Below are 71,599 nucleotides of genomic sequence, written 5' to 3'. Positions count from 1 at the left end.
TGTTTAAAAGTACAAAATGTAGAATGGATTTATGGATATGTAGAATGATTCCACGTAAACTTAATGCCTATTAATTACATCATGACTTGGTTTACAAGGTACACAGATAATAGACTTTTTTTTGTCTTTTTCTTTTTTAGATTATCCATCACCATCTCTAATTTGTGAACATTGTTAATTGTTCTGATGTTTTATATTTTCGACGATGAATTCTCATAGAGCTAGATAGAAAAGGATATGTAACCGTTTTTTTCACGTACTTAATATCTATATGATTAACGCGTTAAGAGATAGAGAAAAATTCAGCTACCGTCCCCAAACTATTTTGCCAAGGCCAATTTGATACCTAAACTCTCAAAAGTATCAATGTGATACCCAAACACCTAAATTGGTATCAACGTGATACTTCCGTCAAAATTTTCTGACGGCGCCGTCTGTTTGCTGACGTGGCAAGCACATGGGTCCAAAAAAAAGTGAAATGACCAATTTATCCTTTTTTTTTATTTAGAAAAATTCATCTATCGTCCCCAAACTATTTTGCCAAGACCAATTTGATGCTCAAACTCTCAAAAGTATCAATGTGATACCCAAAGACCTAAATTGGTATCAACGTGATACCTCCGTCCAAAATTTCTGACAGCGCCGTATGTTTGCTGACGTGGCAAGCACTTAGGTCCCAAAAAAAATGAAATGACCAATTTACCTTTTTTTTTTTTTTTGTTAATTCATTTTTTTCCTTTTCTTTTCATTTCTTTTTCTTCCTTCTTCATCTGGGATTTTCTTCTTCTTCTTCTTCTTCTTAGGGTTTCGCGGCGCCAAGTAGCTTGGGGCTGAAGCTTCCAATCGAACCCGATACCGGTCGAAGAACCTGCTGGTGCTGAGATGATCAACGACCCGTCAGCGTAAATTGGGGCCGCCGAGTTGTTGAGCGAGACGAGGCGTTCAGCCTGAAGGTACCGTGAGAGAGTGGCCGTCGAGGCTGAGTATGTACGGTCTCCGAATGGAAGGCGGTCCAGTTCTAGGGATGCCATTTTAGCTATTCTTCTTCTTCTTCTCTCTCCTCTCCTTCTCCTCCGCCCAAACCATCACTAACGCCGCTGAGATCCTCTCCAATTCCTACTACAAATCCATCTCAGCGGCGTTAGTGATGGTTTGGGCGAAGGAGAAGGAGAGGAGAGAGAGAGAGAGAGGAGGAGAGAGAAGAAGAAGAAGAATAGCTAAAATGGCATCCCTCGAACTGGACCGCCTTCCATTCGGAGACCGTACATACTCCGCCTCGACAGTCACTCTCTCACGGTACCTTCCGGCTGAACGCCTCGTCTCGCTCAACAGCTCGACGACCCCAATTTACGCCGACGGGTCGTTGATCATCTCAGCACCAGCAGGTTCTTCGACCGGTATCGGGTTCGATTGGAAGCTTCAGCCCCAAGCTGCTTGCGCCGCGAAACCCTAAGAAGAAGAAGAATATCCCAGAAGAAGAAGAAGGAATCACGTTGATACCAATTTAGGTCTTTAGGTATCACATTGATACTTTTGAGAGTTTGGGTATCAAATTGGCATTAGCAAAATAGTTTGGGGACGTTAGATGAATTTTTCTATAAAAAAAAAGGGTAAATTTGTCATTTCACTTTTTTTTGGGACCCACGTGCTTGCCACGTCAGCAAACAGACGGCGCCGTTAGAAAATTTTGACGGAAGTATCACGTTGATACCAATTTAGGTCTTTGGGTATCACATTGATACTTTTGAGAGTTCGGGTATCAAATTGGCCTTGGCAGCATAGTTTAGGGACGGTACCTGAATTTTTCTCTAAGAGATATCTATATGATTAATGCGTTAAGAGATAGATGTGAGAGCGATGTTATTTACTAACTATTATATGGAAACATTTCTCTCCTTCTCATGGGTTTGAATCAGTTTCTTTTACTTTGAATGTAGGGAAAAAGTCACAAAGAGTACCCAAACTTAAACTCATTCTACACTTTGGTACCTCATCTTTTAAATAAATCATTTTGGTACCTCAACTTTTGATCTCTATATAACACTTATACACACCGTTACTAACACCGTTAACTCAATTGTCACATTGTTTTTTCTATGGGTGTTTTCGTCCTGTTACATTTTCCCCTACCCTTATCAACGTCAATAAGGGGTTAGAGATATTATTTCCAGATTCTGGTAATATATATAAGGGATTATTTTCTTTCTCATAATTCACATAGAAACAGATTGTACAATTACCAGAGATAATTCACGTAGAAACACTTGTACCTCACTATATTTGTTATTCACATGTACTCGTATTACTGTTAGTAGTGGTTCTTTATTTATGGGTGTTGGGGTGCTAGTCATAAATTGGGTTCTGATGTGCAGGGGAAAAAGTAGTTGAAGTACTTGCATTGAATTAAAATTGGGATGGAATATTCATTGCAAAAAGATGGAATTGATGAATATTTTGAAATTTGTTTTTCCTTGAATGAAATTGCAGCTTAGGTTAACATGGTCATTTTGGATTTTAACATTCATTTTGCTGACATTTGCAGGTGATCTGTTTAGTCTTGCAGTAAATCATGGAAGGTTCAATGGCTTTAATTACTAGGCCAACGATTTAGGTTAAGTGCAGGGTCCAATTATATATTGGTATCGAATACCCAGTAATGAACCAGGGAGTGGGTATTTACCAATTACTAATGATGAGGATGCTGTTGACATGCTTCAATTTATTCCAAAGAACAGGAGGATATTGGAGGGAATATTGCAAAACATGAACAAACATTTTGGAGGGAGTTATAACTTTTGGAGGGAACTAGTTGATCTAGTGAAAGCTATGAGATTTTTAGAGGGAAAACAATAAAGGACGAAAACACCCATAGAAAAAGTCATGCGGCAATTGAGTTAACGGTGTTAGTAACGGCATGTATGAATGTTATATAGAAATCATAAGTTGAGGTACCAAAGTGATTTTTTTTTAAGATGAGGTACCAAAGTGTAGAATGGGTTTAAGTTGAGGTACTCTTTGTGAACTTTTCCCTTGAATGTAATGTATAAACATGATAATAATGTAAGACTTAATCTGAACAACTATGAGTTTATACTAAAATTGTAAATTTTCATGTGGGCAACATAGATTTGCATCACAAATTCACAATCTCTTATTTTGTGGGTGTACCAAATATGCTACGCCTATAGTGTGCCTATTATATCATCTATACGACTTTAGTTTGCCACAGATGGAGTGGCTTCAAGAGAACTTTTATAAAAAGAACCAGAATCTGTGGTTTTGTGATATACATTTGCCGGGGGGTTGATGTCATAGGCCCCAACCCGGGGGGGGGGGGGGGCGGTTGGGGGTGGTTGGTGTCATAGGCCCCATCTTTTTTCGCTGTAAGATGAAAACTGAAGTAAACTTAATGCAAATATCCGACTCTAGTTCTTGATGTGCGTCTTTGTCAGCTATAGTCCTTTCGATTCTCTCTCCTGCTGGGTCATCAGATACTTAATGTTTCCTATATATTTCGTCTCAAAGGTTCTGCTGTTTTGGTCAATAAGGGAGTTCGTCGGCATGCTTTAGCTGTATGGTAACTTGACTTGCCGAAATTTCTACCAAATTTGGTCTATATGAAAAGTAGACATCAAGAACAACTTTGGTAGTTTGGTTTGTCAAAATGACAGCAAAATGTTGAAGCATGGAGGAACATATATACTTTTCCCAGAGTCACACACAGCCCTTCTCAGTCTCACCACGAGGCAGATCCTTTTTCAAAACTAGGTATTACTATTCATCGTTATGGCCTTTTTATTATCCGTAGTGTGAATAATTTAAAAACCGATAAGCTAGACAGAACTCCATCACCAAACGTAAAACACGATTTCAAGGAAGACTATGAAATTGATGAGGCTTTGTCAGTTTGGACTTACTCCCAAACGTGTGGCATGCCTAGTTTTAAATGACTTGTAAGTTCGTTTCAGACTAGCTAGCTAGCTAGGTTCGCTGATAAAACTATGCAGAACGGATTGTGGATATATAAATAGAACGATTCAACAGAGACTCGGTTTGTTATTATATTACATGTCATGACTTGGCTTCCAAAGTAACAGAGAAGAAACTCGATCAGAATTTGCTACTGGTTTAAGTTCAGTACTGACGTAGAATGTCGGTCTTATTTTATGTGGATTGTAGACCACGAATTGAAGTATAATAACCCAACTGAAAATACCAATTCCCAGCTATAATGCAGTTAAATGCATAAGCATTTCAGACAATCAGGCGTGTTTGGGTGCACTCCTTTAGAGTACTTTTTACAATATTCTTTCTGACTTTCTCAATTCATCGATCACAGTTTTTAGTTTGTTAAAATAGTCAATATATCCCTACATATATTATTCAGATCGGATATTTTATCTTAATTTTGATGAATTAATAATTTTTACTGAGGAAAAGTACAACAAGGGTATGCAACCCTCATTTTCAATACTTTATTAAGCGATTTACGAGTGAAGGTGAAGATGTGAGAGCGATGTTGTACCTAACTTTGTGTACAATGGTCAGAGTCGGGCAATATTAGCGCCCTTGGTGCTAGTTTAAAGGGATGCAAAACGTCCTTGAATAGGAGTAACACATCCCACACAGATTCCTAGCTTTTTAAAGATAACACAGCATTGGGTGATATATTTACACCCCTGCAAGGATTTTTTCTTTCTTATGGCCGGATTTGGTTATTTTATTTTAGATGATTTCTATACTTAACTCGCAAAAAGAAAATGATTCATTGTTTCAATGATAATTATATAGTTCAATAAAGTTTTATATTCTCATCAAACTACGTGATTATTATTGAATAAATAATTCCATATTGATTATTTCTCTTCTATATTTATATATTGAAAAAAGTTTTGGCTGAAATGGAAGTGTTTTTCAAGATATAATTGTTTCTTTGCTTATAAACTTTGTTTTTTCATTCGAAGAAAAACCATTACGACCTTGCAAAATATGAAATGCCCAAACAATCAGATACCATACGTATTAGATAAACATACGTATAGATAAACTCAGTTACTCCTGTAGCCATTCTTTTACCACCAAACCACTCTTGCATATTCTTGTTGGATAAATCTTTTTCGTGCGCAACTCATTTTTTGGAGAAGTACTATAAATGATGCATTATGAGATTGCACGTCTTTGTCAACTTCTAGTCCTTTCTCTCTCTTCTAGGATTCTGGTCATTGAGGGAATTTCGGGGAATGCTTCTAGGTATTTAGAAACTCGACCTGGCATGGCTGCATTCCTTAACAAATTTGGTCTACGCCCGATCTGAAAAGTAAACATAAGACGGACAAATAAACCACTTTGCAATTGGTTTTGTCAAAACGACAGCAAAATGTTCCCGACTCACAACCACCCTTCTCAGTCTCACAAGGAGGCTATCCTTTTCCAAAGTCTAAGTATTAAGCCAATTAATTGCCGCTAAAATCACCACCATCCTCTCACCGGTGATAAAGTAATCTGGGGTTCACATCCAAAACCAATTGGCAATGGATGGAGTGGCCCAAACTCTTATAAACTCATAGGCAATGTCCCATTTTTCCCATGTGGGATGTATATATTCTCAACACGCCCCCGCACGTGTGGCGAATTTTCAAGCCATACACGTGGACAATTTTTGGGTGACGTGGAGCCCATGTGGCCGTTAGACATGCACACGTAGGTAACCCGCTCTGATACCATGATAAAGTAATTTGGGGTTCACATCCAAAACCAATTGGCAAAGGATGGAGTGGCCCAAACTCTTATAAACTCATAGGCATGGTCCCATTTTTTCCCATGTGGGATGTATATATTCTCAACAACCGACACTACCATATATATACATGACCTCCAACTATTGACTATGCTATTGACAAAAGTCTAAGTGAAATATTTGAATGCTTCATCATTTAACAAACTCTCTGGAAATGGATAAAATTTGAGAAAAGTTCAAATAAGAAGTATTTCATCTATTTTTAGATTCTAACTAACCTAGCCATCTTCTGTGCTAGGGTTTCTCGTTGACTCTTCTTCGACAAATCTATCAAATCTCCGCGGTTGATGCTATTGCAAGCCTTGCAGCAGTTTTCTAACTCCCTAACACCGCTCATGTGGAACTCAGAGCGGCAGGGGCAATAGCTTTTCAGGACGATCACTCCAATATGGTTGGGCGTCTCTGGGACTGAAGAACAAGTTTCCCAGCTTTAAGGGAATGATTCTGATTATTTGGATAGTGAAATCAGGCCTGTCTCTTCAAGATGAGGGGGATAGGTTTATCTTTCAAATTGATAGGGAGTCACAGAGAAACAAGATCCTTCATGGAGGATTGTGGCACTATAAGAACATGATGATGGTTCTAGTAGAGTATGACAGAATTGTACATCCACAAGCTGTTCCGTTGAAGACATTGGAGACCTGGGTTGGAGTATGTGGGCTAGCACCATGGCTACGCAACAAGGTTGTACTCTCACTGATTGGCTCTTCCATGGGCCGGGTCATCCAATTTGATCAACCTGCACTTAAGAGAAAGGAAGAGGAGCAGCGAATCCAGCTTGAGTTGGACATTCAACGACGGGTTAGGGTTGTGAAATTTTTCTCTTTCTCATCGGAGGTTGAAACGAAATTATAGTTCAACTTTGAATGTATGCGGGGCTTTTGCAAGGATTGTGGTCTGTTTGAACATTATGTAATTGGTTGTGACAAGTTGTTTTTATTTGAGAAAGAAGAGAATGAGACACAAGGGCTTGAGGAAGTGCTGCAGCGGCTAAGCATTGTTTCGGTGGTGATACTGAGGGCCACAGACATGGGGGTTCAGGAAGGCCAGGCGTCACCGACAGTGGAAGCGACGTCAAGAGGCCTGACGCCGTGGACTAATGCATGGGCAGCAAGACGTGGGATACGAGGGGGAGAAAGGACTATGGGGTCTGACTCCAAGAAACTTGAAACCCTAGTTTTGCCAGATCAACTGCAAACTGGGCTTAGGGCTGCAGGATTCCTAAAGGATCTGATATTCCTTATAACTCCCAATTTGTTTACAACTCGTCAACTCCTGCTCTTTTAGCAATTGTTGACTCTCAGGTGGAGAAGAACTTTGTTGTCAATCTGGAGAAGATAATGTAAGCTTTATTGATTGACACTAAACGGCGGGCTGAAGCTAATCTTGACAGGTCTGGAAAAAGAGGTATCTTGCATTGCGTGCCTCATCGCTGCAAGTGGAGGACAAACCTCTATCTTTGAAACAAAAGCATGAAAAACTTTTGATTTCTCCAAAAAAGAAGAAATTGGGATGTCTAAAGGGAAGTAAGAACAAACCTAAGGTTGCCTGTGTTTTGCATCACGATGTGAAAGGTAAGTGAACTAAGAAGTGGAAATGCTATCCAGAAGATGAGAAGGTGGTTCCGGATGCATAGAAAGATTCAAAGCTTGACATTATGACAAGCATGGAAGGGGTAATTGCTCCAACTGAGGGTGTAGATGGTGAAATTCCATCTGCTACTCTCTTGTCTGTTTCATTTCTTTTTCAGCTAGCAAGAAATCTACTCACTCTATTGATCAAATTTAGTCTACTTCAGAGGTTTAGATTTTTTTTGTTTTAATAAATGTGCTTCAGGTTCAAAGGTGGGTGTACTGAGGTTACTGGGAGCTTGTTCTCCGTGGTGGTCCATGGAGATATAACAAGGTATCGGTGATCCTACAGGTGTTTAAGGCATATCACCTATTGATCGAGTTCCCATGACAGAGCTATTTTTCTGGGTTTGTATCACGGATGTGCCGCCGGACTTTGAAGAGCGTCACACCATCAAGTAAATTGCATATGTGGTTGGAAAATTTATGGAGCTTGATGACAAACTCTTTAACACCACTGGAAAGACTATGGTTAGGGTATCCCATGACATCTCCAAACCCTTCTTTTCCAAGAGAACCCTAAAGTTGGATGCCTCGTCACTGCAAAGATCTCATTTTTCTTTGAAAACTTGGTGGGTAAGTGTAGTATCTGTCATTTGATCTATCATGAAGGAGGAGTTTAACCCCTTGCTGCAAAGCCACCACCTGCACAACCGGTAGAAAGACTCCCAAAAATTGTTGGCCCGTTGCTAGGGTTTGCAAATCAATTTGTCAATGGTACCTTCACCTTTCAGGGTGTCAAGACTCCAATTCTTCCTCCAGTTAGTCTAGCTCTCTTCAGTACAAAGGAACATGTACGTAAATCAATTGTTATTAGGGAATAGGTACTGCAACCCAAGGAGATTGGTGAATGCAGTAACACTACACTAGCGCTAGTCCCTGCTAAGGGTATTGCCACCAAGAGAGGTTGTCCTACTTCGCCCTTCTCATACCTAAGAAGCAAAAGCTGGTCCCTGCGTTACTGGCGCCACCGACAAGCATTGAAGCCCCTACAAAAAAGGTAAAGCATCCAGAGTTACCTCCAAATTCACTAGCAAATCCTTAGCCCTATTGGAGGCACTAGGTAGCATTCTTGTGCTTAAGGAAGGATCTGAAATTGAGCAAAAAAAGAAGAGAGGAAGGCCTTTGGGATCAAAGAACAAAGCAACCTTCCAGGAACAAGAATATTGAGAAAGCACAGGAAGCCTGCTATGCATTTCTGACTCAACCTCCTAGCCCTAGTGTTAAGGGCAATGAAAAAATTTAAGTTTTATTTTCTTTTAAACTTAGACTAATGCTTTGCTTATTTGCTTTGTATGTAGGCTCTCTTAAATAAGTGAGCATGAGAATATTCAAATGAATAGGTCTAATCTATGTATCATTGTGGCATGTCCACAGACTTTTAATCTACCCATAGTCGGTAGAGGGAGGATATGTAATGGTCTGTTCTGGCTTGAACATTTATATATATTAACATGATATTTATTCAAAAGAAAAAGAATAGGTTTTGGTTGTTATTTTTGTACTGTTCACTCATTCTCATTACAAGTTTGACCTCGTTCCTAAAAAAAAAAAACAAAAAACCCAAACCAAACCAAACTCTCTGCAAATAAAAAGTAATTCATTCATCGAAATATTGGAAAATTCTTACTGTAGAGAGAGAGCGAAAACAGGAAGTAAAAACCTAGCCGCTTTTACACTCGTCCAGCGGCCCTCCGCATCAGCGTCATCATCGACCTCGTCAGAGTGTTGTGGGTGCGGTTGGACGGGTTTGATTGTCCATCAAGGACGGGTCTGTGGTGCGGTTAAAGTGTTCTCAATCAGGGCGGCTTCGATCTGGATCGCTGGGATTCAAAAGAAGTGGTCGAGAAGATTGAGGCGGATGACGAGCAGTGGTTTGGTACTCTTTGGTGGCCGGGGTCGACGAGTGGGGATGTTGTCTCGGGGCTGGCCGGAAGTCACTGGTCTGGGAGCAGTTTTAGGATCGTGTGAAGTCAAAAGCGGAGGAGGGACGATGGGTGATATGATTTGGTTTGGATCTATGGGTAGTCCTAGATCTGAGTTAGGTTGGAATGGCTAGAACCTTAGGTTGCGAGGCTGAGGGAGCGCTGATGACGGCGGCGACCTGAAACAGGTGGAGCTGCGACGAAGGTGTCGGGATATCGGTGGTGGCTGAAACAGTATTGGGCCGGGCTTGTCATGTAGGCTGTGATCTTCTTGCTACTTGGGCTTGGGCTCATGTTTTGGGTCCTGCCATAAGTTTTAGTTTATTTTATGTTTTTGTTTATTTATGCTATTTAGTTTTATTGCGCTTTATGCTAGCAATAAATCCCTACATCAGGTGTATAAGACTAGTCGGGCTTTGTACTTTTGTGTGCACTCAGAGTGCCTTGTCTGCTCTAGGTCGGCAGCGAGTTCTTTGCGTTGTCAAATGGTCGCTACCGCCTAGTGGCAGGGTGAAGCTAAGTTGGTCGTCGGATCTAATCTCCAGCGGTAACATAGTGGGAAAGCTGTGATATTGGTAATTATGCTATGTTGTAATCGAGTTACATATCGAGTATCGAGTTATCTTTGCGTTATGTCACTGCGATGTCAAAGAAAATGGAGTAGTCTGTAGAGCACTCTTTGCTAGTTGGTGCTTGTTAGAATACATGTTTTATGTAGAGATTCCTGATATTATTTCGAGACATACTCTAGATGGTTATTGTAATCAGGGGTTTAGGCTCAATATCCCTCCCTTGTATTCGACAGTTTCATTAATCAAGACTTGAGGGCAGCCGCACTAGTCCTTTATTTAAATATATATAAAATAATAATAATAATAATAAATAAATAAAGTACTTCATTCAAACACAACGGCCAGCCTAAGAAATTAATAATTTTCTTATATATTATGGCCACATTCTCTCTTTTTAAACACACTGTATTGATTTCTGTTAATTTGTACCTAATTTCAGTTGATTTCTGTTTCGTTCTTATCGTTCATATCTTTATCTGACTTTAAGCAAGCCAAATATATGTTTGGAAAGGTCAAACAAGATATTGACCTAATCAACATCAACATTCATTCCCAAAAGTCTAAGTTTCAACATATGCTTAAAACTCTAAGACGAAAAACTTAATAATGAACAATGAATCGTTTAAGTTCTTCTCGAGCTCTCATTATATGCTTTGAAGGAGAAGGTCTTGAAATTAAATTCTAAACAATCTTTTGCACAATTGTTGTGAAATTTCCCAATCCACATAGTCAAATAAGACGAGATATGGAGAATGAATTTTCTGATAATCTATTCATTTCACAGTGGAGGTTTATAAAGAGGATTACATGAATACAATTGACTTACGTCTCTATTTTCTACCACACATAGAATAGGTAAGTACTAACTACGATATAATTACAATATATATTACACTCCTAATGTTAAGCCATGACTCACGCTAACGCTCCTCCTCAATTTAGCGCATACACATCAACAATGCCCAACTTGCTTAGTGAGTCATAAAACGTCTTTCTGGAAACTCCTTTGGTAAGTACATCTGCCAGTTGCTCTTCAGTAGGAACAAAAGGAAAGCTGATAATTTTGGCATCTAGCTTCTCCTTTATTAAGTGACGATCAACCTCCACATGCTTAGTATGATCATGTTGTACTGGATTATGTGATATATCAATGGCTGCCTTGTTGTCACAATACAACTGCATAGTACTTTTGAGTTTGAAACCCAAGTCACGTAACAAATTTCTCAGCCACAGCAATTCACACACTCCATGAGCCATACCTCTATACTCGGCCTCAACACTAGATCGTGCCACAACTTTCTGTTTCTTACTCTTCCATGTAACCAAATTACCTCCCACAATGGTAAAGTAACCTGACGTCGACCTCCTGTATGTAATATTTCCAGCCCAATCTGCATCTGTGAAGCCACAAACCTCAAGAATGTTGTTGTGTTTAGAAAACATTACTCCTCTTCCTGGAGCTGACTTCAAGTACTTCAAAATCTGCATAACAGCATCCATGTGACTCTCACTCGGGTTATGCATGAACTGACTCACCACACTCACTGCATATGCAACATCTGGTCTAGTATGAGCCAAATAAATCAAGCGCCCCACTAACCTCTGATAACAAGCTCAATCAGTAGGTACCTAATTCGGATACTCAGCTAAACAATGGTTCTGCTCAATAGAAGTATCAATAGGTCTGCAATCCAATAAACATGTCTCTGTCAGTAAGTCAAGAACGTACTTCCTTTGGCACATGTATATCCCTTCGCTTCCCCTGGCTACCTTAATTCCTAAGAAGTACTTAAGTTCACCCAAGTCCTTCATCTCAAACTCAAAGGCTAGCTGTCTCTGCAACCTATCCATCTCAACAGTATCATTGCCAGTGATTACCATATCATCCACATAAATAATTAAAGCTGTTATTATCCCTTGTTGATGCTTGAGAAACAAGGTATGGTCTGAATTGCTCTGTCTGTAACCAACCTTCCGCATGAACTGTGAAAATCTTCCAAACCAAGCACGAGGTGACTGTTTGAGACCATACAGAGATTTTCTCAACTTGCATACAAAATCACCAGGAGAAGCAACTACATACCCAGGTGGAAGGCTCATGTAAACCTCCTCAACTAACTCTCCATGAAGAAACGCATTCTTGACATCAAACTGTTGGAGTTGCCAGTTTAAACTAGCAGCAAACGAGAGCAGAACCCGAATAGTATTCATCTTGGCAACAGGAGCAAACGTTTCATCATAGTCTATACCATATGTCTAAGTAAACCCTTTTGCTACAAGGCGTGCTTTGTACCGATTCACTGATCCATCTGTATTATGCTTTACGGTAAACACCCAACGACAACCTACAGCCATCTTGCCTTGTGGTGGAGGCACAAGTTGCCAAGTATTGTTCTTCTCCAACGCCTCCGTCTCTTCCTCCATTGCCTTCCTCCACTTTGGATCCCCCAATGCATCCTGCACTTTGTTAGGTACTGATACAGCAGATATTTGATTCACAAATGATTCATATGACTTAGACAACATCCTAGTGGACATATAATTGGCTACTGGGTATTTGATTTGGTAGCAAGAGTAGGTTCATATCTTTTGGCTGGTTGACCTCGAGTAGTCCTATTTGGTAACACATATTGCCCAACATTAGACTCACTACTACTACTATCAGTGGGTGGACATACCTCAGATGAGTGATCTTCAGTACTAGGAAGTTGTGGGTCAAGGGTAGGAGCGATGGCAAGAGGGGCAGTTGTGTCTTCAACTTCATTGTCAGTGATTGAAACTGGTGCCTGGATGTCTGGAGCTTCTACTTCTTGAGGTGAAGAGTTGATGGTCTCAACTGGATCCGTAAAAAAACCTCCTGCGTGCGTGACTTCTCCTCCTCCTTCTGATTCCTCCCACTCTCCATGATACAGCTCTTCAAAATATAAATTCTCCCCCTGAAGGGCTGTATCTGAAGAGGAAAAATAACTCATGTCCTTAAAGAAAGTAACATCCATAGTGACATAGTACTTTCTGGTGGGTGGATGATAGCACTTGTACCCTTTCTGATAGCCTCCGTAGCCAACAAACACACACTTAAGCGCCCGGGCATCCAACTTAGACCTTTGGTTTTTAGGAACATGGACAAAAGCAACACAACTAAAGACACGAGCTGGAAGATTATGAAATGAAGGTAAGGAGACATGAGATGCAAGAACCTCAAATGGAATTTTTCCCTGAAGGACACTAGATAGAAGACGATTGATAAGATGGGAGAAAGCATGTACAGCATCGCCCCAAAGATACTTAGGCATATGAGCACTAAAGAGAAAAGCACGAGCCATATCAAGTAAATGACGGTTTTCCTTTTGGACACTCCATTCTGTTCTGGTGTTTGCGGACATGTAGTTCGGTGGATAATCCCATGGGTTTTGAAAAACTCCTGGAAATCATGATTAACATATTCTCCCCCATTGTCAGAACGAAGGACTTTAATGGTGCTATGATATTGTGTTTGAACAAGAGTACAAAAAGTTTGAAAAGCTGGAAAGACTTCATCATTGGTTTTAAGAAGAGAACCCATGACAATCTCGTACAATCATCAATAAACAACACAAAGTATCTCATACCCGATACAGTGGGCTCTCTAGAAGGTCCCCAAACATCAGAATGAATCAACTCAAAAGGAATAATACTTTTATTAGAAACACTAGGAGAATAAGTAGCACGATGACTCTTGGCCAAAACACATGTTTCACAATGTAAAACAGACTCATCCACACCAATAAACAAAGTAGGCATGGTTTTCTCATAAGACTACAAGATGGATGCCCTAAACGACGATGCCACAACCAAATTTCACTTAGCTTATTAGAACTCGAAGTCAAAGTGGCGCGGGACTGTGCTCCTGGTTTCTCCCCTATGTATGTCTGATCCAGATGGAATAACCTGCCCCTCAGATACCCCCGACCAATTATCTCCCTAGTGAGAAGATCCTGAAAAATCACATACATAGGATAGAAGGTTACAGAGCATTTAGACTCAGTATTCAACTGTGGAACAGATATCAAATGATGAGACAAGTCAGACACATATAACACATTATGAAGTTCTAAGGTAGGAGTAATATGAACTGACCTTGACCTTAACACAGGAAAGGCCTCACCATTGGCATTGGTGACATAGGACACTGGTGGGGAAGACAATTCAGTAAAATACGATTTATCATAAGTCATATGATCGGAAGCACCAGAATCAATAATCCATGTATCAGAACCAACAAAGTTAGAAACCTTTAAAGCCATACCAATCTTACCGTGACCAGCTATAGAGGCAGTAGGAGTGGCCCCACCTGCCGTATGATGATCCTGTCCGGTCACGCCATAGAAGTCTGGTTCTTGGACCAACTGTACCGCAACTATCTTTGCCTTAGGACGATAACCCTTCTTTTTAGGGTACCCATTTAGTTTCCAACAAGTCTCTCGGACATGTCCAAGGTCGTTGCAATAAGAGCATTGAGGACGAGGGCGGCTGGTGAAGCCTGGTGGGAAACCTTGCTGATGAAGTCACCAGACGGAATAAACGGCCGGATGGCGCGGTGGAGGAAACTGATTTGGAGAAGACGAAGCCAACCTGGCGTTGATTTTCTGGTGCTGGTACCCAAGCAAAACGTTGGGTCTGAACGAGGAAGACGAAGCCGACCTGGATAGGTGATGAAGGCGGCTGGTTTGATGACGTTGAAGTCCAAGAAGAAGACGATCTAGTCGTTCTTGGACGGATGTCAACGCAAGAGGAATAATGACGGGAGAGTAACGCCGTGAATGAAACAATAACCCTAACAATGGAGTTTTTGAATTAATTCCTTGAACTAGGAAAATTAAAAGTAGAAAATAAGACACAAAGTCCTCTCGGATCTTTGCTCTGATACCAAGTCAAATAAAACGAGATATATAGAATGAATTTTCTGATAATCTATTCATCTCACAGTGGAGGTATATAAAGAGGATTACATGAATATAATTGACTTACGTCTCTATTCTCTACCACACATAGAATAGGTAGGTACTAACTACGATATAATTACAATATATATTACACTCCTAATGTTAAGTCATGACTCACGCTAACACACATAATCTAATTATTTAAGTTTGGTAGTTGGGGTTTCCTTGCATCCTCACGCATGGTTCTTGCTTATTTGAAAAATGGCACGCTAAGCTGGTATATTAAGCCGATATCATTTTCATAATCACATTTTTTGTATTAAAAATAAATGAATAAATAAAAAATAAAAAACTCTATGTCATTGTGTTTTGCTCGCAACTGTATTCTGATGAGCGATTTGCAGTCACTTTCATTTAGTTATCTAACTATTTCAAGTATTTAAAGCAAAGTGAGCAGAAATGGTCTTAAGAGAATGCAGTTACTTACATAAATAGACGTCTTTGATTGTAAAATCATATTGCATAATGAGAGGTGAAATAAAGACGGTAGAGAGAGAAAATAGCTTCTTTTTTTTTTCTTTTTTTTTTTGGAAGAAGAAAAATGACCGGTGCGGCTGTCCTTAAGTCCTGATTAATGAAATTGCAGAATACATGAGGGGGACATGGTGTCTTAGCCCCGAAATTACAATTAACGACAAGAGATTGTCCCGCAATAATAGCAGAAATCTCTACAATATCAATATATTCTAACATGCACCAACTAGCAATTGTTGCACTTGTGGAAACTGCATTTGCTTTACAACAGCGGTGACATACCAGAAAAATCACAAGCGGTGACATACCGGAAAAATCACACTTACAAAGAGCATCACTGGATAAATAAAAATAGTTTTCCCACTATATATGTTGCCAATTGGAATTAAGATTGATGACACTTCATGCCATCCTGCCACTAGAAGGTTGCATCCATCTAATAATGAATCGCCATCTCGCTACGTCAGACAAGGCACACAGAGCGTGCAAGTCGAGACAAAGCCCACTGAACTCTATCGCAGATTTTGAATAAAAAACTATAAAGCCTTAAATAACCAACAATACATAAGAAAAACAAAAAGTAAGACCACCGGAACGGGCCTAGTAGCCTAGGAAATGCCCAACCTCTATCTACCCCAACTTGTTAGACACGCACAACAGCAGACAACCGGCGTCGACAGGTCTGTACTTCCACTACCATTGCATCATTGAGCCATGAACACCCACTGACTTTAATGGCTGAATCGCCACACCCCCATTAGATTTCCACAACCTTAATACAGGGGGAGGTGCAACACCATCCCAATTCAGTGACTAAGGTCGTCCCCTCTAACCACCAATCCACCACCGCTGCTCCCCCCTTGCGCACATCCTCTGCCCTAGCTCCAATCGGGTACGGATGAACAGGCACAAAATTGCTTGTCGCGCTCTCTCTATACGCGAGTCAGATGATGCACCCAACCTCCTGCTCCAGTCCTAGCTACACCACTACCCCTCACTGGTGGACTCACATAATGAAGTTACCCGTCCGACGACGATGTCCTAAGGGCATGCCGTCAGACGGGGCTTTGAAGCGAAAAGGCTTAGGTCACTCTAGGGTTTTTTTGCTCCGCTTTTCTTGATGCATTTTTGCCTAAACTCTAAGACGATTCAGATCTTTTTGAAAAGGGCAATGATATGGGGCCTCAATGAGGCCTAAGATTTGTGGCCTCAAATCCTAGGTGTCATGCCATGTAAGTAAATAAAAATTTATTTTCAATTCCATATAATATATCTTGCCACATCATACTATTTTAACACCAACTTTACCCTTTTATATTTCCTTTTAGATGTTATGGGGATTTAATTAGGTGACAAAAAAAAATATCAGCTATTAATTATATATTAATTTAAGAGATATATCTACAAATTCTTTGATCAATATTTTTCTTCATTTAACTAAATTCTTTTCTTTAATTTTTCTTCCCAAATGGCATTAATATATTGAATTATGTGTCAAGAAATAGACGTTAACTTTTCTTTCCAAATATTGATTAATTTCATCCACAAAAATATGGCATTTTTTTTTTGAGGAGACAAAAATATAGCATTAGTAAATTGAATTTGGGAAATACTTATGTCTAAATTAAGAGGTAAGAAAAAATTACACGTTAGCAGCCATTAATAAACATCTACAATCTAAATATAAGGGAAAGACAAACAAAAAATAATAAATTCAGATCTAACGTTTAAACTCTAGCTACATAAAGAGAAAATAATGAACAAATACAATCATATGAATATGTATTTTTCACATTACATTTTCAAAATTTGCAGGAACCCAACAAAGGTTGAATTCATATACATGTGTTATACAAATCTATTAATCGAATGTACGTGCAAATCTATTGACTGAATTACATGAAATTTTTTCTACTCTTGATTGAAGAAAAAAAAAAATTGTTGTTTAAATCTAAGCATGAGTGTAATGAAAAAAAAATGAAAGAAAGCCAAAATAATTTTTGATGTAGAAAGCCAAAATAATTTAGAGTCATTAGATTTTGGAAGGATAACATGGTATTTTTCTCAAGAATTACATGGCATGATTTGACAAATAGGTGATTTGTGTAGATGACATGGCATGACACCTAAGATTGAGGCCACAAATCTTAGGCATCATTGAGGCCACAAATCATTTTCCTTTTGAAAAATAGCTAGTATTTTTTAGAGCATATATATGTGATGACACCATGGTGCATACCATATATGGACTCATAGTCGATCGAGAGTGCTAAAGTTACAGAAAAATATTAAGAAGACAAAGAGGTACCCTGATAAGGTGTTTTTTAAGGACATTTTGACATTAAGAATCTCATGTGTAAGTAGAAGAAAATTATTTAAAAGATCTTTGCTCGATCATGTACTTATTTTTCATGGACGATTCAGTCTCTACGAGGACTTGAGCGGCTATATATATGCGCTTGATTCCATGTTGATGTACTCTGACCACTCCACTTTTTTACTTCCACCTTAGCGGCTTAATTAGCTCAATTATAAATACAATTTAATTACGTTTTGTTAATTAATTTGGAGCATCCAGCTACGACGCCACTTTTCATCTTTTCTAACTAAGAGTACTGGTCGGTAGTCTATCTTTGTTGAATTAAACTTGAAATATAAGCCTGTTGTTAGCTTAAGATCCATGTGGACTTTGTATTAGAAGCATGTATATGTATACCTGATGATCGAGTCATGGCCTTCTCATGTATATTTTTACTGATATTTACTAAATCTGGTATCATTAAGATAAATAATTGTAATGAAATTAAAGAAGTTATTCTTGAAATATCAAGAATTAATAAGTAGTTTCTTCTTAAAGTACAATGTCTGAAAAATTAGGAGCATAATCACTAACTAATTAATTTTAGTGGAAACTCGACATATTTTGCAGTGTCAAAATTTTAACTAGGGTGATTCTAGTTAGACCTCTAAATTTGCTATCTAGACCTCTCTAAATTTTTATAAAAATTTATTTCCCGTTTTACCCTCTTTTAGGAAAAAAAAATGAATTTAACTATATGCATGGCCTTTATTTTGGGAAATGTAAAAAGAAGAAAACTTGATTTGAATTGCAGATGAGCTCTCACTTGTTGAAATTGTTATTTGCTGGGAGTACCACCACTGTAGCTTACAACATCATGTCCTATATGGGTCTGCAAGAATTTGACCCTGCTTATTGATTGCAATGAGAAAATCTCTTAACAGGGTTTTCAAAATGTACTTAACAGGGTTTTCTTATCATAGTTAAAAGAGTGGTTCTATTCAGACCTCCTAATTTACTATCTAGACCTCTCTAAATTTTTGTACATTTTTATTTCCTACTTTACCCCTTTTGAAAACCCTGTTAACTAACATATGGATTACTTATAATGTCAAAACGTTTGCGAAGACAAACATAACCTTACTATATATGTTATCTTTTTTCTTCTTCTGCATAACTTTTTCTAAACAACTCAACAATCTATCATTTTTCTTACTTTTATGATTCCAGAACTTATTGATTACCATATAAATATTAAAAATTGTAAATATGATAAGAATCATAAGATATGGAACCCCCACGTCCTGTGTTCGTATGCTGGGTTGGTTTAGTGTTATTTACTAAATTATAAATGCTGCAATGTCTTGTTGGCTGTCTGAGCACCCAACAGATTAATCTCTAAGTCTTGGGAGTCTTTAAAATACCACGAACAATCCGAAAGGAGAATGTCAAAATAAATAAATAAATAAATATCTACATCTATATATATACACACACTCTAAATCAGCTTGCAATTTAGATGAAAATATGCTGATTGTTATGACTCAACTGCTCGACTATAATTAATTAGTAGTTTAATTAATCAATTAGTACTTTAGGAACTCGATCTAGACTCTTCTATATTACAAAATGTATATATTCACTTTCTCAGTCTTTTTAACTTTGAAAGGACAAAGTTGGTGATTCCAAAATTGGTGATTCCATGTTGATGTACTCTGACCCCTCCACTTTTGCACTAACAAACTTGCAAAAGAGCATCTGCAATTTCTTTTTCCTCCTCCTCCACCTCCTCCCCTTCTAGCCGTCACTACTCGTAACTCATTCGTTTGGTCTCGTCTTATAACTCCATCTATTTAGCTTAATTAATGGTGTTTATAATATATATTTGGAGCAGGTAGCCGTTTTTTTTATCATATTTTTAATTACAATACAGATCAGGTGGGTCGGTAGTGTATCTTTGTACGTTGAATATAATTATAAAATGGTGATGTGTGTGTTTATATATAAATATGTTCATAGTGTATATGAATCCAGTTTCATCCATTTCCATGTCATTTAGTTAATTCCTTAATATGTCAATGAAGTTGGATATAACGATTTATGAGACTTAGTTTGTTATTATAGTAGTACATCATCAATTGGCTTGCAAGGTGACACCAAAAAAAAAAAAGAGTGCAGAAATGTAAACCTCTTTCATTGTACTTGAAAAGTCTGAGTTGATCAACTTGTCTTGATGAAATTAATGCAACTTTTTCTCAAAATTCAAACTTGTCTTACACCTTTAGAATTCTCCTTATTTTTCTTTTCATAACAGTGAAAGACCATTACAAGCACTCATTCGCTATGCACTCATTTTTTGTTAAAAAAATTGAATACAATTGCTTAGAAACCTCACGTATCGAAAATATTTAATTAAGTCATAATTTTTTTTTTCTATATGTAGCAGTTTAAAATATTACCTTGACTATATGTCTATCGATCTCTACATTATATTAGGAAGATTAATATTGTCGTCTCATGATGAAAATATTGTACATTTGTAGGTTTATAAATGCAACTAATGTTTCATATCTCGTCTTTAGGTCAAAATGTCAGATATTAAATAAATAAAAAAATCTCGACCATAGGGTTTTTGGTCAATAAGGAATTTATTAGGATGTTGCTAGCTAGAACTTGACCTGGTGGCATTCCCTAACAACTTTGGTCCATGCCTAATATGAAAAGTTAAACCAATAGGAAAAAAGAAAGCACTTAATTTGTCAAATTGACAACAAAAATGTTCTAGTTGTAGGAACATAACCTTACTTTCCCGAGTCACACACAACCCTTCTCGGTCTCAGAAGGAGGCGATCCGTTTCCAAAGTTCTAGGTATTAGTAGTAGTAGTAGTAGTCCTATTGGTATCAAACATCTTTATGCCCCTCTTTTGATTAATCAACAGTACTATTGTATATGAAGTGGAGCTTCTCTTTCTGTTATCGATCAATCAGCGCACTTGAGTTAATTAAAATATCTCTGGTATAAGGTGAGATGTGTAATATATATGAAATTCTCTGGCGATGAAAACAAAATTGTGTGTAAATAGTATTACTGAATAATAAAAGAACTCTCTTCATCATTAGTCATATCAAAAAGATCAGATATATATGATCTGGAAAAGCCTCTGTTGATGTTAATTAGTAGCTGACTCTAAAGCCATTAACCTTATATCTTTTTGGCAAGGTCATATACAAAGAAGTTGACGTAATCAACGTACAATAACATTCATTCCCTATGTGTCAATGTGAAAATCCAGATGCCATAAGCTCCTTCATCTTAAGCTATGCTAATTTGGAGGAGAAAGTCATGGAAATAAACACTACTAAAATCCATATATATGCATTTCACATATCCTTATAATTTAAAGTTTAGTAGTTGGGATTTACTTCCATATATCTCTCGATCTCTTCTCTTTTTCACGTCTGCATGTTTCTTGCTTATTTGCATAATTGCAAGCTAAGCTGCTTTATTTTAGGTCTTTCTGTTTGTCTTATTGCGGGCTTTGGTGGTTGTTCAACATCGCCTTGTTGGCGAGCAGCTTTTCTATAACCTAAATTTTTCTTTGGCAAAAATAATAAAAATAAAAATAAAACTTGTTCCTCAGGTATCTCTTTGTCACTGTCATTTTGCTCACGACCGTGTTCTATCTGATGCATGCGCGTATGCGGTAGTCACTTTCAGTCTGGTGCACCCCCATTGAGACCAGTATATATTTAAGCTACAAAGAAAATTATATGCCCAGAACCTGACCACCGACCACCAAAGCGAGTTTTTATTCCGAACCAGCAAAAAAGTTGGAGGAATGAAAAATGTGGAGAATAGAGAAGAGCGTACTTGTTTTGTCTTTTATAATTCTTATTTTTTATTTATATTACAAAAAGATTAGATGAGAACAAATTACACAAGTAGATCAATTCTGACATACATTCGAGATGCTAGCGAGGAATTAATAGAAATTTGTTTTTCAATGAAATTTTTTTTTTCTTTCAAAAAATCATTAGCCTAGCTACTCCGATCCACCCTTACATGTATCAGTGAGAATCGAACTTATAACCTTTACAATATTAAAATTATAACTTACCAACAGATCACAGCTCTCAACCCTCAATGAAGTCGTTTTAAAACACAAGACCTACCCTAGATATATTATCCTCTGTTACTGAAATCTTTATGAGCAAAAAACGCCTGCACAATTTTTTCTTACCTAGAACGTGTGATAGTGCTATTGTACTAATTCTACTCGTAAAAGATGAGAACGTCCCATCTAGTTGGGACCAAAACATTATTCGTATTTAAAAGCTTTCCCTGCCTTCACCATGCTAGCTCTGATTCCTCACTTTATGAGGACAAACAATAGTGATTCCATGTTGATGTACTCTGAGTCGGACCCCTCCACTTAATTAATTTCAATCGAACTGCTACCAAAATGCAAGAGCATCTATATCTTTCTCCATTTTCCTCTACCACCCCCTTTTGGTCTCTATTCTCAACTCAGATATGTATAGATTAAGTTCATTAATCGTGTTTTAATTTAATTTGGAGCAAGAGGTTGCTTGTTGATCTTCATCTATATGATTACGGGTAGCTGTGTGGTTCGGTAGTGTATCTTTGTGGAATATAAAAGTCCCATATATGAATCCCTTTTCCATTTCCGCATCATGATTGACAAACTAATAAAAAGTTAAATCCACGCCATTGGCCTGTGGCACGTTGTACATGATCCACTATATAGTAAGTAACAATAGTTGAGCCATGAGGCAAACATGCTTAATATTTTAGAGATAGATATAGATGTAGATGTCATTTTAACACGGATTTGTATTTTGCCTTGTGGAAATCCCCACTCTCCCACTATTGCCCACTATAAAACTAATAAAATATTCATTTAGTGAACATGATGAGTGAGTATGTGGATTAAGTTTTCTGCCTTTCCGTGTCATCATTATTGGAGCTTTGAGTGAGAAAGTGGAAGGCATTTCCCAACTCAAAAAAAGGGTGTACCCTTTTCGCTTTGTTACTGTTTTAAATAAAGTCAAACCTAAAAAGAGGCAGCATGAAAAATGGGTTAAAATGCATGTCCCCATCAATATGGTAAGGGAATGGAGAAGGAAGTTTAACACAACTACCGCGTGAGATCAAGATGCATGTGTATCATAAACTATTTTTCATGACGCAAATACACAATGACGCAAGAAAATTTATTTATTTTTGAATTTTGAAAATTAGGGCTGCATTATTTTTTCATCGGAGGATATCTCCTTAAACTCGAAAGCATTCACAACATCCTAGTTGAATACATACACGAATCTGATAGCTGGAAACCAATCTCAGCGCTAATTACTTTGATCTTATAGAGACTTGTAGCTAGTCAGTCTCACATAGCGGCGTCGTAAAATTGGTACTGTGACTTCTGTCAAAAGAGGAAAAAGTGATGGCTTGGAAAAAGAAGCGAAGATTTTAATAAAAGAAGTTAGAATAGCGCCGACGATCCTCGTGAAATTTCACAGTTCTAAACAGTTGATACGGTCAAGCTATGCTACACGTGTGTGTGTGTGTGTGTGTGTGCGTGTCCAAGGAATCCACTTCTTCATAAAGTTGGTTTCTGTGATTAATGAACTGAAACGATCGAGTGAACACTGAGCAGAGAATTTATGGCTTTTTTTTTTTTTTTTTGGCTGAGAGAATTTATGGCTTTGATCAATATATCAATCTGGTGGGATCGATAGATATTGGTGGTTAGTAGACATTCAGTAAATGTTAGATTTTGACCTTGGTCTCTATGTATGATTAAAGTACCGGGTCTAAACCCTAGATTAGTTGTTCCTTTCATTTTCATAAAAAGATCGTGGAACGGAGAATCTAAAAACTTTATCCCACAACATAAAGAGAAATATTACTAAATCGAATAATCTCACATTCACGATATTTAGAACGTGATTAACTAGAGTTATATTAAGAGATAACTACCATCTAATTATTCATTATTGTTCATAAGACTAACATGCGGGTGTGCTAACTCTAGTAATGTGGAAAGGTATCTTTTGGTCTGCACTAAATCTTTCATTGTATTATATTATCAACTAGAAAGAAATGAATCATGATAATTAATTGAAGGATATAGTTCTTCCATACATGGTGTGCACTTTAACCTTTTATCATAATCTCTCCATGAAAATGAAGGTGAAAATGAAAGTGCGTCAATTGTTTGTTCATGTAGTGATAGTGTTAGCTCAGTGATTAGAGCACCCACTACCTAAGATCAATGTCCTGGGTTCAAGTCACTATAGGCTATGGGGGTAGGAGTGAAATTTTTTGATCTTCTTTTTTAAATAAATAAATAAATAAATATATATATATATATATATATAAAATAACGATAATTGTACATATATATGGCCATTAGGTTCTCCATACTGAGAGAGAGAGAGAGAGATGATTAATCCATTGATCATGAGAGGAGAAGAATAATAATACATTTGTTAGAACATTAAGTTTAGCAAATTAATATCAAGGGAAATGATTTTACTGTGAGTTAAAAATATTATGACCTCAATCAACTAATCCTAAATCACGTTTGAATGTGTTTTTTTTTTTTTTTTACTAATTTGTCAATATAACAACATATATATTAGATATGTGACAAGAAAAACATGCACCCATAATGCTAGTACATATGGTATCACTACTACAAATTTGGCCTTAGGGCACCAATAATAGACACTATTAGGCAATGGTTTGTTTTAGAAATAGTGATACACCATTCAACACAAACGGTGTTAACGATTGGGCTTGACACCAATAGTCAGTGGCCCATATATCACATCTAAATAAATAATGAAAATGCTGATGTTTGTAACACCTGTCACCAAAGCATACACTCTCTTTCTTGAAAGAATGGGTCAATCAGAGCATAAAAAAGCATGGGTCAGTAAGCATGGGTCAATCAATTGGTATATATTTAATACCAAAACTCAAATCTTCACATTTATATCAATATACAATTTACAAAAAAACGATGGCTGCAACAGAAACAGCCATGGCATCATTTCGCATCATGCCTTGCAATTTTCACCTTGTAATCATTATTTCAGACAAAAGCTTGTAAACCTAGACTACAATGGTACAAAGCCTTAATTATTGTTAACAATAGTTGCTGGGTTCTTCAATAAGCAATTAGCTTTTGCTTCCAGTCCACCTTCCCTTGTATATTATTCCTTGATTTACACTTGCCAATTGAGAAATCCTACCATCATTTCTGTAGTTCAAATAAGCATATCAGTGATTCCACATATTACCAACATTTATTGCATGCAATCATGAATCAAATATAAAGCAAAAGATGTAATAATACAAAGAGCTTTCAGCAATCTCCTTAACCAATAATCCTTCCTACCACCACTACTTCATCATCAACATGTCTTTTGAGTGCCTTGCAATTGAATATATGAATGACTAGACCTAATGACTACTGATTTGATCCAATCAAAGTAACTAGGCAATGGGAACTCAGTGATATGTGCACTTCAAAGTATGGCAATGCAGTTCACACTTGTAGGAATTTAATATTGGTTGTTAGCAAGTAAAACTTTCTGGTTATCTCTTCACCTTCTATAAAAACAGCACAAGTCCCAGTCCTTATTTACCATAACTCACAACTAGTTCATTCTCTATTGTACCCAAGCTTCCCAAGCAATGTCTGGAGGAAAATCATGCTGCAGAAAACTCATATTTTCAGCAGAAGAGGTGGCTAATACTCTCCCTTCAAACCCTCCCCAATCACCATCGGTTGTTAACTCTAATCCTATCATGCCACCACCTTCAAATGACCCCAATCCTTTACTAAAGGTTTACCTTCCTAGGTTTGTTGAACTCTTTCCCACACAACCTGATATGAATGCTGTGGAGATTGAATCAACTCACCCACATTCTCTTTCTAGTGAAATATTTACCTCCCCAAGAAGTGAGTCACCTCACTCCTTTAAACCTATTGAATTGACTCTGACCAACCAGCTTGACAACCCTCCAAATATGAACCAAACAACCAACAACCATTCTATCGAAGCTCCTACACATGAACTTCACCCAAACCAATGTGTAACCCCTAAAAATAACAGGTTACCTGTCTTCTACTTTGGTAGTCCATCCCATAAGCTCCACAAACCCATTTTCCTGACCCCATCTAGCTTTGGGACTCCAACCAGCAATCCCTTCTGTGAATATTGTGCAATTCCTGACTCCATCAGTCCAGATTGGAAGACCTACCTCAAGCAAGATACACCTGAGCTTGAGACACCCCCACATCCCTATGATACCGCTACTGATGAAGAAGAAGGTTGATGATCAGTGCTTTTGGGGCTGGTGAGGCTAAGCTAGGGAAATCACCTGTTTATGGAGGTAGCCAACTGTTTTGTAGCTACTTTTTAGTGTTTGCCAACTAGGTATACCACCCCGTAAAAGCCAATGTGTTGTTCTATTATCTATGTGTTAGTTTCTACTACTTCTTGTGCATTAGGGTTTTATGCTTCCTTTCCTATGTGAGCTTCTGAAGACATAAAGAAGCTCCTGTTCTGTGTTGTACGAAGCATCAAGTTAATGTAGTTTTTCCATTCAGCATTCCGTTATAATCACCAATATCTACCATCTTATAAATACCTACATTCTGGTTACCAATTAGTTTAACTTTCCTAAGCTGTTCTCTGAGGTTCTAAACTTGAATTAAAACGTCTTTGATTTCTATCATGATCCCAAAATACATGTGAAACTCCACCACACAACCAAATACCTCATTATTGCAACCACAAACAGAAACCTCATAATTGCAAATAGATAGTATATATCAAATAATAATAGAACAACAAAGAAGAAGTAATCTAACCTCATAAATTATAATTTCCAGAGTCTTCTTCATCCCCGCTTTGACGGTTACTTCAGAGACTGGATCAGCAATCGTGAATTCTGGGTTGCAATCACAATAATCCACACTCAAACCTCCATATTGGCTAGGAACATGCTCATCAGAAATGTACCTACAGGACACGTCAAATTTTAACTTCAAGTTAACCAACCATATAAAAGGGGATAAACCCTTTCGAAACCCCTATTGTCACTGTCACGCAATGTAAGATGGACAAAAACTAACTTGAAAAGGGTGTCTGCAGATTTTCCTGGGCTTGCAAAGACAAACTTGGCTTTGGTCCTCAGTGTCAAGAAGGGGCTTATCAATATGTAGAATGCAAGATACCACGATGGACCATTGATCAAACACCTGTATAAACAAATTTAACAAATTTGTACTTCAAACCAAACATAAAAGTACCCCCATATAAAAACTGTAATGAATAATTTGATCCTAAAGATTAGCATACCTCTAAGAGTGTCTCCAAATTCACATGATTATCAAATTGAACACCTCGAAAATACAACTCCCCACCAGTAATTTGCTTGCCCAAACAAACATTCAAGGTAACTTCTGAGTACAAAGCCATTGTGGGTCCAAAAACGCTTAAGACCTGAGAGGAAAGGAAAGAGTACAAAGTAAAAATCATATAAGGAGAAATCATATTTTGAGAAAGAATCAAACAAACTGCTGTGTGAGAAATGATTTTATTTATTTTGTGTAAAGTTTGTTATTATAATGAGGAGAAATAAGGAATAAAGTGCATTAATCTGTTTAGATATCAAAGCCCCAGCATTACTCTACACTGAAATCCGATAGAGTAAGAAAGAAAGAATAGGAAATTATTGAAATCCAAAATCTCATATGGGTAAGTAGCACTCATATAATGTTTGGAATATGGCTTTAGGCAACATATCCCTCTTTGTTTGGCTTGCTTTCTACAACATTTACACCATAAGATAAAATCACAATCTAGTAGGGATCTGAGTAGACCTACCTATTGTGCTGGGAACAACGGTTGACTTGGATCATTGTATGGCCGATTGGTCTCGGTAGTTGGCACACGCAGAACAGAGAAAACTCCATCAATTTAAAGTTTTGTATGCAACTACGAAAAGAGTAGCACAATCACTTGACGAAGCTGTGTATGTACCAGTAACAACTACCTTGCAGAAGCATTCAATGCACAGTTCGATACTAAAAAATAGCCTAGCTATATTTATTACTGAAATTAAAATTGACATGATTAACGAAAATTCTTCTATATGTTGAGATAATCTCAAAGATTTTGTAAATTTACAACTTCACAACTTCATAAGCAAAAGTTGGATGTCGAACAGCTCTATTATCCATCTTTGTTAAGTAATTCCTGCACAGAATCAGATGACTCACGAGATTAATGTATGCCAAACATTAAACACGTGCTCATTTCTATTTCCTGGTCATTTCTTTGTATCAAACTATTCAATACCAGTTTGGTGGCACCAACTGATTGATGCTGTTTTTCTTTCTTCTGACGATGTGAGTGTCCGCACCAGTTACAACAATCTTTCTGATATTTTCTCAGCTCTCTGAAGACCGAACTACAAGACATAGTCGGTGCAAATTGATCCACATGAAAAACAGCACTAATTAATCAAATTAATCCTTGCAGTAGAAGACGTAGTATTGACAAAGAAAAGCTTCTTAGCTTCTAAATACTGGTACCACAATGAAATAAGAACCTACTATTTTTTCATGGGCTGCTCTTAATTACATCATAATGCAAGTGTAAATCCCAATGGCCAAACAAACAAGAAGAACATGCAAAAGTTATTTAGCCTAAGACTGCTTCGTTAATTTGTGTAGAAAAAATAATCCTTTTTAAAAGACATAATACATTTTCCACACCATTGAGTGTGTTGTCGATTAATCACAATCAATTCGGCAACCCAGAGGGCAATCTATAGCTCGTACAAACAGCCTAAAAGAAGAACAAACGCACAGCAAGAGTAGAAGGCAATACCTTCCTTCGCCTGTTCTAGCTTCAAATTGTTTCGATACTGCTTTCATTCTGATTGAAAATCCAGAAGCTCAAAAATCCATAACAATCTCAGCAACCCCTGCATCACCCAACCCCATAATCAGTGACATACAAAGATCTAGATTGAGTTTGGAGATATTCTTTGAAAGAAACCCAGCAAGTACCCTTTTTGAAACATCCTATCATGCTCTGTCTCTCTCGTCGACGAAGTTCAATCACCACATGCAGAGAACATGAGACCCAAAACCAATTCTCTGCAACACTCTCCGTCTCTCCCTAAGCCTCGTTCGTGCTCTATCAATCCTCTCATCTGTTTGTTTTTTTGTTTTTGGTTTTTTTGTTTTCGACTCATATTTGTGCTCTTTACATGACCAAAACGCAGCGTTTTGGTTAATGCTTCTACGACCTATACTATATCTTCTCCTTTCAGCCAAAGAAAAAAAATCAATAAACAAGACAGAATACCTTTTCCTCTCTCTGTTTCAAACTGGGCTTTTAATGTCGTCCGGCTTCTTCAATAGCCGATCTCAATACCAACCTGACATGTAGAAGTTCAAATTGGTAATCCAAGGGATTCAATTCAACTCTTGTCTTCTGGAGCAGCTCTAACTGGTATTGCAATAATCTTCTGGCCAAGTATTTTTTTCATATATCTATATATATACATACACACATATATCCAAATCTTTTAGACAACTGAGTTGTCCAGTAGGTTTCTCAGGCTTGTATGATTGTTGGATTCCCAACTTTTTTTCTGATGATCCCGTTATTTGGTTATCGAACTACAACAGTGTAAGAGTTATGTTTTCCGAATGAAAAATAAACTTAGTCTTCCCAAACTATTTATAGTTAAATGTAACCAAAGCCTTCTAGAGGTCTTCCCCCCATTTACAGCAATGAATTTTGCAGGGCCTCAGGTCTCAGCAACCCAGAGCTTTGTTATTATTCATATATACACTCCCCACCTGTCTTATGCAAGGAGTCAAGCTACATAGTTTATAAATCATAAAATTGTATACCTTTTCTTATGTACTTGCAACTTCCAGTTTGGTGGTAAATTGTACAGTCTTAATTAGTGAGTGTTGTCATGATAAATTTGGATTTCAGGTATTTGTGAATGATCAATTCCGAAACCACCAAGAACATTGAATCAGAGTTCGAGTTGTATCTGCAAGAGCTTACCACTCCCTCTTTATGCGTAGCATCTAAGTAATGAGGATGATATGATTACCTGAAATCTGTAAGGCTGCTGTATGTCATAAATATGCCATTTGCCCCATAAATAGGTTCCTTATGGTTTGCACTTTAGTTTGAACTTTGTTACAGTGTTATTCTTCATATGTTTGTCAGACAATATGGACAAGAGTTGGGTAAGATTGAAGAGGGGTAGTGCAGATTACAAGTTACGATTACGAGGCTGGATCTCACACGTCTTAGCAGTTGCATCTTTTCATGGAAACATCAAATGTCCTTGCAGATCATGTGTAAATGGGGAGTGGCATGACGGGGATACTGTCTATGACCACTTGGTGGTTGAAGGTATTGCCCATTCTTACATAGATGGTCCTTGGGTGTGGCATGGTGAAGCATTCGGTGTTCAACAGCCTGTGTGTGCGACCTATGGAGAAGATACTACTTCTGGCATGGCTGACATGATACATGATCTTTTCCCAAGCATAGATGGACAGGAAGGTCCATGTGAGAATGAGAACAATGCTCCCACTTCTGAGAATGAGAACCATGGTCCACCCCAACCTATGCCAGATGATGTTCATCGTTTTCGACTGTTGCTGGAAGAAGCCAATCAGGACTTATATCCAGGTTGCAGAGCAATGAAAAAACTGGAATTTCTTATAGAAGTATTCCAGAACAAGTGTTTATATGGCCAGAGTGATGTATCTGTATCTGCGTGGCTGAAGCTGATTAAAAAAATTCTCCCGGAAGGGGAGACATTGCCTAGCAACTTCTATAGGACAAAAAAGATAGTCAAAGCATTTGAGCTGAAGTGTGAAAAGATCGATGCATGTCGTAATGACTGCATGCTGTATTGGAAACAAAACAGTTCGTTAGATGCATGTCTTACTTGTGGGACAAGCCGATATACAGAGGAGATTGGAAACAACAGCAACAGTAAGAAGAAAAGGGTAGCTCAGAAGGTATTGAGCTATTTTCCGATAACTCCTCGGTTGCAGCGTTTGTATATGTCCCAGTATACTGCTGAAGACATGGCATGGCATTCCGATAAGCGCCCTTCTGATGGTAATTTGAGGCACCCTGCTGATTCACAAGCCTGGAAGCATTTGGATACGAAATTTCCAGACTTTGGTAGAGAAGGGCGTAATGTGAGGCTTGGTTTGGCTAGCGATGGATTCAATCCATTTGGTGATATGAGTTCCTCACACAGTACATGGCCAGTCATTCTGACAGTTTATAATTTGCCTCCCTGGAAGTGCATGAAGCAACCTTATATGATGATGGCTCTCTTGATCCCAGGGCCCCGTTCTCCTGGTAATGACATTGATGTGTACCTGGAACCTTTAATTGATGAGCTTAAGAGTTTGTGGGAGAATGGTATCCCCACCTATGATGCATTCAAGAAAGAAACATTCAATATGCGGGCTGCAGTGATGTGGACAATCAATGACTTTCCGGCATATGCAAATTTGTCCGGTTGGAGTACCAAGGGCAAGTTAGCATGTCCTAACTGCAACTACAACACAAGATCAACATGGCTACCCCATGGAAAAAAGCATGTCTACATGGCACACCGCCGTTTCCTGCCACTTCTACACAGATTCCGTCGCTATCGAAAATCATTTAATTTGTCTGCTGAAACAGATCGTGCTCCCACTCCAATGACAGGATCCTTTTGTCTTCGACGCTTATCTAAACTCAGGTTTAAGTTTGGTAAGCCCCCACCACCCAAGGTTGGGCAAAAGAGACCTGCTCAACCAGTCTCCACTGAAGGGCCATGGAAAAAGAGGAGCATTTTTTTCGAGTTGCCGTACTGGGAACATCTACTCATTCGGCACAATCTCGACGTAATGCATGTCGAGAAAAATGTGTGTGAGAGCTTATTAGGAACCTTGTTGGAAGCTTCCACCAAAAACAAGGATACAATTAAGGCACGATTGGACATGCAATTGATGGGGATAAAGCCTGATTTGTGGCCGGTCACAGAGGGAAATAAAACTGAATTGCCTTTGGCCGAATACACCATGACGAGTTGGGAGAAAGAGCTATTCTGCATGATACTAGCATCTATAAGAGTACCTGACAATTATTCATCAAATATAGCCCGACATGTGAATGTAAAGGAGCGGACTATTCATGGATTAAAAAGTCACGACTGTCATGTAATCATGCAGCAACTCCTCCCCTTGATGGTTCGAAGGTCACTTCCTTCTGCTGCTGCGAAGGTGTTGATGGAGTTAAGTGCTTTTTTCCGACATCTTTGCAGCAAAAATGGTTCAGTTGAGCATTTTCTTGATCTGAAGAGAAGGATAGCTATGGTGCTTTGTCAAATGGAGAAGATGATGCCCCCATCATTTTTTGATGTAATGATTCACTTGCCAATACATTTGGCAGAGGAAGCTGCACTTGCTGGTCCGGTCTTCTTCAGATGGATGTACCCAATCGAGAGGTTAGACCCGACATCTCATAGCTACCTATGTCTTTGAAACTCCTCCCCTTCTGTACAGAATTTGACGTTGTTGTAAATTGTAGATAACTTGTCAAACAGTATTCCAGAGCTGGGATATCCTGAAAACGATTTTTTTATAGAAATAGTTACAATTTTTTAAAGTTACAGGTCTGCTGCATGATTTTAAGAAAACACCACTTCCATGTTCTGTTGTTTACTGTATTATGCTTCTAATATATCATTAAACAGCACAGGTTTTGGTTGCTTTTGTTTTGCATATCTTATGCATGATATACATTTTGTGGTCTTGTAGTCTTATCTACCTAACGGTCTTCAGATAATAAATACATGATGTAAGAAGCTAGATTGAAGTTTATAAACAGTTCATAAACAAAGGATAATTTGTGGCTAGGTACCTATATACACTGCAGAAGTATGTTCGGAATCGGAATCGACCTGAAGGGAGCATTGCCCAAGGGTACCTATCTGACGAGTCTATGTCCTTCTGTGCAATGTACTTAGAAGACGTATTGACACGAAGAAATAGACCTAATCGTAATGAGGATGGAGTCGGTCGGAATGTAGAAGGTGGACTGTCCATATTTCAAGGTGGTGGACGTGCACTTGGAGCTGCGGAAGAGTATCAACTCAGTGATGATGACTGGGAGAGTGCTAGGTCTTGTGTTTTGGCTAATTGTCCAGAGGCTAAGCCTTATGAAAGGTATGGGAAAAATTCAGTACTGTGTTATTACAATGAATAATTATTAATAGAATACAAAGGATGTTTAATTCATGTCTTAACACTTTTGACACATGAGCAGAAGGCATGTAAGGGAAGCTCAGGCCAATCGAGGCCGTCGTGTCACCTTGCTGCAATCTGAAAAAAGAGCTAAGAAGTCATTTCCCAATTGGTTTGACAAACTTGTAAGTGATTGAGCCACAATGTTATACTATAGAATATTGTAATCAGTTTTGTCATGGAATGAGGTTATGTAGTGAACTTGTCCTTGTATGTATAGGTTAATGGAATGCACAACGAGGGTGATCCACGGGTGACTGAAGATTTGTTGGCTTTGGCTAATGGCCCCAGCAAATGGTGTACTAGATACAAAAGTTATGTAAGCAATGGATTTAGATTTAAAGTGAGGAATGGATTGGAAGATGGTAAGCGTCAAAATTGGGGGGTGTGGCTCCAAGCAGAAATGTCTAGTTATGCAACTGCAAACGATTGCAACCATCGGGAAGGGATGGTTGGTTTCTACGGCGCCCTTGTTGATATAATTGAACTGCAATATCGCGGTGACAGAAACATTGTGTTATTTAAATGTGATTGGCCGGAGGTAAATTCACGCGGTGGTGGAGTGAAGAAGGATGAATATGGTTTTACTCTAGTTAACTTCAACAAGTGTATGGGACCTGAGGATCCGTACGTATTTGCATCGCATGCCATTCAAGCTATGTTTGTGAAGGATCCAACTGATGTTGAATGGCACGTTGCCATCAAGACCAGGCCTAGGGACTTTTTTGATATGTCTTCAACACCAATTGATGATCCATGTTCAAGGCAAGATCTAGAACATGTAACAGGTGATGATGATCATCTACCCATTAGGACAGATGTGAGAAGTAGAAAGGATTAAAAGCTGTTTGGGCAAGAGTGTTGAAAATGGGAGGACAGGTTGGTGACTCTTGAACTTGAAGTTGTATTAAAATCAGTAACTTAAAAAAGTTTGCTGCCATCTGATTCATATGTTTTTTTTGATGTATTTACCTACACAAATTGTAAGGTGATTAATCTCCAGGAAGCTACTTTATGTGAGATTGATTTTGTGACTCTTAACTTGAATGCCATATATCAAAGAATATGGCTTTTGTTAGTCAGTACATGTCCGTTGTCTGCAAGTTTATGCTTGTGATCCTATTTCACAAAGCATGTTATATCGAAGTGTTCTGGTAAGCTCATGGTGATGGACGTGCATAAGATATTAAATTTTTTTTTTTCAAATGTACAGGTGGCAATTATGGAACAGGATCCCGCTTGATTGTTTGAAAAGGACAGAAGTGTGGGAAAACCACAACTCAAACTAGAGCCAAAGTTGCTAACCCGGGAAAAGGAGGTTTGTGGGACCTGAAAAAGTTTTTAAAATGGACTGCCACGGGATGGTCAGCCATATTAACCCTTATCAATGTTAAAAGCATTCTCCAACCTCCCTCTCATCAGTTAGAAGAACAGAGACCTCAACCACATTTACAAATACAAAGGTAACGAAGGCTGAGCCATGGTGTTTGAAAATTTCATGGCTGAAATGTTGAATTGTATGGCTACTTTTTTACAAGTGAATCCAATTATCATTTAAGTTTTGTATACTTTGTTTTCTGTTTCAGCAAATAGGCTTCCTTTAGGTTGGATTCCCAGGTTTGAAGGTATGTAATTCTTTGGCTTGTCAGTTCATTTAATGATGCATATTCAATCTTCCTCTGCCCATAAGTTATATAATTGATGTGCTGTTAAATAAGAGTATATGCTGTAATTTGGTGATGGTGCATGTTTCCGGAAATTTAATATCCATATTAATATTTAAATGGGGTTGCTGCTTCTCATTAATATGAGAGTCTGTGCCCAAAGGCAATCCATTTAGTTGGCTAATACATATGGGCAACATTGATGCAGATGACCAATGATACGGTTGGGAACGGAAGTTGGGCTGTATCATTGGGTGCAGACATGGAGACGCAACAACCGCTAGATCCTTTGTACCATTACAACATGGAGGTGAATTCTGCTATGAATGATACAGCGGAGGAGACTGAAAATCCAAATTATGCTGAAAGATCGAGTGCAGCAAAGATGCGTCGATTTCGGACTAATAGAGGCCCTAATAGGCCTAGATGGGCCGCAAACGGGACGGTGGAGAAACTGAAGTTTAATGCCAAAGGACAACCAGTTGCACCACCTCACACAGTTGCCAGGTTCTCTAGGTTCTTGGGGTGGCTCGCATTGGAGTCATCGTTCTTCCCGATTGATAATACTGATTGGAGAAATTTCTACAAGGCCTCAAACATGGATGCTGCTTGGGAGAGGATTAAGGTAAGTAATCAAGTTTATAAAAAGATTTCATCCACAAGAATATATACAGCAATGAGGTAACTGGATGATATTGTTAAAATGTTATTATGTTAAGAATGAAATTGACCATGTTTGCCATCTGAAATCATATATTATTCATTCTAAGATAACATAATGTGGCTGCAATCCAATTGTGACTATGGAATTGTATTTATTGGTAGGGAACGATTGATTGGAGCAATGTAGATGTGGCAATGCAGCCATTTGTTCGCCGAGTCTGCGAACTCAAATTGAATGATAGGTGGAAGAGTTATAAGTCACGACTCAGGAGGTTATACTACAAGCCAAACATCGGTACTCCATGGAGGTTTGCCTGCAGCCACCCTAGTGTGAACCAAGCCCAATGGAGGTCGCTCGTGGCTGAGTGGGATAAAAAGCCTAATCAGGTATTACAAATCATATAAGTTTTTAGGTCAATTCGACTGCACTATTTTGTTCCTCATTCAGGCATTACCCTATTAAAATTGAAAACTTTGGAACTGCTTCATTTTTCAACTATCTCGACTCATTATTGTTGGTTGCAGTGATGTAAAAAACGGAATGTATGATTGTTGTGTCCATCATACATGTGTTGAAATTTATTTAAAAATGCTTGAGACTTGGGGGGTCAGGGGATATTAAGAAGCAACAGAGCTGCTTGTTTAAACACATTATCCTTGATTTTGAACATATATGTTTGGTAATCCTAGGAACGTGCTTTGACATATGCCAACAATAGGAAGGAGCTAAGGTCGAGTCACACTAATGGAACAAAGACTTTTGCACAGATGCGATATGAATATGTGAGGATATTTCTGAAAATAGCTCCTGTATCTTATATTATGAAAGGAATTATATTTAAATGTTCATTCAATTTCAGGAACAAGTGAATGGTTATGCTCCTGATCGCATAACATTTTTCACAATGACACATACTCGTGAAGACGGAACAGTTGTAGATGCCGAGTCAGCAGATATAATAGTGAGTGATAAAATATTTGAATTACTAGTTTTCATGGTGTATGTATCGAAGCTTATGCACAACTGTCGGTTGACTTCTTTCAATGTTTCTAACAAGTGCAGGCCAAGTTCAAAAATGGATTAAAGGAGTATGAAGATAGGCAGGAGATACTGACAGATGAGATCCGGCACAAAGTGTACAGTGATGTACTTGGTCCAGAGAAAAGGAATCGCGTTAGAGGTTATGGTTTAGGTGTCCAATTCACTGATGTTCCAGGAGTTGTCACTGAGGCAAGAGGTATGTGTAGGGAAGTGCATACTCTCAGAGCTGCGTGGGAGCAACAAAAGCAAGCAACAGAAGAAGCTCATGTTGAAATAGAGAGTTTAAGGTTGGCTAATATCAACTTGGCTGAAGAGTTGAGACACGAGCAAGCCGTAACAATGGAGGCACACAAGAAAAAGATGGAAGATTCATTTGCAAAAATGAAGGAAAACATGATGAATGAGGTAAACAAGTTGTTTCATAACTCATCAAGTACTGATGGTGAAAGAGGTGTAATGGAGAATCAAATGGCATCAAAGGACAGAATAGATGAAGAGGATTGTGTAATGGCTGATCAGGAGAATGTTGAGGTCTATTCACCAATTATGCCATTTGATCTGAACAGTCTGTGAAGCTCAAGGTAAATATTCACCTTGTTTATGTGCTCTTTTGGTAAACATCAAGTAGCATGATGTTAGTTCTCTTCTAAGGCCATCAACATTCCCATTGAAATGGAGGAGCTAGTTCAAATAGATTGACTGCCCAGCAATGCAGTGTTACTTTTTGAAAAACATGGAAGATTTGAATGGTTTAGCACAATAGACAAGGTGAAGTGTATTAGGTAGGTATTATTAATGTTTTAGTTCTATGAACTTTGTATTGACTCTATTGGGATGTAAATGCCCTTCTGATGTAATGTTAATATTGATGATGATGTAATGTTAATATTGATGATGATTAATCTATGAGTACATCTTGGTGTTGTTGAAAATGAATACAGAATTCATGGTTTATTACAATTTACAAGCAGCTAAAGCATCCATACGTACTGCCATCAAACCAATTCAAATAAAATTCCATATTCCCACCATTTGCCATTACTGGCACTGATATTGGTGAGGCCAATGTCATGAATAATTGCTGGGTAGAGAGAACTTTTACCCACCATTATATGCAGGTGGGGGTTAATTACACACCAATATATGCAATGCAATGATAATTTTATCCATCAAATCCCAAACAAATCACACACCATTGCAGGGTCAGTGGGTCTTAATTACACACCATTTACAAGTTCACGAAGAAACGGTGGTTACAATTGATACCAACCATTGTACTATTGCTGACAAAAGATATGGGAAAAAGCAAAGTAGTTATTGACTACAAAATCCTCTAACATTCAAAATTAGACACCATTACAGTATTGGTGTTCTATGCCACAATGGAAACTGGAGCAAAGACCACTGACTGGGCTTGGGTGGCTGCATAGTGCCTAAAGCTCATATTGGTTGCTGTTGTAGGCAATAGGCACCCATAATAGATGGTGTCCTATAGCCAAAATTCTAGTAGTGTATACAGATAAATATGTAGGAAATATTCTCTCTCTTTTTTTTTTAATCATATCAACAACTTATAATTACAATTATTAATTTTTAACTTTTTTGTGAGTCGAATTCATTACATTCCATTTACAAATGGAGAGATTTATGGCACCATACTAAATGATTTCAGCTACTTTCTCCTCTTTTTATTTGTATTTGTCGACCAACATTCCAACAATAATATCTAATAAACCAAAAAAAACAAAAAAACAAAAAGCGAGAGGGTCTAAATCTTAAATTTGTTGGGTATCGATAAGCCTATTATAAATCATGAGTAGTTTGATTGTTTGAGCATTGCGTAATGGAATGTATATGTGTCTAGACTTCGATCATATAAGTACGTTTTGGTTACTATCCCGACTAATGAACAGGTTATACATGTTAGCCAGGAAACTCCAGATAGATCGAATACTATTATTACTTACCAATCAAGACAAAAAATCTCTCCCTGACACATTTTGACATATCAACAATGACTTGAATATATAGTCTTTCATTAATGAAAAATACTCGTTCAAGATTCAACCTTTTACTTCATTCAATTTAGACCTGGGTTAGGACTTCTTCAATTGGCTTAATCGATCCATTCTCAATTCATGACCTAATCGCTGATCATATACAACTAAACTTGGTACCTAAGAAAACGGGTGATGATGACATATTACTTTAGAAATTAAATTAAATTATATATGGAACTGCAACTTATAATGCCAATATCATCTTGGATTATGCCTCAAGTATAGTGGATAATCGAAATATTGTATTGAATCTGAAACAACCTGTGTTTACATGCAGCACCATATGCATATGCTAGCAGTATAACAGCACATAAATGCATGATGTAGCGTTAGTTTTATACTACAAATCCAGATGTTAACGAACCTATACTTTTTAGATTCAACTATTTAAACTTTATATATATTGCACGATATGAGGAGGGTCAATTGACACTACTTATCTTCGCATTTATGTTTTATTTATGTGATATTTTTAGAAACGTTTGTAAACCATTGATCCAGGTCCACCTCTTTTCATATTTTTTGATCTTTTCATTATATTATGGGTGGTGCTATTCACACACCATTTTTCTCTATTCACACACCCCTTCTAATTTTCTATTACTTTAATTCAATCTTTTTTATAAATTACCCTAACTACCCTCCCTTGTAAATTTGTTTTTTTTTTTTTTTTTTTTTTTGACAATTCAATCATGAATCAAACATCATTATACAATAATTCAATTTTTTTTTACCTATAAATGAAGGAAAAATAATACGTTTATTAAGTAGAAGGACCTGTATTATTAGACAAAGAATATGCTTCCCATGTAATCACCTTCACCCAACTGAATCCAAATTGTACAGTTTGTTCTCATACTTTGCAAAGTACCAAACTCAATGCTTGTTTGTTTATGACTCTTAATCCAGGTGCATCATCCTCAAATCGGAAAATATATATATATATATGGAATCAACGTTTTATCCACTTTAGCCACAAGCTTTCACATTGCAGCTGATAATGTATACAAAATTTGGAGATGCTCTACATAATATTGAATGCAATGAGTTGCAATCTTCGTGTCAGGAAAAAATTATGTTCTACTAGCATAATATAGTAGAACAAATCATGTTTATAATCATAAGGCCATCATTATTAGGTTGTTGTAAAGTTCTATTGTTGCTCAATGGATTTGAATACACCAAATAATTTCAGTTAGAATCTTACCAGGAATAATGCATTCAAAGGGGCTTGAATGATCACTGAACTCATATTTTTTTTCCATGACTCCATTGCAAATCAAATGTAAAATTTTCTCAAAAGATGGGTCTAAAGTTTCTTGTTCTATCATGATTAAACTTCAAAGCATCGTAATAGAGAGATAGAATGATTATGCTAGAGAAGTTGTTTATGAAAAAGAAAAGAGGGAATCGAAAAGAGTTTTAAAGTCCTCTGTGTTTGCGGGAAAATAAGGGTTTAAGATTTAAGAATGATTGACTTACCAAATAGTAAAAAGAAAAAGAAACACAATTATAAGAAAGGGTAGTTAGGTAATTTTTAAAAGAAAATTGAAATAAAGTAATAGAAAAATAGAGAGGGTGTGTAAATAGAAAAAAAAGGTGTGTGAATAGCACCACCCTATATTATTTTTGGTTTCTTGGTTTCTACTAAAACCTTTGGGTTTTGCCCAGTACTATTTGATCTAGTGGCATAAGTCTTCTCTTTATAAGTGGGGGGTCGTGAGTTCGACTCACAATAGACTAGTTGTTGTATATGAGTTATTTATTTGATAAAAAAAAATAATAAAAAAACCTCTGAGTTCTAATAAATTTTGTTTAGTTGGAACTTGGAAACTTTTGGTTTTATAAGAAAGACTATGGGACTATGTACTAGTTACTCCTTGTACTTTGCTACCTAAAACAGTTTAGTCTCTACCTTAATTTTAAATTCAACAAATTGTTCCTTGTTCTTCCAATTTCTCACCCAATATATCCAAAATGTCTATTATACCCCTCCCTTACTTCCTCTTTTTTAATTTATTTTGTTTTCTCTCATTTTATTTTTTCTTCTTACATCTTCTTCCTCTTCCACCACCGAGCTCGCTCGCTCTCTCTCTCTCTCTCTCTCGCCCCCCCTTCCTTCTTCATGGCTGCATTCATCGGCCCTAACCACATGATGGGCCACCGGGATGTTGCAAGCGGGTCTTTTCATTCTCAGGACCGGGAACCTGGATGGTCTTGTGTTTTCACTAATGTAACAAAATCCAAATCGAAACTACAACGTGCTTGGTGGTGTATCACGGTGGGAGGGTTGTGTTGCCTCACGAGAGCAAGAAGATGAGCTTGGTGGCGTTGTATGCAGGGATGCATGCATGAAGAAAGGAAAAGTCAGGTGCCCAGAGAAAGTTTCGTGTCCAAATCAGTTTTAGGTGTTAATGGTATCAGCGCCTGGAGCGCGTGACTGTTGCTCCAGTGGGGAAGATAGTGGTGGTTGTGCCGAGAATGGATCTCTAGTTAACTGAAAACAAAGATTCTCTCTCTTCTAGCTTTCTCTCTCTCACCTATGTCTTCCTCTTCCTGTTGAGCTCAATGAACCCAGAATATGGTTATCCAAATTTTAAAGTAGGGTTGAGTGAGATGTAGAGGAGATGAGGGAGATGACTGGTTTCAGCAAAGAGAGAGACTGTGATTGACTCATCGGAGCCCTGTGAGCACAATGGCAGTGAAGGTGAGTCATAGTGGTGCCTGGAGGCACAACGAGAGAGAGAGAGAGAGAGGTGGTGGAAGAGGAAAAGAAGTAAGCAAAAAAATAAAATATAAAAGAGAAAATATAAATTAAAAATATGAGGAAATGAGGGGTATAATAGACATTTTAGACCTATTGGGTGAGAAATTGAAAGAACAAGGAGTAATATGTTGAATTTAAAATGTGAGAGACTGAACTATTTTAGGGAGCAAAGTACATGGAGTAACAATTTAGTCCAAGACTATTCTTGGATTAGTTTTCTTTTCTCTTTTTTAATTAAACAACAACTAGCTACCCATGAGCTGAACCAACTTTCTATATACAAAAGGCAGAGCCATTAGACCAACAAATCGTGAGCTATTTGATTAGCCTCTTAAATACTATAATCGCATAAATATTAAGCAACAATCGTGATGAATACAAATCATTATTATTCGTGATATATAACGAGTCTCATAAAATATAGTAAAACTTCTAGATAATGATATTCTATATAGGAAAGTTTTCTTTTTAGTCATAAAAAATTATGGCCTCAACTTGAGCCAATTACAAAAATGTATTTTTTGGGGTCATCCTCAAAAATTTCCCTACATTTATTAATAATTATTAATAGGACCAACAATATAAAATGAATTTAAGAACAAAGAAATATTTCTCTAAAGTTTTTTTTGACAATAATTTACTTCTTAGAGTTTTTGCCACATGCATCTTTGAGCTTGTGGAAATGTCATAACTTGTTAACATGAACACCTTGTTGTTTGAAGCTAAAATATGTCTAATTTATCAAGCATGTTTATAGATTCTTGGCATAAGATTTTTAGTATTTATGTACGTACTCTCATTCTAAGAATAATCTCAGGTTGCACCGTTAATATGGTACACACAGTCTAAACAACTTTCATCAAGAAACACTTTTTTTTACTACACATCTATTAAGAAATAACCTCGTTATAATAATAACATTGATAACTATAGAGAAGTTTTACTATAATTTATAGCATTCTTTTTAGTTTTTTTTTCTTTTATTTTTTTTATAATTGACAGTTTTTGGGAAAATGAGAGTCAAAGAAATATAATTTGATCATGGACACCTCAAGAACACACCCTCATTTTCAAACAAGGATGAGAGTACTTAATCACCACTTGCCATATATATACATACAAGATATGGGAAACATGCATGTAACTTGTAAGTAGTGATGGCTTCTTAGATTCTTGTTTCATTAGGACCACCAAATCGAACTTCATAACAAACTAAACAATGCCATACATCTTTTTTATTCCTTTTCTTTACCATTTCATGTATACAGAATAGTCTATAACACATTCCCAGAGAATTTAGACATATGAACATGGAATTCGTTGTGTTGAGAGTATAAATCCCGCATGGAAAAAATGGGAGTTTGCCTATGCATTTATAAGGGTTTTGACCACTCCATCCATTGCTAATTAGTTTTGGATGTGAACCCCAGATTACTTTATCATTGTATCAGAGCGGGTTACACACGTGTGCATGCCTCACGGCTATACGAGCTCCACGTCACCCAATGTTGTCCACGTGTATGGCTTGAAAATTCGCTACACGTGCGGGGGAGTGTTGAGAGTATAAATCCCACATGGGAAAAATGGGACATTGCCTATGGGTTTATAAGGGTTTGGGCCACTCCATCCATTGCCAATTAGTTTTGGATGTGAACCTCATATTACTTTATCACTTTGCTACATGGAATGGATTTAATTGAAATGGGATATCAAGCATTATTTTTTTAAAAGAGAAACTATATTATTAGATAATGTAATTATATTATAACAAAGAAAGTAAGATGAGGAAAAAAATCCTAGCCGCATACGGTCCGGGAGCGAACGCAATGAGGAAATCCAAGAATCTTCATCTCGTCCCGTGGCGTCTACCGTCAGCATTGGCACTTGCCTCGTCAGTGTTGGGATGCTGCTGGATGGGAATGGTTTGAATTGCCCTTGGCTTCCGAGATTGCAGTGTTTGGGGTTTAGGCAACGAGTGGGCGGTTCTGCTCGGGTTCAAAGCTCTTCTGATTTTAAAGTGATCATGGACACTGCTTCATGGGACAATGTCGACAACGGGTTTGAGTTTTTCTCAACGGCGATTATGACACTTGTTCAAGGATCTGCTAGAGGCTTGGGGTGTGGGGAGCATAAACCCGTTTTCGGTTTGGGTTTGACTGAGATGTTCCAGCTTCTTTTGATGTCTTTTGGATGGCAACGTCGTGATGGTGATAATGTTTCCTTAAGGTGCGGTGAGGGAAGTAGGCTCACGGTGACGATAGCATTAGAGATACACTCCAGTTGCATGCAGTAGTTCTCTGCAGAAGAGTGGAGGCTTGAACTGGGTCGGGCTAGTCAAGATTGGGCTTTGGGTGCTGCTTTTCTTTAGGCCTTGTGGGCTGTAAATTAATTAGTCAGTTTTTCTTTCTTTTAACTCCCTATTTTGTTTAGGGAACCCTCTGTTAGTAGTTTAGTCTATTTTCAATAATTCTCTAGTGTTTATGGAGCTATGCACTTTTATGTGTTTTTAGTGAATTTTCGGAAGTAGTACCGAAGGAAGAGACCCCTTTTTTGATGTATTTGATATCTAATAAGTGGACCTAGTTCTACATACCACTATGGGTACTGAGACAACTTTTTGTTTGTCTATAGATGGCAGCGGAAAAGTATGTAATAGTCATTCAGGCTTAAAGATGAATGATATTACCGCCCTTATGGGTTTGAATTAAAAAAAAATTATATTATAACAAAGAATGACTGATTCAATAAAAAATTATATTATCTAACTGCTTTTTTTTTTAAGGGAAGGCCGGTTCGGCTGCCCTCAACCCTTGATTAATGAAACCATATAATACAAGGGGGGCATAGAGCCTGAACCCCATATTACAATAAGTAATGTATTATAACATGCACTAGTTAGCAAAGAGTGCTCGACTGACTACTCTATTTTCTTTGACAAAGCGGTAACATAACGTAAAGATAACTCTATTATCTAACTGCTTAGAACACGTAAAAATTAGAAAGAATGTTATTTGTATCACATTTATATGTTGATAGTTTTATTTATAAGAAAAATTTCGTCAAAACAGGACGAACATTGAAAATATTACATGGCAGGAAAGGAAGTCCTAGTTCCGCTAGCAAAAGAGCATTAAAAAAAAAATTAAGGGAACTTCATCATAAACACATTTTTAGAAAGATATAGAACATAACAAGATAACCTATTCCCTAGCTACAACATTAATTCATTTCCTAATTAGCATTTCGAAACCTAAAAGACACATATCAATACTTGAAAATAGTTTTATAATGTGAGTTTTTATTTCACTAAAAACTATATATGAGCAACAAATGTCGTACACTTAGCATCAATCGCATATACAAAAACTATTCTAAATTGCAACCGATTTAATTGTTCAATAGATAAAACAAATAATGACAATAGCTTGCATTTTTGTTTATATATTACATTTACATAGTTCACTCCATTTAATTAGACCTAATAATCCATTCCCACATCCAGGTCTTTTTCTTTGTGTTGAAAATTTTCTGATTCCTCCCCTTGATTACTGTTCACACCATAAATTATGTGCAGATCTGCTCTTCTTCTGTTCTCCTGGCTGCTTCAAGGTCCTGGTCCGTACACCGTTTAGACGTTTACCAATACTACCGCCTTGTGAAAATGCTAAGAACTGGCTGCTTCCTCCTTCCTTCTGCATTCTCTTAAACTACTTACAGAGAGAAAAGTCCAGACAAATGAAGATCCATATGTGAAGAGAGCACAATTTTTAATAACCGTACGTAACTCAAAGAAAGTCCACACCTCAACCAAACATAGTCTAGTCAACCAATCAGCACCAAGAAAGGGTATATCGTCAAACGCTACGAATAGTTTGAAGTCCTGTAGCTCAATTGAACGCCCTAGTTCCCTCACCAAGTGAAGGAGACAGCGTCGTTGCCTGGTCGCAGACATTTATGAACCATTTCTTTGCGTGCACCCGAAACACGAATCCACGTAAATGCCCTTTTTTTTTAAATTACGTAATTGAGAAAAGGTCAATACTATTTCTTTACAACAAAGTCAGACCTAATTAGAATGGCATATCCCGTAGTAATACACTAATCCATGCCCATTTTCGAACGCTCCAGTTTATATATACCCTAGTTGATCTTTTCAATCCCACTAATTTCTGACTTGAATATACTCTCTTCCTCTCTCTCTCTCTCTCCCTCTCTCTTCAACCGGTCACGTCGATTTCACGATGCTAGTTGGGTCTCAAAGCGTGAACCTGTTTCAGGCGACAAACCGGAGCTTCAAGAACTACACGTCACCGTTGAACCCCTTAACAAGAACTCCGTCTTCTTGTTCCTATTCAGCTTCTGCCTCGAATTGTCTTACTATTAAGTCATCGGCTGCAACCTCAATCTCAAAAACAGAGTTGACTCTCGCCAATCTCGACAAGCTGCTCCCAAAGTCGGCTCCACCCCAACCTCCCCAGCTAGACCCGCAACCCGGGATTGAAGATCGGAAAACAAAAAGGCCTACGGAAAACAAGGGAAAGGGATTTCTAGAAGGGCTCAATCTCGCCAGGCTTTGGCCGCAGGTGAAGGCAGCGGCGGAGGAAATGTCTCCGAGGCATTTGAAGACCCTCCGGAGGCTTCTGTCCAAGACAGCAGAGTATTCTCCCCGGAATAGTTTGAGCTCCAAGTGGAGGGAGTATCACGGTAGCAAAAACTGGGCCGGACTACTTGACCCTCTTGATGAGAATCTCCGGCGAGAGGTCGTCAGATACGGTGAGTTCATCCAGGCGGCTTATCAATCATTTCACTCGAATCCGGCTATGTCGGTGGAGGAAACTCAGATGCCACGTAACGTGGCCTTGCCTGATAGGTCATATAAGGTAACCAAAAGTCTTTATGCGACGTCAGCAATCGGGTTGCCTGACTGGGTCGACGATGTGGCCCCGGATCTCGGGTGGATGACCCAGCGGTCGAGCTGGATCGGGTATGTGGCGGTCTGCGACGACAGGCGGGAGATTGCGCGGATGGGACGACGAGACATAGTCATCGCGCTCCGCGGAACCTCCACGTGTCTCGAGTGGGCCGAAAACATGAGGGCCCAACTCATTCAAATGCCCGCCACCGAAGAGGGTGGAGAGGAAGCACAGGCAAAGGTGGAGTGCGGGTTCCAAAGCCTCTACAAGACGCCCGGCGCCCACGTGCCGAGTCTATCAGAGTCCGTGGTCGAAGAAATCAAAAGATTGAAGGAGTTGTACAAAGGTGAGCAACTGAGCATAACCGTCACGGGCCACAGCCTCGGCGCAGCCATCGCCCTCTTAGTTGGTGACGAGCTTAAAACTTGCGCTGAGGATATGCCGCCCGTGGCGGTGTTCTCTTTCGGAGGACCCCGAGTAGGAAACAGAGGCTTCGCAAACCGAATGGAAGCAAAGAACGTGAAGGTCTTGCGGATCGTGAACTCCCAAGACTTGATCACAAGGGTTCCGGGCATCTTCATTGGGGAAGGAGTGCTAGAAGAGAAGCTCAAGAACTCGAAACTCGGAGACATGCTTGACAAGAATCTGCCCTTGGCTTACGCCCACGTGGGAACAGAGTTGAGGGTCGACACAAAAATGTCACCCTACTTGAAGCCCAACGCTGATGTGGCTTGCTGCCATGACTTGGAGGCATACTTGCATTTGGTGGATGGGTTCTTGGCGTCTAACTGTCCTTTTAGAAAGAATGCTAAGAGGAGTTTAGTAAGGTTGCTTCAAGATCAAGGATCTAATGTGAAAAAATTGTATATCAGTAAGGCAAACAACTTGAGTAGTTTGAATCTTGAAAGAGAGGGACTTATGGCTAGTTGTTTGCCTAGTCCCTCTTCTTAATGCCAAACCAATAAAAACTTTGCACATATATACTCTTCAAGTCAAATAATAAGCTTATGTGTTGTGGTTTTTATTGTGAAATAGTGGCTTTCATTATATGGTTCTATAATATACAGTTTGTGAAAACATTTCAATTATCTCAACTCCCAATATGGGTTGTTAAGGAATAGTTGCATATGAAATGATAGCAAAAAAATAAAATTGAGAAGATGAGTTCTGACAGACTCCTTGAGGAAACCACTTTGTAGATTCCTTGAGAGTTTCAATTTCATTCTTCATTTCATTTGGACAAACACAAGTTGACGATTACATCCGCACCAAAATGGAGCACAAAATGAGAAGCAATGATTTGATGATCCATTTAACAATTGACACTCACCAATTAGACCCCATTCAGAATTGGAGTAAATACAAAATCTGGATGATATAGGATGGTTGCAGCTTTTTAATTTCCACCATTATCTTACAAAAGTTCAACAAATACTTTCAAAATAACAGTTTGGTTGATTGTGGTAAACTGGTAATGACATTTTAAACGAAAATATTATCAAAATGTATATATATACCGTACCGTTCCATTTTAGCAACAATGCAAAAATACATGAATCACACCCTATATGTGATAATGTGAAGACAAGATAAAATAGCAAAATTATGTCTAACTCATCACAAGTTCTACGTGCAATGATCTGATATTCTTTTAACCATTAAACTAAAATTTAATTAAGAGTATACGCACCCAGCTCAAGTAAGCTGAGTAAACCCCTACACAAACTGCACCACTATTAATTGTTTTCAAAGACAAACATCCCCACCCCTGCATCAACCATTTGGTACTTTTCTCATTTTCATTTACACAGCTGCAGATATTCGAACTTTCTTATCTACCATAGGAAGTAGTGAATTCCAAGAGAAGCAATGACATTTGAACCAAGAAAGAATGCAAAGTAAATTAACTGTACACTTGACCAGAAAGTTAAAATAAATGGGCACTGGACAAGGAGATCGAGATGTTTGATTGTAAGACTCACAGAGTCTTCTCCTCGATCTACTGAGAATATGATCGATAACCTGATTAGTCATTACTTGACAACTTAATTTTTTCGTCAGTGTTTCAGATCAACATATTTTAAAGACTCATACTACCAATTGAAAAAAAGTAAATGTAAAAAATTCTTGCAATGACTCATTCATTTAAAGTGAGTGATTGAGAAAAAAAAATTGCATTTAACTAGCAATTGTTGGTTCATTAACAATACTAATTTCTTGGATTTGTTTGGGAGTTCAAACATAAGTGCCCATTATGCGTTTTAGTTAACATTTTATTGTACTTGACTCAATAATACCCAACAATTTAGTTTTTTCCGATATTTCACGTAATTTTGTGTTAAAAAGAAACAAATGGATTCTTTTTGGTTCCAAGGGATCATTGGGATGTAACTACTGAACTAAAATTGAGGATTATAGCTATCTTACATCTTACCATAAGAACCATTATATTCAGCAACATGTTTTTGTTTTACGTTATTATCATGATATTTGCATGTGTTAATCACAATTTATGTACACACTTTTAATCATGTTTTCTTAACTATCTTTCTTTGGTCCGGTAGGCCCAAAAGATTTCCATTTGGATTTGGTGATGAAAGGCCCACTTAAGAGAAGGCCCCAAAATGCATAAAAGGCTGGTCATAACAGTTTTTTTTTTTTTTTTTTTTTTAAGGAAGCGGTGTAAGAGCTAACTCAGCACTCTTATCCGAATTTGGTTATAACAGTTCTTATTGCCTATAGAAAAGTAAATTTGGTTATATTTGATTTAAAGACACTTTGTATTACTTCTAGAGTTCCGGGCTTTGCCTTGTTTTCCTTTGTTTTTTTTTTTTTTTTTTTTGAAAGAGGTTTGGAACCCAGTCTAGCTGGGAGGCTCAGCCCCACGCCCGGTTCCGGACTTTGCCTTGTTTTCCTTTGTTTAGTAGATGAAGATTAATAATTACTTGATACGAACACAAATATGACACGATGATATAAAACTTTGCATGTACATAAACGTTCTTATAGCAAAACTGTAGGTGGAGTAGTAACTAATCCCCTGTGTTTACAGTTTTGTGGTAAATGATGGCCTTCAGTGTATTGTTCCTGTTGTCTTTCCCAAAAGGATTCTAAACGTTGATTCAAACACTTACCACAGGAATTTGTATGAGTTATGACATTCCTAGCTAGAATCCCATTTCACGAAACAATCCTAGCCTCATTCTCAGCCATCTGCTCATTCGAAGGTATGTTCAACTTAAAATTAAAATAAGTAGCATAATGCAAGGGGGCTTCTGCTCAATACTGAAACTCCTAATGTTAACTATTACTACACACGGATACACTTTGCCACAAATATCAAGTAATACGTACGTACTGCATATGTGCTATAGTAATGTACTGATTAGTGTTGGTTTCATATGTGCATTTGTTCCAAATTATCTTTCTCAAGAAATTTGATCTTGATAGAAATACTTACAGTGGAATTGTGTGTATAATTAGGAGCCCCATTTCATGAAACTAATGCTACTAAATAGCTTCCGCTCAATCCTAAGGATGGTATGTAGAGATGGCCAAGGATTGTTTCAACTTAATTGCAACCTTGTCACATAATACAACCTTGAGGCTTCTGCATGATCATTCCTAGAATTGGAATCCTACTTCTAGAGTTGCCAGCCTTGTAAGTGAGCGAATGTAAAACCATTGATGCTGACTCGTTGAGAGCATTAAATAATCTTCCATTAGAGTGCATAATATGAAAATTAATTACTGAAGCTTAACCCACAAATTCATTGAAGTTTAACAAGTTGGTTTAATGTTATAAAAATTACAAGCAGTCTCCATCAATCTGCTGAGGTACATATGTTGGTTTTTTTTTATTTCTGAATTGGTTTAATCTAAATTGAATACAAATAGACTCTTTATATATTTCTTGTGGATCCTAGATTTTGGTACTTGAACCATCAATGTGATCAACCGTAGGTCCAATACTATTTTGTTTGGTGGCATATTCTTTTCTTTGTAAGTGAGAGGTGGAGTTCGACTCATAAAAGAATAGTTGTAGCATTTGAGTTGTTTATCTGATAAAAAAAAATGTGAGCAACCGTACGTAGATCCAATACTATTTGGTTTGGTGGCATATTGTTTTATTTGTAGGTGAGAGGTTGTGAGTTCGACTCATAAAAGACTAATTGTAGCATTTGAGTTGTTTATCTGATAAAAAAAAATGTGAGCAACCGTACGTAGGTCCAATACTATTTGGTTTGGTGGCATATTCTTTTCTTTGTAGGTGAGAGGTTGTGAGTTCGACTCATAAAAAACTAGTTGTAGCATTTGAGTTGTTTATCTGATAAAAAAAAAAAAACAAAATGTGAGCAACCGTAGGGGATTGCTATGAACAACTATTTCAACTACAACTTGAAAGAGTGCAAGCCAAACCTAGGCGAACAATTGAACAGGTTAATTACATCCACACAACATGGAATAAAGAGAATTGCTCTTATGATCCATTTGACAAATGGCCAACTACAACTTGAAAGAGTGCAAGCCAAACCCGGGATGAAATCAGCTGTCCCCAATACACTATCCCTATGCTGTCCCCATGCATTCATTGGTCCACAAAGATTAAAAAAATATTTTCTTAATCTTTTTTTTTATTTTTTATTTTTTGTGGACCAATGAATGCATGGGGACAGAATGGGGATAGTGTAATTGGGGACAGCTGATTTTATCCCGCCAAACCCAGGCGAACAGTTAAACAAGTTAATAACTAACGTGTGGACAAAATTCCAACTTACAAAATTTTTTAGTTTCCTACATTATCTCATTGAATGTGACAAAAATTTATTATGTCTCTTTTGAGTGAAGCACTGATTTCCTCGTAATGGATATTAATCATATTATGCATGTCCTTTGTCCTCTCACATATATCAATTTGTACCTTGCCTTTCTGTTTTGGTTGAGAATAGTAGCAGGGTCCAACCACTATATGTGTGAAGAGAAGTTAAAAGTAGTGGAAAAACTTCTCGTACAACTATCACATTTTCTGTTTTTGTTTATTATTTTGTTTTCTATTTTACAATTTACTTTATTATGCTTATTGATTAATTATATTTCATAGTTTTTTAATATGTAAAAGTTAAATTGATAAAAAAAAATTCAGTTTTGGAGAGCAAGCTCTCTTCTCTTAATAATAGTATAGATTAGTAAACTTCTTTAGCCACAAAATTAATCAAAACAAGCTTATTAAAACATTTTAGAAAAATTTAGTCAAATGAAGAAGGAAAAAAATAACAAGATCAAAAGAGAGAGAAATGAATCAAAACCCCTCATCCCAAAACAGAAAGAGAGTGTGTCAATTAATTGCTAAATAGTAAATACAGGCCACAATGGCCTAGGTTTTCCAAGGTAAGTACTGTAGAGTTAATAATTATTGTTTAATTAGTAGTAATTGCTATAAGCTATTTCAAGATTGACAATTCACTTACGGATCTATAACATTTTCCTAACTATAGGAGCCAATTAACATCTCGTGATTAATTTCAGACTTAATTTCTGTAGCTCATGAGCACTATGTTTCTATTATTTTATTGCATTATGAAATTAGGGGACAAACTAAGCACGCTCCTGGCTATTGCATTGGCCAATGGCTCGACTTAAATACAACATGTTTTGCTTTATGGACCATTGATTTACACTAGTGGGATGACTAATTTGACACTTTTTACACTAGTATTGGAAAAGTTAACGAAACTTTCTTTGCAGGGACTTTTTAGCTTTCTTCAATATCTTATAAAAACCAACAAAATATGTGGTCATTTTTACTTTTGTTCATTATGTATTGGGAAAAATCATCAACAGATGCAACTGCACCATTTTGTTTTTCCCAACAGATCGATGCAACTGTACCATTTCAGCAATAATATATAAGATACAATCACACAAATATTGAAGATAAAATACAAATATCACGGTTACTGCATATGACAGGAATTTGAAAACAATGAACCGACAATCTCATAAAGAAATAAAAACTCAAACCCTACCCAAGTAATTGAAAGATCTGATTCACTATAACCATAGACCTCCAAAAACCATACGCAGTTTTCTTACAGTGAAGCCAAACATACCAATCATCCAAAATAACAGAAAACAAAGATCTGTTGTGATCACAATACATGTCAAACTGTAAAGTTTTATAAACAAAATATGGTAGAAAATAATGTAAAAGAAACATATTACTGGCAGCAGCAGATTAGTACGTAGTAATAGCACCAGGGATTGCTTACTTTGCTTTGAAGTCGAAACATGCATCACCCCTAGCAACAAGCAATTTCTCTCAGGAAATTAGGATATTATGGAACTTTTCATTCTTTTAGAGTATAGTTATAGCAACTCCAAGAACATTCTCTAACATGACATCGAAACACTTAAAACCTATACAGTTCTTTCAGAATTGTAGTTAGCAGAGATTTGCATGCCTTATATATCATCATAAATTACTATTGTAGTCTTGCCCTTCTCTAACTTTACATAAAGTTTTGGTTTGATAAGGGTTAGGGATGGAAGTTTGTGTCATCATACTGTAAGACAACTCGAAGTTACTAGGTTAAGGCTACCCTATTGCTTGACAGAACACCTTGGAATTAGCAGATGATACAGAATTCTTCAGAAACAAATAGTTGAGAGAGAAAATTGTTGTGACTTTATGTGGCGAACTGCTAGCTTTCATTTTATTGTTCTGAATTGTCTCTCTCAAATTTGTTTCCAAAGGATTCTATAGGGAATCAAACATCTCTGCTAATTCCAAGGTGTTCTACTGTTCTCAGAAAATCAAGCCAACTTAGAGACGTAGTTTGTAAGTTCAAGGACCAATAATAGGCTTAGAGTACCTAAACTTCTCCCAAATCAAATGTAGAAGAGAGTAACAGATATCATGGAAACTGATAAGGCATAGGGCAGCAAACTGACCATGGAAATTCAGGTTTCCAGCAGCAGGTTAAAAAGAGAAAGGGCTGAAGGCAACGAAACTCTTTAATATGCCGGACCACAAGTACTGCCAAACTCGCATCCTGTTTAGGATAAGAGAATCTAGCTGAAAAGTAGTATCAAAATAAAGGATATGCCTAATCTTAATAAAATTTTGAAATCTTGATTTAGACATGATTAGCTCAATAGTTCTTGAACTTCTTCATTCCTACAACAAAACAACTAGAACGTCAAACTTCAGCCTACGTCTATGACCTATAGTGTTTAGAAACCACCCGTATGAACCTTCTTTTTACCCCTTATGGTTTACTTGTGGTTAGCAGTCATAAGTAGTATTCCATCAAAGATGAAATCTGCACCCATCTTAACCTGGAATTTCAATGCTAAGAAACCAGTCCCTCGTATTATCTTGGCAATTGTACACAGCCACAATGAAAACACCTTTCAAATGGGGAGGAATTGATTACCAGTGTGAGTCCATAATTTCGGCAAACTACAAGACATATTTGATGATGCAGAACTCACTATTGATTCAAAGCTTATCTTTCCTTTAACTTTATAAGAATTAAACCATAGCGGATCTCCACATGTCTTCTATGACCTCAAAAACTCACAGGTGCAGTCAAGGCATTGCAAGGAAGCATAACATATAAGGTAAAAGAAAAGTAGACTCACACCAGATATACCAGACTGTTGAAGGTAAAAGAAAAGTAGTACTATCCATCAATAACCAATAGCAATTACAATATAAGGTCTATTACCTCTACAAGATATAATAGTGCTTACTTCTTCACAGTTTCAGTGGCATCCCAAGTGACCTTCATTCCTTTAGGGAACACAACCAAATCACCAGCCCAATTTCAAAAGATCCTTCATGTCCGTCAACAATCACATTCACCTTCCCTTTAGTAGATATATAGCCTCTGTACGTGGCTGTGACAGTCCATGGAAATTTTCTTGGACCACATCCCCACCTGTTAATGAATTCACAATTTACATTGCAAAAGAATAACAGCCTCTTGAAAACAATCAAGAAGAATGCCTCTAAACAACATCTATACGAACATGCATATAAATTGAACTACAGTTGGGATACAGTAAAGAAGTGTGTCATCATCAGAGCGCTAACTAAATTCAGATAGTTGTAGCCTTAGCATTTTACCTCATCAACCAAAAGATCACCACTCCGTAGCTTCCTAGAGAAATTCAATACCATCCTATGTGATCCAATTCAATCTGTCAATTTATTCTCTAAATATTAATCCAAGGAATTTACGGATATGTAGCATTCTCCTGGTCACCTAAGGAATCTAATCCAATGGTGGAGAACAAACCAGAGAAGCTAAAGCACCTATAATTGACTCCTGAATTGATTTCAAGGTCAGCAAGCTTGTGATTGATATATCACTTGCAGGGTTAGATCCACAGGGTGATGCAGCATTGGAAGCTCTGGTCTACGACATTCAAGCCACTGCAAAACGAATTTCATGCTATGACATTTTCTCACATCCCTCGTTATAGGGCTGCTCAAGTGGTTGCCTTTCATTCTTATGGATGGAGTATAGGTTGTGTTTCAGATTATTTGATGCCTAGTTGGTTGTGCCTATTTTTGACAGTGATGTAATCCGTTCTTCCTGAATGAATGAATCACCAATATCTTTTGAAAGGGGAAAAAATGAAATCACAGATTAAAACATAACAGACTTTAAGCAGGATTATGAGAAGTGGAATTTCATTGGGGTTAGTGCTCAGTTGTAATTGAATTCGCTCCTTGTCTTCATGGCAGTGATAAAAGAAAGAAAAAAAATGACTTTTTTTTTTGAGAGGAAGACGACAAACTTTATTAAGTGAAACTAAAAGTACATGGCAATGAACCAAAACAGGATGCACAAGCGCATCTAATGTTGAAAAGTAACCAGGGTATGACTAAATGCGTTTCGAACATGACTAGAAGCCGAAAAGCCAAGAACTGCACTGCATATATCAATTCAGCAGCGAAACTGTAGTAGTAACCGTAACCAGGATCGTAACCATAGCTTGGGAGATACACCTCAAGAGAGCAAGGTGAGGCTCCCGAGAGAACGAAGGCGACCAAGGGTGTCAAAAACTCGGACGTTAGCAATCGAACTCTCAAGAACAAGAACCATGAAACCGAGGCTCCAATCCAAAATTGAACTAGAGCCCAGATTAAGCAGCACCAACCCCCTGGGTCCCAAACACGAGCCCACGAGTGCGTAGGCCTAGAGAAAGCCCACTCACTTGTAGAGCCCCACCAACAAGCCCAGACCCAGGCCCAATTGAACTTACTTTGGGCACCCAAGCCTCGCAAGCCCATGATCCCATTCTTTCGCCGGCGCCACCCGACCCGCGCTGCTGAATCTCCGGAGGAAGAGAGACGTCCACTGCCAGAAGAACGAGCGGCCCGCCGGAATGACAGAGCACACCACTCCGAGGCCATTCGCCGAAATCCACGAGCCCAGACAAACCTACCAAGTCGGATCGGATCCAACCTCCCGCCAACGACGAAAGCCTTCAGTCGTCGTCCTCCTCCGTCTCCGGAACCATCAGGGCAACTCTTTCTGCCCCGAAAAATAGAAGAGACAGGTCCAGGGTCCCAAATGTGAATCGCCTCACTCAAACCCAGATCTGAGAAAAGCCTCCTCCGACGAGAGATTTTCAACCCAGACCAGACTCCCCTCGAACACCGCCGCAATTCGAAAGGCAATTCAACATGGAACGAATGCCACTACCCATAGGTTGAACAGAGAGGAAGAACGACCTCGAGGAGGGCGACAGACATGCTTCACGAGGAGTAGGAAAATCATCGGAGGCATTAAAATTCAACGAGCAAAACCCTAGAACTAGGGTCTGCCGCCGCCAAGCGAGAGAGAGGAGAGCTCTCGTCATTTTTCAATGATGATGATTTTAAGAAAAAAAATGACTTGGTAAGATACGCAAATGTAACATTGATACTCCTTTCCAGAAGCTAGTTTCTCATCCAGAAAAGTAAGAAGAAAGAAACAAAACAAAACTCGACCAAGTAATTTGAAGGATCGGATTTCAATTTTTCTATAAATGTCTCCAAAAACCATAAGCATTTTCTCACTAATCAAACCAAAGTATTGATTTGTTATCATCACAATATAAACTTGGAAGAAAATATGAGAAAACGTAGAGGTAAGGATTCATACTTGTTTTTATTTGATTATAACGTAAGGATTAGTGACATACCAAACTAATTGAGCTATGCGATTGGACCAAAATTAATTCACTTCCTGAATTCCTTCTTTTCACCTCATACAATAATACAGGCAAGCGTTTACGCATTTTAGTCGAAACTAGGAGCTTCCCTCTAATATCCGGGCATCCGGCTAGTCGCCAAAAAGTTGGAAAAAAAAAATTGAAGGAATGCTGTCAGGAAATTAAATAAACACAAGGATCAACAGGCTTAGAACAAAAGTTAAAAGAGGATACCCGGGGGGGGGGGGGAAGGGGGGCAAATTTTTGTACAACTACAAGATACATTCTGATGCAGAACTCAAATGAAACAGACAGTTGCTTGTTTGTACTTGGATTGGAATGATTTGTCAACATTGTACTTGAAAATCATAGATGCTAATAGTACCATACATTTGATACATCGCATGCTTACTTCTCCAAGCTATAATGCTTGTTCACGCCTTCAATGACATCCCAGGTGACCTTCATTCCTTTAGGGAACACAACCAAATCACCAGCCCCAATCTCAAAAGATCCTTCATGCCCGTCAACTTGTACATTCACCTTCCCCTTTAGCAGATACATAGTCTCTGTAGCAGTGAAACTCCATGGGAATTTGCTTGGACCACACTCCCACCTGGTCATGAATTCGCAATTGGATCATTGCAAAAGGCTAACAGGTTCTACAAAATAATCTAAGAACAGTACAGGGAACCTTTTCATATATATAAAACAAAATACCCAGTTAGATGGATGAATCTAATAGGCAATGGTAAGTAGATAATCTTCAATCAGATGTGAGTAAACTCTGACACTAATACCAATCTAATGCAGACTATTGGTGAGTATAAAAGTACTGAAGGAAGAATCAACAAAAATAAATAACACCACATAGGCAGATGTAATACAAGCTAAATATGCTGCAGCAGCTGCAATTTAAGCATACTTACACGTCATACTACATGAGAGGATCAGATTCACAGGGAGAGCCACAAAAGGCATACAAATTCAACATATGAAAGTACTGGAACTCATTCCTTTTCAGTTATAATAATAAACACAAAGTCGTGACTTCCTGCAGTATCTTTTCTCAAGAGGAGAATAAGAATTTTTATCTAAGAAAAACATACAGCAGAAAAGCTAAAATTAACCAGTTTTGTTAAACAAGTGAAACAAGTTTTCTTCCACATTGAGAACAAGAGTTGGGACAGCACCTCCTCAAGGTGCAATCCATATTGAAATAGTTACAGGATTAGCAAGATAACTCGTCATGAAATTCGAGCCTCACCACTGTGTGGCTTCGAAGAGAATTACAATATCATCCTATATTCTTCAACTTCAATCCACTGTTGGCCGAGGACCATGAATCTACCACATTTAGGGAAGGTTACCAGGTTACCTTAACCTGATGTGAAAGACCAAGCTTAGTTGAAATAAATGCAAAATGAATTGTAAAGTACTGAGAGAACTGGATTTTCTCTTGACGTTAAGGCTTAATCTTATTCTACATCACTACTCTCCATGCTTTTGATAAAAGAGTGTAAGTTAATGAGGTAGGCTATAATGTAACTTTGATTCTCCTCTCCACAAGCTATAGACAGCCTCCATTTCTTCATCTATCATTAGTTTCTTTATCACCATCGCTTTACAACTTTTTCATCCAGAACAGTATGAAAGAAAAATGAACTAACAAAATCTCTAAGCAGTAATGGAAGGGTCTGAAATTCTATAACTATCACCAATAACCATAAGAATTTTCACACTAGTCAAACCAAGCATACCCATCATCCAAAATAGCACAAACAAAAGCTCTACCAGTAACTCAAGGATCTGAACTTCAATAACCATCTCGAAAAACCATAAGCATTTCAACACTAGTCGAATCAAGCATACCTATCATCCCAAATATTAGAAACAGAAACTCTACCCTGTCACTGGACCTCTGATTTTCTCTGTCTCCAAAATTTACAGTAGCCAAACCAAGCAAACTCAATCACCCAAAATTATAGAAACAAAAACTCTGGTACTCTACTCAGTAGTTGAAGGATCCGATGTTCATCAACTATCATAAGGATTTTGTCAAATCAAGCATATGTACCACCCAAAATATTAGAAAATATATCCACCCAGAAATTGAAGGATCTGACTTTTCATAACTATCCCCATAAACCATAACATTATCACACTAGTCCAACCAAGCATACCCACCATCTCAAAGTATTAGACACAAAAGCTCTACCCAGTAATTGAAGGACCTCTGCAAATACCATAAGCACTTTCACCCTAGTCGAACCAAGCAATCATCATCCTAATTAGCAACAAACACCACCAGTGAGAGATGACTTTCAATATCTACCTCCAAAAACCATAACCAATTTCATACTAGTCAAAACTAAGCAAACCCATCATCCAAAATATTAGAAATTAACAAAGATTTGTTGTAATCACAAACATAAAAGTTGAACCTTTTCAACTCAAGATGAAAAAGTAAAGGTAAAGATTCATACTTTGGCCATGTGGTGACTCCAAGCTCAGTCAGTTGGGATTGAGTTGGATTCTTTTCAACCTTGACTCCAAATGTGTTGGTGGCCATTGGGGTTTCTTGACTTTTTTCTTCAGACCCGGAGGAACTGGTTTCTTTTGGTCCTGGTGCTGTGGAATTGAGGGAGAGATACAGAGGGACTACAATTACAAGTATTAGAGATGCTGAGATGTAGAGGGATTGCTTAACTGGCTTTGTCAATAAAAATTGAAACATGGTCATCACCTCACCGATGGCAACTGCTCTTTCTGGGAACTGGGGGACTTCGACTAGAGTATATCTTTTTCATTATTTTTTAGCGCGCTTTATTTATAGGCTGCTAATTACTATTCAATTTGCATCTTGACTTTTATACACTCTAATTTTTGCCAAATAATTCACCAGGGTCAAAATTTTTGTTAAATGGAGACGTGCCTAGTATGTATGGCTAATTTCAAAGTTTCTAAACGAACACTTTTTTTTTTGTTTTGTTTAATAATTTCACATCATCAATAAAATATTTGGAACATGTCCAAATAATACATCAAGGGGGAAAAAAAGAAAATACCTTTGTTGTTTTTAGCATTTAAGTTGAGTTTCATGAAAAAAATAATAATAATAGCAAATTGACAATAGAGCGTAAATCGGCAAAAATTATAATATTGAGGGTGTGAGTGTGTAGCTTATCAAAAATGAAAAGTCAAGGAACAGATTCCCATACATGAGAAAAGTAATGGGCAATTTGGCTATTTTACTTTTACAATTTCTTTTTTTTTGACAAGAATAATAGATTTCATTAATCCCAATAGATCTTTATATACTTGCACCCTAGATCAGTGGCCAAGTAATTAAGGAAAATTTAGTATCATCCACTAATACAAATGACGCTCACTTGTTTAGTAAGCCTACAACACTATGACTAGTCTTCTTACACAATATTAAAATTAGCTGAGAAATCCTTCACCAATACACGCAATTGTGGTGCTCTAGGATTCTCCTTAACTAAGTGTAAAAACACTTCATAGAATGTAGGTTAAAAACTAACCTAATCATTAGGCCCAAATCCATTGGACAATCCACTTCCTTTCAGACCAAAAGTTGGGCCCAAGAGTCTCAACCCTAGCCCAAGAAAAAAATAAACCGCCTAGAAAACCCAAACATGATACCCATCAGCATCAGTTGACAATCCAACTTCGGCTGCCGACCCTTCCAACAGCCCAATGTAGCACTTCCTGAAACCCGGATTAGGTCACCAAACTACTACTTACACACTTTGCGATCAGCCTATGTCGCTAACCGTCGATCTCTTCTTTGAAAATTAGCTTTACACGACCTTAATCTAATCAAATCCAAGAGTACCCACTGCCCTTTTGTCTCCACAGCGTTGCAGAGGTCACTATAGTCAATCTTATTGTAATCATCTCGTACTAGAAGCGTCGCGATACCAAGATCAAAATGGATAAGACGATGAGAGTTGTCGTTGTGGGGCAACAAACCAAATCCAAGATTTGGCCGTCAATAGTCACTGAGCCAACCCCAAAAGGTTGCCGCTAATTAGAGCAACGAGTCAAACTCCCTAAGAGGGTTGTCGCTGGTAGAGGCGAATAAGCAAACCTCCAAAGTGGTGAGCCACCATTTAGAGAGAGCTAGTTTTTTTTTTTTTTTTATCCTCGACTGTATCCCTCTGTTCAAACACTTTTTTTTTAGTTACAACTTTTTTCTTTTGTGTATGTGTGTGTTAACTTCATCCCACTCGATTTGAACACGTGACCTTCACAATATTAGTTGGATTAACCAATGAAAAAACCACATCTCACCGACAGAATAAGTTTAACAACATCCGAACCATATGTTGGTTATGCTGGTTTTTAACTTTATTCTCTAAAATAATTACAATATGACAAGCGAAATATCTTAATTGCTCCTTAATGAATTCATAATCACCCTATCTTCAACATCAAATCTTCTTTTTCCTTTTTTTTTTTTTTTCTTTCGTCTTATCTTCCACTTATGCTGTTAGTTTTCATTTTTATGTCCTCCTATACAATACGGATAAAACCATTCTCCTTATCTTCCCCACCCTCATCATCCAAGATCTTGTTTCAATACTCTAGCTCTATCGGCAAATTGCGAGCCAAGTTTAACATCAGGCAACCAATGAGATTCCCAACTATGCAAGCACTTTAGAAATTTGGGTGAAAGTGTATATACAGATTGATTCTACATGCATACTAAAACTACTTGAGTTAACCAATAAATCATGTTTTCTTAAACTATTTTAGCATGTATGAGTGCCCTGAGTAAATTTGAGAGGGGTGGTGGCTCAGCTTTGCAAGCAGAAGCTGTGGCACTCCGAGCTGGTTTACTCTTTGCACAACAGAATTGGTGGCATCACTTTGACATTGAGAGTGATTGTTCAAAAGGCCTGCTCACCTAAGGGACAGTTTTTAAGGGATTGTGAGGGACAAGTGAATCTGACGGCTGAAAATAAATGCACAGTTTTAAATTGTTATAATTTCTGCTTTTATATTTAATACATGTGGTTGAGATGCACTTGTCCCTCACAATTCCTTAGATGAGCAAGCCTGGATTGTTCAATGCTTGTGGCAACTTTCACAAAGAGGAGGAGGATCTTTCCTTAATTGGTTGCATCATAGCTGATATTAAGGCTCTTATGAGTAATATTGAGGGAACTAGTGTTCATCATGTGTTACGAGAAGTAAATAGTGTAGCTCATCGCTTAGCTCACCTTGCTAGTAATTCTAATAGGGAGTATGTATGATTAGATGGGGCTCTTGAGATCATTCAAGATGTTCTTTTCAAGGACTGTAATACTTCTACAGTTCTATGTGGGGTTTAGGACCAAACCTCCCCCGGTTTATGAAGGTTTAATCAATAATATCATGGTGGAGACACTACCCTGAGATCCAATACATTTTTTCAAAAATACTATTTTAGAATTTAAATCTTTAAACTAGCCTAAAGATAATAAACAAAATATATTATGTAAAAGTAAATACGCATACTTTTTTTTTATTACATAAAGTAATAAAGCACAACAATTAGTTTTTACTCACGATATCCCACTTATAAATGAGAGATTAATGCAACTAAACCAAATAGTACTGGATTACGAATAAATCAAAATTTAACACTTACACTTTTTTTTTTTTTTTTTAAGAAATCAGATTAAAAATACATTGTTTGATGAATTGATGTTTGAATTGAATCAGATCTAAAAGATAAAAAAAACAAAACAAAATAAAGATATGAAGAAAAAAAGAAAAGAAAACTGCAGCCTATCCACACTCCCAACTCAAGTCCATGAGAATTCTCCCATGTTGAAACTAGACATCGGTCATTGGGCCCGTCTCCCGGCCCCTATCTAATGTCCAAACCAGCCGAACAAGACAACTCGCCCGCCCACCATCGTATCCACACCGAACACGTGTCCCATCACGCAACACCCGGCCGCACTCTACCGCGGCCCATTAGGGTTTTTAAGATTGGGTTCGCCACTCCTATATCTCACTGCCGCATCCAGTTTAGGGTTTTCAGTAGCCACCACACACTCTCTCCAAAATTTCTCCTCTCTCTCTCTCTCTCTCTAGACTTCTTTCGCTCCCAATCAATCAATCAAAATCCTTTCTCAATCTAATTAGGGTTCCATGGACTCCATCAATCTGTGAAGGGTTTCGTGGTTGCTTTTCGAAGTCGGTGAGTGTTTTTGGGCGGTGTCGGTTTTCGTCGGAGCTTTGAAGAAATGGCAACCGCGAACCCTTTCGATCTGTTGGGCGATGACGACAACGATGACGTAAGTCAACTCGCTGCTAAGGTGGTGGCTCCTGCCGCCGCCGCCCAGCCCAAGAAGGGTGCCCCGGCCCAAGCTGTTCAGCCGGCTAAGTCCGCCAAGCTCCCCTCCAAGCCTCTCCCTCCTGCTCAAGCTGGTAACTATTCAATTCATTTCTTGGCTTCTCTTTTGTGTTTGAAGATGGAGTGTGGTTGTTTTGATTTTATGGCTATTTGCTGAGATTTGAATCGGATAGATAAAGATTTTGATGTCAAGTTGTCCAGAGGAGTATTTGTCAATGCGAGGCTGTCCATAAACCCTCTTGATATTAGTCGCATCTGTATTCTTATTAGTAGAGAACAAATGCTTTTGGTCTGCAGACATTTATGATTTATGGGCGCTTTGTAATCTATTGAATTGATTGCGTATTTATGTTGTAGATTATGGGTTTCTAAGATTTTGTTTTCATATCATTGCAGTGAGGGAAGGTGGGCGTGGAGGTGGCCGTGGTGGCGGCCGAGGGTTTGGTGGTGAGGGCCGTGGATATGGTGAGGGCCGTGGGTATGGTGGTCGTGGACGTGGTGGTGGATATAATCGGGATCGTGGCAGCGATGAGAACACCAATGGTTTCTCGGGTGGAGGGTACAGCAAACCCGAAGAGGGGGATAGGGATGTTTCTGAAAGGCGTGGTGGCTACGGGGCACCTCGTGGTTCCTTCCGTGGTGGACGCCGTGGTGGCTTTAGCAATGGAGAGGATGCAGAAGGGGAGCGTCCTCGGAGGACATTTGACCGTCACAGTGGCACTGGACGTGGGTCAGTATTTCTTCATTCTATTAGTACATGCATCATTTCATCTGTTTGTAATGGTCATCTTTTCAATATTTTTTTTTTTTGCTATTGGGTTAGTTATTAATCGTATGTGTGATATCAGAGCTAACTTTAAACGTGATGGAGCTGGTCGTGGGAATTGGGGAACTCCCACTGATGAAATTGCTTCGTAAGTAATTGTGATGTGATTCCTAGCTCGGTTCCAAGCTAGATATCTTTGGAATGATGGCACATTTATTTTATCTTTGTTCTGGTATAAGCTCATGAGTAATTATTTTTGTAAAATTTAGGGAGATAGAGGCTGGCACTGAAGTTGAGAAGGATGTTGGTGCTGAGAAGCAGTTGGGAGAGAATGAGGCTGCTGATGCCAGCAAGGAGAATCCTGTGGAAGAGCCAGAAGAGAAGGAGCCTGAGGAAAAGGTAATTTTACTGTTATGACATGGTTGATATGATCAGATTGAATTTCCTGGTCATTTTGTCACATAACTATGTTTTTACTTTATTATTGTAGGAGATGACTCTGGAAGAGTATGAGAAGGTTCTTGAAGAGAAGAGGAAGGCTCTGGCTGCACTTAAGACTGAGGAGAGAAAGGTTGACTTGGACAAAGAGTTGAAGTCTATGCAGCAGCTCTCAAGCAAGAAGACAAATGATGAAATTTTTATCAAGCTGGTGATTACCTTGCACTTTATACTTATAATAATTCATTTTATGCAAGGACGTGTATTAACTCTGCATTTCAGGGTTCTGAAAAGGATAAACGCAAGGAAGCTGCTGAGAAGGAGGAGAGAGCCAAGAAGGTATCTTTTCTTTACTAATCAGATTAGTCGTGCAACTGTTTATTGATCATATTTTGGTTTTTTATTGGTTTTGTTGCTCAATTATGATTGCTAACATAGTTTTCTTAAGATTCGTTAGATGAAAATTTTAGTTGCTTGGTTGCCGGCGGTTTCTCTTTCACAAATTACTTTCTATTCTGTTTTATTTTAAATGCCCAGTGATGGAATCCAAATTTAAGGAGCGGTATGGGTGGTTATTTATTCATTTGCCTTGCTCTTCACCACCTCTCTCTCTCTCTCTCTCTCTCTCTCTCTCTCTCCCTCCCTCCCTCCCCCCTCTATCTCTCTTCCTCCGCTTGCTTTCTCCCTCTTTCTCATGCTCAAACTCATACACATTACAAACACTTGCACAGTGTGATGGAGTGTCAAGGCTTTTGATGAATTCCACTCTTTAAACCGTGAATGACCGTTTAAGCTATGAGATCTGAGGGCATTTAAATATATTTCACTGTTATTGGATATAAGGTTGATTTGTATCATGAATTTATAAAAATCGTCTTTTATAATCATAGGAGTTATTGCTAAAATGAGATTGTTGACTGTGTGCTTGATATTTTTTTGTAGTCTGTTAGCATAAATGAATTCCTGAAGCCTGCTGAAGGGGAGAACCAGAGGTTCTATGGTGGTCGTAATCGGGGCCGTGGAGGCCGTGGTTCAAGAGGCGGAAACAGTGGAGGACATGGAGGTTACTCGAGCAATGTGCAAGCACCGCCCATTGCAGATCCTGGCCACTTCCCATCCCTTGGTGGCAAATGAGAGCCCCGCTCATCTCCTTCCAGCTCTTTTGTTATTTGTCCATTTGGGGATTAATGTGATATGATTAGTGAGTGGCAGGCTATCCACAGGAATTATTACTATTTTTATTTTTTTTTTATCTTAAGAACTATCTTTATTATCTGTGCTTTTTGAGTGTACATTTTATGTCATGGACGAATGGATCATGCATCAGTTTTGAGTTGGAATAGAGAATCACTGCTTTTGAAATCCACTTTTGTTGCATCTGTAATGTCTAGGTAGGCATCTTATAGCAGGTTCTGTGCTGATTTTTTCTATGAATAAGATCAGTTTAGAAACTGAATATGAATCTTGAGTCTTTGAAATTAGGGTGGTTGTGTGTAAACTTGTACCGAATTGCCGTGTGTAAACTTGTCCCAACTGCCGAACTTTACCATTTCTGTTTGGTCTTTGATACCTGACCAACATGAGCTATTTAGGGTTTGAAAGCATATAAGCTGGAAAGCTGCTTGTCCGGTGGATGTTATTGTGCTGTGAGCACAATCTTTTTCAGTGCAAGAAGATTCGGCAAAGCTATCATTTAGGTGGTGCTTATAGGCGCCCTTACGAGTTTCTGGAACTATATGCTTGTCCACTGACCATAAAAAAACGTTCGCATATCCTTAGTAAACCCAGTCAGGCATTTTACTTGGATTACAGTGAGGTGGGAAGAAAACAAGCAAAAGCAATCTAAACAAATCAAAAGGGTAAAGCGAACAAAACAATACAAAAGGATTTAGCTAAAATGGTGATATTCTTAATTGCTTATCAAAGCCCACCATTTCATTAGAAGATTGTTAACCCCAAGAGGATATCTTACCATTTGGGACCTTATAACTTTTCTGTAAATTTTAACATAATCTACCAAAGATGGTTGAAGCCAAATTGCAGAAATCAACAGACAGAACCAGATTTATATTTGACGAAAAAAGAAAAAAGGGCCAAATTTATCAATTTTCATTTCATTTCACAAAATGTCAACATGGAAATTAACTACCAGGTTTAATTGAAACTATAACACTTCTTTCTCTTGTTATACTTTATAAAGGATCCAGCAACTTGAGACACTTGATCTATACAACTCCTAACTGATTCTCCACATAACCTATCAGTCGACCACGGCCAGCTTCTGATACTCATCGCCGGAGATGGCCAACTCCATGGCCATATCCGGGCTAACTTCCCCATCATTATCCAAGAACAACTTCAACAAATTCTTTGAAAAGCCACTCAACATTGCCACCCCAGGTTGCTTCTCCGTCACCGGCGTAGACATAGAGTGCCTCAGATTCCAAAACACAATCTGAGGCACCACATTCCCATAACCATTCCTCTTGAACCTCCTCTGAATCGCCTCATAATCCGTCTCCCAAGTACTCTCATGATTAGCCTCGTCAAACTCCATGTCACTAAACACAAACACCCTCTTTATCATATCCTCAGGCTTCAAGTTCCCCTTTACAGCCACTCTAAGTATCAGATCAAACACCTTTTGAAAATCGGTGTTGAACCCCGAGTCCATTGACCTCATAAACTTACACTTTGACTTCAAATCTTCACCTTCAATCAAATGCAGCTCAGGCTTCTCACTAAAAGTGATGACCTTCCCTTTCCACGGCTTTTGGCTTAATTCCGAAACCAAAAGCCCCAAGGCCACACTCACATCCCTAGGAAGCCCCTCCATGCTGCCTGACACGTCACACACAGCCAAGCAGTTCTTCAGCTGCCCCTTCTTCACCAAATCCTCCACCATCCTCTTCCACTGAAGCTCCGCCACGCCATCACTGCCTCTTGAATTCGAGGCAATGATCTCGTGCGGCAGCAGAGCACCAGCAGCAATGGTGGTCTTCCCGGCCTTTGCATCAACCAAATACTTCGAAAACCTCACAAGGTCGTGCTTAAAAAACGTTTCCTTGTAAAGCTTCATGGCCACGGAGGGGACCCTATTGTAAGGAAGGGACCTCCATTTTCGTGCCCCTATATAAACCTCCGGTAACTCCAGAGCCTTCCTTAAAGGAACAAGCACTTCCTTCCTCAGCCGGTCCCGGACTCTGTAAGCATAATGCTGCTCCAAAACGCCGTCGTATTCCGGACACGACTCGCGCGGGAAAACCTTCTTTGCAATCCTTTCGCAGAGGAGAGTGGCGCGATCAAAAGACGATTCGAGCGAAGGGCACCACTTGGCGGCGAGGCTGATGTTGTTGAGCTCATTAGAGTTGAGATTTTCGAGGTCGGATTTCAAGCAAGCGGCAAAGAGATCCGAGACGCGCTCGTGGAGGAACCGGTAATCCGGGTCGCGATCGTATCTCGAGACGGCCTTGTTTGCCATGTCAGTGAATTTCTGTTTTCTCAAAACACTTGCCTTTTCCTTTTCCGAGTTTGTCCTCTCCGTCGCCTTCACCACCCTCTCCTCCCTCGGCTCCTTCCGGGTGGTGTAACTCAGCCTCTTCCTTTCGTTGGTTCTCGACTTAAAACCTGGCCTCCGCCGCTGCGGGGGCGACGGAGATCGTGTTCTTGATCGAGACGTACAGTTGCTATCTCTATCTCTTGAGTATGACCTAGAACTTGAGCCAGAACTTGAGCTAGAACTTGAACGTGACGGAGATTTTGAACCTCTACGGCGGCGGGAGAGTTTCTTTTGTTGATGTTGTCTTCACTTGAAGACATAGCAGCTGAAAGAAGAAGAAAGTGGGAGATTGATGGGCCAGTTGCAAAAGGAAAAAGGTAGCAAAAGAAAACATGGAGGCATGTTTTCTGCGGCAGAAAACATGGAAAAGAAGAAAGGAAAAAGGAAAAGTGAAAAGTGAAATGTTTGCAACTTTTCCTTTGTTCCTAATCTTTCTCTTGGAGCGAGAGAGAGATAGAGCTGCTGTAGTTTAGTTTCTTTGTATTGAATCCCCACATCGGCAACAACTGAAGTAAGGAGAGAAACATAATTGATAGCCATCCTTGAATACTCTGTCTTTCCTCTCCTTTTGGAGACTTTGCAATTCCATAGTTGAAGCTTCTTAAGCTTAGTTGTTGGTGTTGCTATGTATTGTATATGAGAAGTAAGAATTCTTCTTCTTCTCTATTTGAATCAAAGGAGAGTTAATAGGTTTGGGTGTATTGGGGATTTGGGTAGTGAGAGTTGTTCATAAACTCTAATTGTATGTTTCTCCAAATTGATCATAGTGGAATATCTTGCCGGCTCCGAAAGTGGATGTAGCTCAATCACACTGATTGAGTGAACCACTATAAATCTTGGTGTTCTTTGTGGTTTGTTTATTAGGTGTTTTTGCTTTGTTTGTTACTGTTGAATTCATATCAATACCTTGTTTGTTACGCTTCCGCACAACAAACTGGTATCAGAGCTTCGGTTCTGAATTTGGGAGTTGAGTATTGATTGGATTCAATGACGAAAAATTCGAGTTCGGGTTCATCGTCGACTACTAGGCCATCAATTGGCAATGCCAAATTTGAAGTTGAGAAGTTCGATGGAACAAACAATTTTGGCATGTGGCAGTGTGAGATGATGGATGTCTTGTGTCAACAAGAATTGGATATAGCTCTTGAAGACAAACCAGAAGATATGAGTGAGAAGGAGTGGAAGCAGATTAATAAGTGGGCTTGTGGTTCTATCAGATTGTGTCTTGCAAAGGATATGAAGTTCTTTATCATGAAGGAAACTTCGGCAAAAGCTCTGTGGAAGAAATTGGAAGACCAATACATGACCAAGAGTGCTGAAAACCGGTTTCACCTGAAGAGGCGGCTTTTCCGATTCAATTATCGGCAAGGTATTTCTATGTCTGAACACATCAGTGATTTCAATAAGATACTTGCAGATTTGGCTAATTTAGATGTGCAAATTAGTGATGAGGATAAGGCTTTGTGTTTGCTAAATTCTCTCCCTGACGAGTATGAGCATTTGATTACAACTTTGTTGCATGGAAAAGAATTTGTGAAATTTGATGATGTGTGTAATTCATTGATAAATAATGAGTGTCGAAAGAAGGAGAAGCAATTGCAGAAAGTGACAGGTGAAGCACTTGTAGTAAGAGGAAGATCTGGAGAAAGAAAGTTTGGTGGAAAAAGAGGTAATTCTCGTTCCAAGTCAAGAGGCAAATTTCCTGCAAAAGATGAGTGTGCCTTTTGTCGCCAAAAGGGGCATTGGAAGAAAGATTGTCCCAAGTTGAAGACTAGAGACAAGAAGGGTTCTGAAGTGAATGTTGCAAAATCTGAAGATGATGATGATTTTGGTTTTGCATTGAGTTGTTCATCTACCTTTGATGATGTTAAAGAGGATGAGATTGATTTTGCTTTGGCAAGCTCATCTGCACTTGATTATTCTGAGAAATGGATTTTGGATTCGGGTTGTACACACCACATGTGTCCTAACAAGGAATGGTTCTCTACTTTAAGAGAACTAAATGGTGGAGTAGTTTTGATGGGAGATGATAGTCCTTGCAGAACTAGAGGGATTGGTACAATTCGTCTCAAAATGCATGATGGGGTTGTTAGAGAATTGACAGATGTTCGGTATGTTCCGAACTTGAAGAAAAATCTTATCTCTTTGGGAACTTTAGAATCAAAGGGTCTCACAGTTACATTGAAGAATGGAGTTGCCAGAATTGTGTCAGGTTCACTTGTGATGATGAAAGGTACTAGAGATAGAAACTTGTATTTTCTACAAGGGAGTACAGTGACAAGTGAAACAGCAATTTCTGAGACTACAGATGATGCAGATACTACTAGATTATGGCATATGCGTCTTGGACATGCTGGTGAGAAAGCAATGCAGGGATTAGTGAAGCAAGGTTTGTTGAAGGGTGCAAAGACTTGCAAGTTGGAATTTTGTGAACATTGTGTATTGGGAAAGCAGACTAGAGTGAAGTTTGGTACTGCAGTTCATCAGACTAAAGGTGCTCTAGACTATGTTCACACAGATGTGTGGGGACCTACCAAAACTGCATCTTTGGGAGGTAAACACTACTATGTCTCTTTTGTTGATGACTTCTCTAGAAGAGTATGGGTGTACACCATGAAGCATAAAGATGAAGTCTTAGATATATTTGTGAAGTGGAAGAAGATGATTGAGACTCAGACAGGTCGAAAAATTAAGAGGCTCAGATCAGATAATGGTGGTGAATACAAGTCTGATCCATTTTTGAAGTTATGTCAAGATGAGGGCATTGTGAGACACTTCACAGTTAGAGAGACACCAAAACAGAATGGGGTTGCAGAGCGCATGAATCGTACTTTACTGGAGAAAGTTCGATGTATGTTGTCTAATGCTGGATTAGGCAAAGAGTTTTGGGCTGAGGCAGTTACATATGCAGGCCATCTCATCAACAGGTTGCCTACTGCTGCAAATGAGGGTAAAACGCCCATGGAGGTATGGTCTGGAAAACCTGCTACTGATTATCATTACTTACATATTTTTGGTTGTCCTGCTTATTTTCATGTCAGGGAAAGCAAGCTTGATCCGAGAGCCAAGAAGGCTATTTTCTTGGGATTTAATGATGGTGTGAAGGGATTTAGGCTTTGGTGTCCAGATGTGAGGAAAGTTATTGTAAGCAGAGATGTGACATTCGATGAGGCTGTTATGGTTAATCAGAGTGAACAGACTGATTCTCAAAAACAGGAGATGACCATAGAGAGTTTGAAGCAGGTGGAGTTTAAAGAAAAAGTTGATGAAACTCCAATTGATCCAGGTAGTCCTACAGTTGAGCCAGATGATTCAACAAATGAAGATTCAAGTATTGAAGTAGAGGCTCAAGCTCAAGAGTCTCCACAGCAACATGGACCTATTGCACTTAGAAAAGGAAAAAGAAATGCTCCAAAGCCAGCTTGGCTAAATGATATGGTAACTTATGCACTTCCAATTACTGAAGAAGAAATTCCTTCTACCTATGAAGAAGCTGTGATACATGCGGATAGTGTAGAGTGGGAAAAAGCAATGGATGAAGAGATGAAGTCTCTTCACAAGAACAAGACTTGGGAGTTGGTTCAGTTACCACATGGGAAGAGAGCAATTGGCTGCAAATGGGTATTTGCTAAAAAGGAAGGATCTCGGTACAAGGCTAGATTGGTAGCTAAAGGCTATGCACAAAAAGAAGGAATAGACTACAATGAGGTATTCTCTCCTGTTGTGAAGCATTCTTCTATTCGTATTCTTTTAGCCTTGGTTGCACAGTTTGATCTTGAGTTAGCACAACTTGATGTCAAAACTGCATTTTTACATGGTGAATTGAAAGAAGAGATCTATATGACTCAACCAGATGGTTTCAAAGTTGCTGGTAAGGAAAAATTGGTTTGCAAACTGCATAAATCATTGTATGGTTTGAAACAGTCTCCAAGACAGTGGTACAAGCGGTTTGATAAATTTATGTTTGGTCAGAAGTACACTAGGAGTCTTTATGATCCATGTGTTTACTTTCGCAAGCTACATGATGGGACCTTCATTTATTTGCTCTTATATGTTGATGATATGC

The 71,599-nt window shown here is 38.2% G+C and overlaps 6 protein-coding genes across 8 annotated transcripts; 4 read left to right on the top strand and 2 right to left on the bottom strand.

The window, feature by feature from the left end:
• Positions 1-29,992: 29,992 nt before the first annotated feature.
• Positions 29,993-33,920, top strand: LOC133744805 (uncharacterized). The gene is made up of 4 exons (XM_062172846.1): positions 29,993-32,280; positions 32,693-33,001; positions 33,102-33,204; positions 33,300-33,920. Exons 1-4 carry the CDS (start codon positions 29,993-29,995, stop codon positions 33,918-33,920), a joined length of 3,321 nt encoding a protein of 1,106 aa, XP_062028830.1.
• A 1,796-nt stretch (positions 33,921-35,716) lies between these two features.
• On the top strand, positions 35,717-37,021 carry LOC133744804 (uncharacterized). Its single transcript, XM_062172845.1, has 4 exons — positions 35,717-35,793; positions 36,097-36,189; positions 36,267-36,368; positions 36,470-37,021. Exons 2-4 carry the CDS (start codon positions 36,175-36,177, stop codon positions 37,019-37,021), a joined length of 669 nt encoding a protein of 222 aa, XP_062028829.1. The 5' UTR covers positions 35,717-35,793; positions 36,097-36,174.
• Positions 37,022-45,429: 8,408 nt separating this feature from the next.
• Positions 45,430-47,220, top strand: LOC133746173 (phospholipase A1-Ibeta2, chloroplastic). The gene has a single exon (XM_062174335.1). The coding sequence runs from the start codon at positions 45,517-45,519 to the stop codon at positions 47,137-47,139; it is 1,623 nt and encodes a 540-aa protein (XP_062030319.1). The 5' UTR covers positions 45,430-45,516; the 3' UTR covers positions 47,140-47,220.
• Positions 47,221-56,695: 9,475 nt separating this feature from the next.
• LOC133743941 (uncharacterized) lies at positions 56,696-59,229 on the bottom strand. Of its 2 annotated transcripts, XM_062172029.1 has the most exons (3): positions 59,144-59,229; positions 58,884-59,058; positions 56,696-57,013 (listed from the first exon to the last, which is right to left on the bottom strand). In XM_062172029.1, exons 2-3 carry the CDS (start codon positions 58,967-58,969, stop codon positions 56,806-56,808), a joined length of 294 nt encoding a protein of 97 aa, XP_062028013.1. In that variant the 5' UTR covers positions 58,970-59,058; positions 59,144-59,229; the 3' UTR covers positions 56,696-56,805. The 2 variants fall into 2 exon arrangements, with proteins under 2 accessions (XP_062028013.1, XP_062028012.1); XM_062172028.1 differs by having other exon boundaries at positions 58,884-59,201.
• A 3,193-nt stretch (positions 59,230-62,422) lies between these two features.
• LOC133743409 (RGG repeats nuclear RNA binding protein A) lies at positions 62,423-65,340 on the top strand. Of its 2 annotated transcripts, XM_062171343.1 has the most exons (7): positions 62,424-62,844; positions 63,167-63,500; positions 63,619-63,684; positions 63,806-63,935; positions 64,027-64,185; positions 64,257-64,313; positions 64,917-65,340. In XM_062171343.1, exons 1-7 carry the CDS (start codon positions 62,661-62,663, stop codon positions 65,106-65,108), a joined length of 1,122 nt encoding a protein of 373 aa, XP_062027327.1. In that variant the 5' UTR covers positions 62,424-62,660; the 3' UTR covers positions 65,109-65,340. The 2 variants fall into 2 exon arrangements, with proteins under 2 accessions (XP_062027328.1, XP_062027327.1); XM_062171344.1 differs by lacking the exon at positions 63,619-63,684 and having other exon boundaries at positions 62,423-62,844.
• Positions 65,341-66,072: 732 nt separating this feature from the next.
• Positions 66,073-68,073, bottom strand: LOC133744803 (uncharacterized). The gene is made up of 2 exons (XM_062172844.1): positions 67,946-68,073; positions 66,073-67,777 (listed from the first exon to the last, which is right to left on the bottom strand). Exons 1-2 carry the CDS (start codon positions 68,071-68,073, stop codon positions 66,235-66,237), a joined length of 1,671 nt encoding a protein of 556 aa, XP_062028828.1. The 3' UTR covers positions 66,073-66,234.
• Between the last annotated feature and the right edge of the window lie 3,526 nt (positions 68,074-71,599).

Source organism: Rosa rugosa, chromosome 4 (assembly GCF_958449725.1).
Source record: "Rosa rugosa chromosome 4, drRosRugo1.1, whole genome shotgun sequence".
In the NCBI taxonomy this organism is placed as follows: domain Eukaryota; kingdom Viridiplantae; phylum Streptophyta; class Magnoliopsida; order Rosales; family Rosaceae; genus Rosa; species Rosa rugosa.
This window is presented reverse-complemented; position numbering and strand designations above follow the sequence as displayed.

What these genes read in the sequence shown, in the direction of transcription:
- LOC133744803 (XM_062172844.1), bottom strand. Translation starts at nt 68,073, where the DNA reads ATGGCTATCAATTATGTTTCTCTCCTTACTTCAGTTGTTGCCGATGTG. An exon ending in AGATTAGGAACAAAGGAAAA is followed by an intron (nt 67,778 to 67,945) that starts GTTGCAAACATT and finishes CTTCAAGTGAAG; the next exon opens with ACAACATCAACAAAAGAAAC.
- LOC133746173 (XM_062174335.1), top strand. Translation starts at nt 45,517, where the DNA reads ATGCTAGTTGGGTCTCAAAGCGTGAACCTGTTTCAGGCGACAAACCGG.
- LOC133743941 (XM_062172028.1), bottom strand. Translation starts at nt 59,140, where the DNA reads ATGACCATGTTTCAATTTTTATTGACAAAGCCAGTTAAGCAATCCCTC. An exon ending in GGAGTCACCACATGGCCAAA is followed by an intron (nt 57,014 to 58,883) that starts GTATGAATCTTT and finishes ATTCATGACCAG; the next exon opens with GTGGGAGTGTGGTCCAAGCA.
- LOC133744804 (XM_062172845.1), top strand. An exon ending in CCGAGTCAGCAGATATAATA is followed by an intron (nt 36,369 to 36,469) that starts GTGAGTGATAAA and finishes TAACAAGTGCAG; the next exon opens with GCCAAGTTCAAAAATGGATT.
- LOC133744805 (XM_062172846.1), top strand. Translation starts at nt 29,993, where the DNA reads ATGGACAAGAGTTGGGTAAGATTGAAGAGGGGTAGTGCAGATTACAAG. An exon ending in GAGGCTAAGCCTTATGAAAG is followed by an intron (nt 33,002 to 33,101) that starts GTATGGGAAAAA and finishes ACACATGAGCAG; the next exon opens with AAGGCATGTAAGGGAAGCTC. An exon ending in CCAATTGGTTTGACAAACTT is followed by an intron (nt 33,205 to 33,299) that starts GTAAGTGATTGA and finishes TTGTATGTATAG; the next exon opens with GTTAATGGAATGCACAACGA.
- LOC133743409 (XM_062171343.1), top strand. Translation starts at nt 62,661, where the DNA reads ATGGCAACCGCGAACCCTTTCGATCTGTTGGGCGATGACGACAACGAT. An exon ending in AGAAGGAGCCTGAGGAAAAG is followed by an intron (nt 63,936 to 64,026) that starts GTAATTTTACTG and finishes TTATTATTGTAG; the next exon opens with GAGATGACTCTGGAAGAGTA. An exon ending in AGGAGGAGAGAGCCAAGAAG is followed by an intron (nt 64,314 to 64,916) that starts GTATCTTTTCTT and finishes ATTTTTTTGTAG; the next exon opens with TCTGTTAGCATAAATGAATT.